This window comes from Rissa tridactyla, chromosome 5, assembly GCF_028500815.1.
Source record: "Rissa tridactyla isolate bRisTri1 chromosome 5, bRisTri1.patW.cur.20221130, whole genome shotgun sequence".
Classification (NCBI taxonomy): domain Eukaryota; kingdom Metazoa; phylum Chordata; class Aves; order Charadriiformes; family Laridae; genus Rissa; species Rissa tridactyla.
In genome coordinates, this window is record NC_071470.1 from 38651159 (window position 1) to 38723247 (window position 72089).

The 72089-nt window shown below is 43.6% G+C and overlaps 1 protein-coding gene across 1 annotated transcript; it reads right to left on the reverse strand.

Annotated features, from left to right (window-relative positions):
• Window positions 1–898: 898 nt before the first annotated feature.
• On the reverse strand, window positions 899–40283 carry DDRGK1 (DDRGK domain containing 1). The gene is made up of 9 exons (XM_054202706.1): window positions 40150–40283; window positions 33741–33899; window positions 23854–23960; window positions 22276–22377; window positions 12157–12279; window positions 9925–9963; window positions 5291–5347; window positions 3845–3893; window positions 899–2509 (listed from the first exon to the last, which is right to left on the reverse strand). Exons 1-9 carry the CDS (start codon window positions 40235–40237, stop codon window positions 2337–2339), a joined length of 897 nt encoding a protein of 298 aa, XP_054058681.1. The 5' UTR covers window positions 40238–40283; the 3' UTR covers window positions 899–2336.
• Between the last annotated feature and the right edge of the window lie 31806 nt (window positions 40284–72089).

Sequence of the window (72089 nt, forward strand, 5' to 3'; positions counted from 1 at the left end):
GTGCTCCCATTTCCATACGGTAACTCCACAACCTTAGGAACAGCATGGCCAGGGTCAGGTCCAAAATGCAATATTGGGAATCCCTAGTAGGGAATCGTGGATAAAGGCAAGCATAGACCCCCAGACCCCAGCATTAGGTATGAGCCCAGTACTAGGAGGCACCCACAGGTTAAATCTAGTCTCCCACAATGACTGATAACCTGCAGAAATGTCTACCGAGCTTGTTTGGTGACCCATATCTCACATGAAAGGGCCCAGTCTGGCTACCTTGCCTGCCTCACATGCTTCACTCGATACGGAAGCACTCCTCCAGAGCTCCAAACAGCACCTTAGGCAAGTGGCACTTCTGAGGTACCTGTTATTCTTAGAGCCCTCTAACGGACCATGAATTTGGCTCATAATAAATACTTTGCTGTCACGTTCTTCTGCTTAGCACCTCCTCTAAACGGCAGCTTTCAACCAGTCTTTCTGCGACCTGTCAGTGAATCACAAACAACCCTTTTGGCTTCGGAACAGCCCTGCGAAACTCCAAGAACGACATGGTTTGAATTACTGTGGTATTACCAGTCAGGACTCTTGTCCGAGCTGACGGAGAGGCGTGTAAAAGGGGACTGCACACACGGTTCTCGGCAGGCAGCTGGCCCACGCTGAAGGGACAGGGCAGTTTTGCCAGTGCAGTTGTACTAGCAGAGCAGAAGCAAGCTTGCGCTGCACAGCTAATGTGGTGTTATTTGTTACATTCACAGGAATTGAGTGTACTTTGCAGTGTTTTCAGTGGATTTAATGGAATACCTCTGGTCTTTGTCTGACATTCCGGAGTCTATAGCATTCCTGGTTGGCTCCTTTATCTCATAAAATCCTTCTAACACATTGAAAAAAAATCTCTAATACAAATGTCTGCAATTCTTTCAATATTGTTTATTTTATTACAAGAATAGTTTAGGACAGAACAAAAAAAATCATGGCAAGATCAAATTTTGAATAATTAAGAGACTTTACGAGCCACAGATCTCAAGTAATGTCTCTGCTGGTTATTGCTGTGCACCACAGTGACGACGTACCCATCTTTCACGGCAACGTGTGGTGCTGTGCTGTAACTCAGCACTCCTGCAGAGTGTGCCATTCAGCAGCAGTGCACAGAGTAAGAAGGAAATACGTTTCCTTCCGTTGTTTTATTGCTGTCTCATCTCACTGATAATGCAGCTTTTAGTCTACTCAAGTTATCCCTAAGTTTGGCAGAGACAAAACCAGCCCCTTTTGCCCTCCCCAATTACTGTGCACCCACATGGATTGTGCTAATTCTTCTTTCCGAAATCAACAAGTCATCAATTAGGCTATTAAAAAAATAAATATTCTTATGCAGGAAATATACTGACCCCTACAATTAATATATTAATAAGCATTTACTTGTAACATTAATTGCATGACTCATACTGCCTGAATTTTTTATTTAAAAAACCCCCAACCATCCAAAACACAAAGGCCATGGGGCAGGGGTGTCTGAGGCCTCCAGACACACTGAGCTGGCTCTTACTTCAAAGGATGAATCATCAGAATCTGGTTGGTATCAGCAGAATTGGCCTGCGCAATAAATGAGGCGAGGTAGCCTTTCCCTAGAGGTGTTTCTGTCTCTCAGCTACAGAAAAATAACGCAGCCTGGCTGCGAGCAAACTTTTTACGTTATATAAACCAAGCAAAACATACTTATATAGCAAAGGTTTTCTGAAATAACCTCTGGAAGTTCTCACAACATAGCAAGCACTCTTTCTAGAGTTTCAGTACGTATTTCAGTGAGAACAGAGACACACTGGCAGTATTTTCTTTTTACTGTATCCTTCCAGTGTTTGTACAGAAGACAAAATCTGTAAGCCTCACCCCTACACACCTATTATTCAGGACTGTACATGGCATTGCCACAAACTTATACAGTTCCATAAGTTCAGAGCAAGTCTGGAGAAACCCAAATACAATCAAAATCAAATGTATTTGATACAGACATCAGAATCTGGAAACAATAAAAAGTCTGGGTATAGTCACATGAGACTGACTGCCAAGATAAAGTAACCATGTAAAAATTCCTGGGGTATGGGTGCATCAGAGTGCCTTAACCCAAAGTTCTTGGCTAGCCTCTGTTGTACAATAGAATGTACTATTTTATACCAGCTCTAACAGGATCGAAAGCAAAACTTTTAATCAAGTCTTGCAGCTCTTGCTTAAAAAGAGCATCCTATCGTCAAGCACCGTGAACAGACTAGAGGGGTTCTTCTTTGTTTTTAATTATGTGGCTTATTCATTAAAAGGTTAAATTCCTGCTGTATTTTTCTAACGCCACAATTTCATGCCATGGTCAGAGCACCAGCTTGGCTCTCAGGCTGGAGGTTGATCAGGGAATTGCTTGCTTGGGCCAGCTCTGCGATGGATACTCGTCCTCTCTGTTTGATATACTGAGCCACGGCAGCCATCTCCTCTGGAGTGATGTAGATGAACTTTCCTCTGTCATCAATCACACCTACAGGGGGAAAGAAAGGACCTTGAAGTCAGCACTTTGGCTCCTCTCACTTCCCGACAGACATCAGTCACTTCTTTTGGAAGGGATGTTCAAACTGCTGAGGCTGCATTTCGTATCTAGGGCAGGCAGAACAACGTGCTAGCAGTCAGGCTTTTATCTCCTCTCTGCTGTTGGGACTTTGAACAGGGCTATGATGATAGCTAAGTGCCTTGGTAAGACTAATTTTGTTCAGCAAAGTAACAGGTTCCTGTCACTTTATGCAGCTAGCTGGTGGTACTTCAGCAGCTACATCAGGTATACAGTTTCGGTGCTGATGTTCTGGGCCCACGCAGCCGGTGGAGAAAGGCAGAGCAGCAAGAGGGCCCAGGAGGTGATTCAGAGACCCTGTGGGGCCCAGCTCAGCCATTCCAACTTACCCTCTAAAAGGGAATGAAGCTCAGTTTCCATATTCCAGTTGCTCCATCAAGAGCGAGAATAGACCTCTCTGTTCTTAACACACTACAGGATCAAATGCATGGCAGAGAGCCTCACTGGCATGCTTTTTAGGCGACGGAAACATCCACGACAGTACATATCCTTATGCTTTGATTCAGACCGCTTTTAGGTCACTCGAATGGGTATCCACACATACCCACCAAGATAGTCATTTCCCAGACATGACCACAGTATCAGGTCAGTAAATGTTTGCATTGGCACCTTCACCTACTTAGTCCATGGAAAGAAAAAGACTGCCCAGCAATAAAACAGGCTTGTTCAGACAGGGAGCTCCCCATGTGCTCAGTCTCTGCTTACAGTCCAACTCTGATTGCGTGGGTACATGGCTAGGAACAAGCACTTCACTTACTACAGCATCGTGGAGTGCCCTGGGATGTTTGCTTCTCCCACAGTGTGCTGTACCCAGCTATTGGCTTTAGCCACAGCACCTTTAAAACAGACTTGCAAAGTACCCCAAAACATCCAAGCGATTCTTTCAAATTCAGATTTCAAAGACATCATTTGTGATGTCTTCTGGCTGCTCGGGAACTCCTAAAGGCCTTCAGCAGGGCTCAAACGACATGCAGGACCTTGTGCTGGTTCCTGAACTGCTGGGGCCATTCACCCCCACCTCTGTATAATGGATCATAGGAGCAATCACATCCTATAGTGCTTTAAACAGTAGTTTCATGCCAGCTGAAGCAGGGATAATAAAAATATCTATTTATCAAGTCCTACTAGGATCTTCTACAGTTTAAAACAAAAATTACACTGGAAGTCTCTCTCCACCATAATTAAGGCATTCTCTGCACCACCTATTCACCAGCTAAAATAAAGTCCCCTTTAAGTTTTGGCTGTCACCTGTTAGAGTGCCGTCTGCCATCAGGTCCTGGATTCTGTTAATTACATCCTGTTCAGAAGGGAAAAAGGAATAACAAACTGATCAAGAGGAAAGCAAAAAATATTTCACGTGTTCAGACAAACTACAGAGGGAGGCTTACATTTAATTCCTCAGTGCTAAAGACTTCAGCGAAGGATATACATCAGTATTTCCACACAGACAGACACAGTAAGCCTTTCGGTCTTAGAAGGATGAAGCCAGCTTCTGCATTTTGGGGTGTTCAAATAACTTCCCTATCCCCAAAAGAGACTTTAATCGGTACGTTAGCTGTTAGTTCTACGGAAGGGGGGTGGTTATACACATCTTCCCAGGAAAAGGCTGTACAGTGCCAATGCAACACGCAAGTTCCATGAAGTACACTGAGGTATGTCTACAAAAACCTGGCTACACATAATACATTCCAGAGCTTTTTATGTATTTTTTTTTTTTCACGCTACATTTAAGAGGAAATCTCTTCTACCAATCCAAAGAACAACTTGCTGAATTCGTTGCTGGGTTAACCCTTAATTACTCTAAGCATGCAGTTCCAGTACACCTTAAGCTAGTATCTAAGCCTTGGTTTCCAAAGTTCTGCCTCTCCCCCTTTCTTCTATTTACGTGACTGCAGAAGCAAATTATAGTTTAGATTTCAACCAGATAAATTCCCTTAACTGACTCACTGCATGCTTAAATGAAGTTCTGGTTTAAGAGGGAGGCAGGAGCACAGCAGCCTGGACTTACAGCAGTGTAAGTTACTGTGAAGGGGCACCCCAAGATCAGATTAGGTACAAAACAACAGAAAACAATGGTCACTTAGAAATACATGTCAAGTGTGCTCAAATTAAAATAAACCAAGCCACAACTATTCTTCAGAGTCAAAACATAAGATGTTTAAAGAACAGAAAAAGGACGGATATCACACCATGAGCTCACTTTCACACGCTTATATAGGGCTGAGAGGGATAATGTTCCTAAGTATTGCACCCCTTAAATGTTCTAAAAACACACAAGCAATTGGAGGAAAACACCTCATCTATTGATTGTTTGCAAACATAACAATATTGCCCAATTATGTGGGCAGTGTCTGATTTTGCTACTAGCTCTGTTTTTGATTCCCAAGTATGCTGAACTGCTGTATTACTAGGATTTGCAAATACTACAGGACCCATTAACCAACAGGCAGCCATGCAAGAGGAAAACAGCACTTTTCACTGAAACAATCTTGTAAACCACAATCCTTCACTGGCTGGCTGGTACTTTGATGAATGGCCACATTTTTAGGGCTGACTTTGCTGATCTTCACCAAAATCCAAGCATTTTCAGTAATGTTGAGATACTTGCATAGATGTTACCCTTATTTACCCACTTTCTCTCCTGTCCTTTTAAACTCATTGCTTGTACTTGCACCTCAAAAAGTTAGTACTTACCTGTGTTCTTAAACCGAAGTGTGAAGCCAAGTCCTCCAGCTGGATTACCTTTGTTTTCTACAGAAACAAAAGAGAGTTAAATGCAGCTGATGAATTAGAAGTTTAGCATATTTCTTGTCCTTTCAAATAAAAAAATGCATTTAATAGACAAAGTAGAACCTGTCATTCTGAATAACTTCTAGTAAGCACTTTTCTCTGACAAAAAACTCTACCTTAAGTTACTTAAACCACTTGCTCTGTGGAAAGACTAATGCTCTGACCCACTTAGGTGAAGACTCAAATACATTTGCCAGTGTTCATCCTGAACCTTTTCTTACGTTAGGAGGACAGGATGAGCATGAGCACAATAAACAGCCATGGCTTGGTTTTCCCTGCCACCTGAGTTTCTCAACTGCTACCTTTAATATCCAGTATGCTTTAGCAAGATCTCTTTTTGTTTGAGAGATGTTTCAAAGTACATTTTAAAATGATCACTAGTATATATCAGCGCACACGTAAAAATCCAGACAAGGCTGGCAGCATTAAGCGCTTTAGTCTGTTTTACTAATGTCATGTGTATTAATGCCATAATAATCTTCCTAAGCAAGTGAACACCTGATTAAAATTGTCAGTGTTGGAAGCGTACTGCTAGCACACTCCTGTGCAGGCAGCACCATCACCTCTGAAAATAAAGGCAGAAGCAGAAACTGCAAATTTTCACTTTGCTTTTGATAGAGAATCTTACTGCAGCCACTCTCAGTCAGGACGCAGTCCCACTGCTCACATCTGGCTTTATGCTTCTCTGTAGCTCCAGAGAATTACAGAGAAACACCTGGTGCACTTGTCTGGAGCTACTTGATTCCTGGTTTCTTATCTGAAAAAGTTTTAGCAACTCATCTGTTTAGATGTGGTAAGACGATGCACTGTTTTTAGGAGCTTGGAAAATATAACATTTTTGAAAACATTCTGGACTACATTTCTAAGAGCCATATGTGTACGGCCACAAGAGCTACATTGACATTATCAGATGCAGTACTTCAAATGATAAATGCATTTGATCCTGATCTTGAGAGTATACTGGAAGGACACTGAAGAAATAAAGAGGCTGAAAAAGATGAATCTTTTTCATTAATAAAATCAGACAAAAAAAAGCCAGACACAGACTTAGGAGTTGTGAAGTTTGATGCAGCCAAGCTAGAGAACTGAATACCATGGACTGAACGCATGGAATTGGAACCAGTCCATGGAATTCAGTTCTCAGAGCTGGGAACTGCCAAGATTCATCACATCTTCTTTTAAAAGCATGGGGGTGGGGGGTGCAAAGCCACACGAACAAGAAAAACAGGGTTTAAACCTTCATTTAAAGATATTCACACTCAATGACCATGTTTACTGGGAGCTTTTCAAGATAGGTCCTGCTGTGAATAAGATCCCAGAAGGTGGGGTGGAATTCGGATGCACTCCCCCCACGCTCTGAAATATAACGACATTGTGAGGTCCCAAGCCAGCAAAACACTTCACCACATGCTTCACCTTTTAGAGACAGGCTTAACTTTCATTGAGCAACATATACACATTTACGCTTTACTGAATTCATTTAATTTTAGGTACGGTTCTGCTGCTGTCCTCAGCAAGGGATTAAAGAGAGCAAGAATTCCCAGGATTAAGGCGAGTAGGATTTTTTTTTTTTATCTTGTAAGCATCATTCTTCTTAAAGAAAAAACAAGAAGGGGTAAAGCCTCTGAGTCCTTTGCTATCCCTTTCAAATGTAGTTTGCTGTTTCAATTCACTGGCTGTAATTCAGATGCATTCAACGATACACTGTCAAGCCAGGTGAGAACAGTGTGATGGACAAAGTGGAGTCTCCTATTTTCCTTGGGCCAACAGAGCTAGTGCTCCACAGCAAGGGAACTGCTCAGCCACTCTTTAACCTCTGCCCACTTCATTATTAATTTTTTTCTGAAGTGCTCAGAGAGCCCACAGAGCCGGTTTGTAAGGCGTGTTGTGCAGCTACAGCACTGCTAAGTAAAACCATAAGGCTGCCATTAAGAACTGGTTATTCTGCTCCTCTGAGAGCAGAGCAGTCGAGTCTGTAACTTCAGGACTGGCCACTGTAAGAAACAAACACACAGGATGGCAACTGCAGCAGAGACAATGCCACAGCCTGAGCTGTAAAGTGGTGACGTTGCAGCAGATGGGTTAAACTGGTTGCGGGGCTACTATGAAGCCCCCAAAGGAAGGGGGTGCTCAGCTTTCAGAAAAGCAGAACTGGGGGGCATCAATCCTTTTGCTGCCTTTAAGGAAAGTCCCATTTAAAACAATCCCACATGGCAGACTGGAGAAAAGAGGCTGCATTTTATTTCAAACACCCTTAGGAAGGAAGCAAGCATGGGGTGAGCTACGTCCAGCCAGTTATACCAGTAAAATAAGTTATTAACAGAAGAGCTAAATTTTTTTTTTAAATGCCAATTGCTCTTTTAATTTACACATTCTTCAGACAACTACTAGCAGCTTAGCACTGCCTCTTGATATAAGTCAACAGTTTCTGTGAATAGAACAGAAGATGAGGGCAATACATAAGTTATATATTAAGCATACTTTCAAGATTAAAAAACCAAACCTCTAAAACTTGTAAAAGAAAGCAATGCTCCAGTTCTGCAACTCATCTCTACATAGGAAATCAGGTGTTAAAGCACTTCCGAATTAGGTTTTCAGCCTGTGCTTAATTTCTCTGACGTCAAGTAGAAGTGACTAATATAAAACTATACATATGTGCTTAAACACTGAACTGAGAGTTTGTGACTAATATGTTCCATCCATCACAACCACCAGGGCAATGTGCAGAATCAGACCCCACTGTGTTATCCCTTGGAAACCCTCCCAATTTTAGTGGAAGATCCCAAGGGACATTGAAATATCCTACTGCTCCACCTACTGTTATCCTAGGGCAGCTTGTTTATCAATAAAGAACAGCACATTTTCCTTAATCCACAGCTTGGCAGCATCTTGAAAGCATTATATGTGAATGGGTGAACTGGGATCACACCGTAGCATGTGGTCCATTTCCACAGTTAGTAACTGAAGCAGAGGGTGGTCTTAACAGACACGGCCATTTCAAAGTTCCCCTCCCTTTCAAAGGAATCTCTCCAGCTTCTGTGGAATACAGAATACTGAAATTGCTGCACGGCTGCAAAACGAAATGTGCCATCTGAAGGCTCTTTGTCACTCCATGGTTTTACTTAGGCTCTTTAAACATGTTACCTATAGCTTTTCCAATCTATTCTCAGCTGTCCCATCTGCTTTTGGTGCTGCTTCTGATCAAAGCGGACTGGCTTATGCTGTGGACTTGGTTACTGAACAGGGGCTATTTTCATTTGGGCTGCAGCAACGAAGGCAAGTCCTAACTCCAAGTGCTACTAGCTTAGACATTTCCAAATTACCCCAAGATCATGTTGATCAGAAAGCACTTGAGATGCAAACCTAGCAGCTTCTCTCTCATCTGTGGCCTGACAGCAATGGGATACACCACTAAAAGTGCCAGTGACTCAGGAGGGAGAGAGCAGCACAGCAAAAGCTGCTTGCACTGTAGCTTTGCAGGGACTCTAGAATGATCCAGCCATTGTTCAGACTTGCACAGCAATCGCTCAAATTAATTTCTTGAGCGGAGTTTCCTATGAGACAAATCTGCTTGTAATTCCGGGGTTTTGCTGGGGTAATGGACATGCAAAACTGGCCCAGGGTGTGAGATTCTGAATTAACAAAGTGATTAGGACTTCACAAAGTATACAAGTGATTTGCTTACTAATGAAGCCTTTCACATACATGCCATATGTTGTCAGATAAGAGTCCAGTTTCCAGTAAAGGAAGAAAGGGATTCATTAGGACAAAAGATTTGCATAACATTGTCAGAGTAAGAGTAGGAAAATGCATTTGGCCTTTGATATACCAATAGTGGAGAAAGAAGCATTTGTCTTTACAGATCAAAAGTGGAAATCCTCATGAACACACCACAGGTTTTAAATAACCAGCCATAAAATATGATGAAAGGGAGGCTAACAAGTGATCTTCTCATTAAATATTCCTTCCAAACATTAAGACAGCATTGCAAATTACATGGATAAAAACAAGAAATCACATGAAAAGTTGGATTGACCTTTACAATGCCAGCATTGCAGACACAAACACATCCTGCATGGCAGGCCACATGCTGGTACGGCAATTCTCATTCATGCTAAGACAAGATGTAGAGACTGTTTTCTAAATCAGTAGCTGCTGTTCACAAACAAAAAGCCTGGATGTCCCAAGTCCCAGTCAACAGCAAACATTGCTGCTCATAAACTCTGAGTGTGATCCACAAGGTGCAGAGTTTGTAACGCCTGTCCCTATGAGAGAAGGTTAAGAGCTACAATCCTGCCCCAAAAAGCCAAGTCACAGCTATAACTGCAAATGGTTTTAACAATGATGACGTGCTCATGCATGGTTAAGTAAATAATGCAGACTATATCTAAGGTATCACTTTTGTTACTTGTTGAATATTTAAGTAAATCAAAGAGGAAGTAAAAATTTCCCTTCTTTCTGCAACTTGTCTCTTTGAAAAAGGTATTTTAAACAATCTAACAAGTATGGAAGGAGGAGAAAGACCAATGGTAGCTTACCTTAACGTATTCGAGAAATTCCATTAGAAAGCTGCGAGACTGGATACAGCAAGGAAAACAATTGTTATTTTAAACACATGAATATTAAATGCATTGCAAACTTGCTGACTACAAATATTATAAAAGTGTTTAGCTTGCATAATTCTGAAGTTTTAAACACACGCACACACCCCCCAAAGGAGATTTTTGAACTGGAAAAAAAAAATAAAGATGTAATCTTAGCTAGGAATTTATGATAGGTATTTTCTAAGACAGGATATGGCTAAAGTACAATCTGTGTTTAAGTGTCTTCTGAAAGAAAATCTTTGAATCTTTTATTCTTCACATCATACATACCTTGAAATAACCACATCTGTGTGCATTTGTGCATCATGAATTAAGTTACATATACACACCAAGGACATTTTGTACAGAGTGGTTCAGGAGACAGCTCATGCAGATGGTCAAGTGTAGCACACAGCTGCACAACACATGTGGAAGCTCAAGCCGTTTTCAAAGCTATGCACCTGAAATCCGGCATTTCAATATATGCGGCTCAATTTTCAAAGGCAATGCAAACAATGCGCATTTAAGTTAACAGGAGGATCAAGTTACTCTGCAACCCTGGAAATCAATCAACCATAATTAACTGCTTAGGTCTGGTCTCAGGACCTTAATTTTCATCATGAGTTTCAACATGCTAGCCTCAACAACACAATGTAGACTCAGCTATTGTAAAAGGATACTAAAACACTTCAATACATTATCCACCACAAGGCAGAAGGGTGGCTTGCCATTTCTGTAAGGCTGGTGTCCCCAAATAACTAAGTACCTGTGATTGCTTCTGAAGATGACTTTCAAATCACCTACTATTATAGTACTATCTCCCCATCCCTACCAAAGATATCTCATACCGCGACCCAGGCATCATCAACTGCCTGCCAGCTCTTCTGAGTGAGGAACACCCTCTCTGTTCCCACATATAGAAAGATTAACTTCTCCTTGACAGGCAGCTGTAGGAACACAGACGACAAACACATTCTAGCTTTAAAAGGAGCCTAAAGTAGAACAATTTAATATTTTTGCTAAAATCTGATCTTCTAACAGGACGGGCGCACATTTTTGAAAGGACTTTCAACAGACTATGCATTTTGCTGTTCTCTGCATCTTAGGAAATTCCCCATCACCAGATACAGCTTCTCTTGGTGTTAATCCCAGAACGATGGAGGAATTTCTCTTAAAGAAAGGGGGTCCATAGTGAGAACTTGTAACTAATGTCAGGCAGTATTAACTCATTACAAGCTCCTCAGCCCAAAGCCACTCTCAGGCACACTAAGGGCAAATCCATTCAATTCATCAGGGTTACTTTAGCAGAGAGGCAAATGCATGCATGGCCCTGAAAAAAAAGTACTTATGAAATGCACTGGACAGCTCAAATTTGGCAGCTACAATCCAAGAGCAATTTCAGCATTTGATAGCAATTAGAGTTAGCCTAACAGGTTTTCACAGCAGACAGAATAAGAACACCGCGTCCCACAACAGCGGAACTTTTTCAAGTTTGCTGTGGTATCATGTCAAGTATCACATTTCAACCACCATCCCCAGCAGCGCGTCTGCAGGCAGCTGCAGGAGGAGCATGCTAGAATGTTATGCAGAGTTTGAAATACTATCAACATAGCAATCATTTGTGACATTGAATGCACAGTTTTCCAGCGTACAACCCACAAGCATCTAGGTTGTCTCCTGTGAATACTCCTAAAATAAGTCTTTTAAGACAAGAGCTTGGCTTTTCATTTGATTTCACAGCAGCTCCATTGGTCTAGGAAATAAAACCAAACCCAAGCAATTCCTCCCAAGATACGTGAGCATTACCAACCTCCATATTTAGCCTTGCTTTCATTTGCCCCACTGTATATAGGTTGGGCAGAGCTGACGACAGTAAAAGAGTATCTGACTTAAAGGATGAGTTTTATTTCAGTCCTTACATTAAGGGAGGACAGAACTCATTTCTAGTGATACGCATTTGCCTTACTACTCTAAACTAATTTGTACGAGTCTGGAATTAGGGACTGCAGCATTCCCCAGGAAATACTCCAGGTTAACATGTGCCATATACACAATTTAGCTTTTACAAGCAAAAACACTTGGCTGACTCCTAATTTCAAGTTCATTTTACACGAGACAGAATGTAGTAAGGGTGACCCAAGCCTAACAAAGATAAAGGAAACTGCATTAACAGCCTCACATACATACCTCTTCCTCTGTCATTGATTCTTCAACCCCTTCCTCTTCAACTACAAAGCTCTCCTTCAGCTTCAGGTACTCTTCATACTCCCTCTTCTCCTCTTCTTCCTTTGCCTTCCTTTTTTCCTCTTCCTGGACAGAAAAGATGACAAGTGGTCAGTTTGCTCCTCCCCAAATCAGATTTAGTTTTAAGTAGCATCTTCTTTATCTGCAGTCTGGTTTTACTAGGACAGAGAGCAGATAAAAAGTTTCTAAAATGAGTCTAAGTTCTCTGATGATGGTATCATTTATTTCACAAGCCACTCTTAACGTAGTAACCATCTCGCATGGTAGTATAAGCTTGCACACAATACACCTAGGCTGGTTCTTAACAGATCTGACAAAGGGGAGAAAACCACTCTTATATAGCAACCTGCTTTCTTAATTTGCATGAATATGTTTCTTCTGGAGATCCCGTGACAGGAAGTCCCTGCCCCTAACTGTACTTTGATGCAATATCCACATTTTCAGTAACTGGCCCCAATTCTGCTCTGACATGCACTAGTATAAATTAGGAGCTATCACAAAGAATACAGGAGTTACACTGGTGTCCATCTGTGTATAAGAAGCCGTCCCGTAAAAATTTCAAGTAAAATCTCTTTCTTATGACATATAAGCAAACTACGTCTACATGGAATGTAAAGAATAGTATAAAGCATTTTAGGCATAGGAAACAAGGTATGATTGTATTAAAAAAGGGTTTTATTTACACGTTTGATTGTTAACCAAAACATACAGGCTCTTTTTTTAGTTATTTGCAATAAAAATACTTTCAGTTCCCTACCCTGAAAGAAATGTTAAAGTCTTAAAAATAAACAAACAAATAAAATAATGTCGACCCAGAAAACTCTAAGCCCAACATCAGTGAAATGGTGATGCATTCTAGGTAATGTAGAATAGTCACACATTCACACAGCAAAACTGTGATTAAAAGTTTTGGAATGTGATAGATTACTTAAAAAATGTTTCAAATTAGAAAAGGTTTTTACCCGTAGCTCATCAATTTGCAGCTTTCCATGATTTTCTTTTAAAATCTGTTTTGTTCTTCTACAAAACACTTTACACATGTAGCTTCACACAGAAGAAAAATGTTTCCTTACACAATGGTTTCTTCCAGAGAAATTTTTGTTCGTACAGCACCTGGTACAACGAGATTCCAATTTGACTGGCCTCTGGTTGCTATCACATTGCAAAGGCTTGATTAAAACTTAGAAAGATGAGTCCTTCAAATTTCAGTGACAATCTCTGACATTCCTTTACTATTAACAAGGAATTGATCTCTCAAAGAACAATTATATTGATGTCTAAATGCTTGCCATCCTACATCTTTGACACTAATATGGTAATTACTTCCTTAAATGGCTGGAAAGCAAACACTTAATCCATTAAAACAGGAAGAGACAGGAACAGGTAATTAAGTATATTGAAAAATGTCCATATTAAAAAATGTCCATATTAAAAAATGTCCATATGTAACGCCAAAATCAGCAAGATACCAGAAACAGGGATGGGAGGGTTGTCCTTCAACAAAAACCGAAAAGAAAGTGTATTTGCTCCCAACTGCGTTTAATCAAACTCCCAGAAAGTCATGAGAAGGAATGCTATCAACATACAAGTATAAGAAAAACAGGACTGAAACGATCTTACTGTACGTGCAAAATCAAAACCATTTTTTTAACTGCTATCTCATGAAAAACTACTGATCTGAGGAAGCTCTTGAGACAAAACAAGACCATTTTCTGGGTCATTCATCACCGTAATGATTATTAGCAAAAGTCCAACAGTAGATTTTTTTTCCTTATAAGCGCTACAGGTGCCAAGAACAACATAACCATATTTCATTTGGAAGTGACAGCAAATTTTCTTTTCTTGTAAGTGCATTAAATTTAATCTTGATCCTGGAAATACAAGAATAAGGTTCTTCCCCCGGCCTATTACAGAGGTGTAATTCAAAAGGATTTGAAATGAAGGAGAAAAAAAAAAAAAAAAAATCACAAAACCTGAAAATTGCTTTGGGAAATTTCTAGACAGGTCTACAAAAAAAAAAAATAAAAAAAATTGGAAGACAGTGTCCCACTTACAACTGAGCAACAATAAATAAGAAGTATTTTCGTGTTTCTAGAAAGTCTAACAACAAATTGAACAAGTCTTCCTTACCTACTTGAAGAACAGTAACTTCAATTTTATTAAAGCATACGAGCACGTTACTAACAGTACTTCCATTTCCAACACATGCAGAAAAGCACCTCTGCTGTGTTTTTCTCAGCTGCTCTGAGTGCAAAGCACTCATCTACCAGTCCCTCTTTTGCGGTCTCTTTAAAAGCCAACATGAGTTTATTTTCCAGATCCTAAATTTTGATGCTGTGATCAACAGAGCATTTCCAGGTGGTCTGAGCCAGTGCTTTGGTAGATAAAGCGTGTCAGCCTCAGAGCCTCATGTTTCCTGGTAGTTGTAGCTTCCTGCATAACACTAAGTATTTCCAGAAGCTTTTTCATCTAATAAATAAAAATCCCAGCCACTTCCTGCACAGTCTCACATGCTTTACTGCCTAAATTCACCTATGATTAAATCTGTAGAAAAAGAAAGATTTAGCCAAACTGTAAACTGGTTCAAAGCCAAGAGGAGAGATGTTTTTGCACAACTGCACTGGGAGAAACAACCAGCAACAGCAGTGGAAGGTGAGCAGGGGGAACTCTGGCAAAATCAGGCTGTCTGTTAACACTTACTCTCTGCTATTTTTTTCACCATCATGCCAGCATTCTTCTTTCACGTGTCTAAGTCATGCAGCAGTACCATGGTAGGTGCAGGGTCAAATTTAGGCAGGTTGCATTCCCACAAAAACCAGTCTATCTGTACACATAACCCACACACGGAAACACTCTCAGCACCCCAGGGTCTACTAATGAAACAGAGACCAATACTTGCTTCATGCAAGTCATACAGGGGGCACTCAGCTCAAATATAAATTTAAAAAACCCCATATCTTTGTCAGTCAGGTTTCTTGGCCTCTCCCCATCCTGATCTCATTAACTGCTGTGGAGTTAAGTGGTAAAGCATGCGGCTCAGAAAAGAGATAATAGCTGGGCCACCTCCCTTCAACAATGGGTGGGGTGGTGGGGAAATCCCAGCATCATGGAAATTTGCTAACTGCAGATGCTCACCTTCAGCTGCTTGCCTTTTTTTTTTTTTTTTTTTTTTTTTTTTTTAGTTTTTGAAGCAGGTTTGCTTCTCTCCTCACCCACCTAAATGCTACCCAAACAGGGGGCTTGCTACAGTGTAAACATTTCTTTTTGATCAGTTCACGCATGCGAAGCACAAACTCTCTCACCCTGATCATGTCTTTATTGGGAAAAAAAATGAAAATAAAAAATTAATCACTCAAACCTTTCCTCTTTCTCTCCCTTTTCTGATAAAATGTTCACATTATTACTGATGGATTGACTCTTCCATGACATGCTTGCTATGAGTCTCATGTGCCACCTTGCATAGCAGAGACCCACAAGCTTCCAGAACCCCATGAAGTCTGTGGACCTCCAGCACTCTGGCAGACATTTTCCAACACCTTTACCCCTTCCTATACTGAACCTGGTCAGCACTGACTTCCCACTGCACCCAGTCCCAGTCCTTCCACTGATCTCCAGGCTCCCTCCGTCTCGCCTGCCTGCTGAGGACCTGGATTTGCTGTGAGGCTCCTTTCAGATCATTACCTTCTGTTTGCCTCTTACCTTGATCACAATGATTATTTCCATGACATCAAAAATATTAATTGTGCCAACTGCACAAGAGCCCAGCCTTTTACCAGGTGAAACCCATAGCAACTTAACTCTTTTACGCTTACAGCTGGAAGCAGGCCTTGACTCTTGGAGTCCTGGGATGCTGCTTGAGTAACTGCAGTGGCTGGCTGACAGATTACAGCCTTTGAAGGTTTATCCTGCATTACTATTTTCAGCAAAGGGTGAGGACCCTTACAACACTGTCCAGTGAGAAGATACTGAACTACTGTTTCTACTTTTCAATGCAGTAACCCATTTAAGGTGACACTGAGACTAAGCGATATTAACTCTATAGAGTAAGTAGCTTTTCTGAGAGCTTTGCCTAAGCAGCTCTCCCTGAGAGGAAACTGCTAGTTGTGTGCTGTGCCAACTCTCCTCCAAATCAGATAAAGATAAACGTGCTGACAAACAAATAATTCACAGGCAGCTTATTCAACTGCTAAGTGGAAGGGATCTCACTGCTAAGTGGAAGGGATCTCACTGCTAAGTGGAAGGTAGACCAAACACTGGACTCCCTTCAGCCTGATACCAGTTGATCCTTGTTTGTGGCTGTTTCCTTAACTCGCACAATGAAGAAAAGCATATTGGTTCCTATGCCAAATACTTTGAGGTTCATGGACTAAAGAAACCCTCCTTGCAGAACATTCAGTTTTCGTGCCATTCATGCAAGTTCTGCAGGAATTGGAAAGGGACTTTATAGTAAATAATTTCGCACAGAGCAGATGGACTTCTAGGATTCCTCCCCACTACTCCAATGTTTAGACACAAAATAAAAAAAATACCTTTAGAAAGACAGAATAAGTGTTCTTCCCAGTTCTCATCCCCTCAAAATCAGAGTAGAATGAGTTCTCTGCAAGGTTTTCAACTTGTACTTTCTTATGAGAAATTAATTTTCAGGAAAGTATACACACTTGAAAGCTGACGCTTAAACTGAAACTACTTAGTAGCCTACATCAGCCTCCAGAAATGCACTGTTTATGTATGAATAGTGGCTATAAATGCCAAACAGATAATGAAAAGCTCTGCTGAGAAGCAATCAAATCTCGACGTTCACATAATCCTACACATAATAAAATAATTCAACAATCAACATTTTAAAACACGGTGCCTATTCTCACATGATCAAATATCAAACCAAAGAGACAAAACCTTAGAGTCTTATTTCTCAAAAGCTTTAACAGGACTCTTGGGATCACTAGCCGATCCTCTACTTCTACAGCTCTTAAGATCCAGACCATTTTTATTTACGAGCTTAGATGCAAAACTGAAAGCCTAAATGAAATGGCCCAAGTTTAGAAACTTTGGGTACTGCTGTGCTTGAGCAATACAGATCTCGTTTTAACGTAACAGTGAACAAACATCAGTCCCCACTCCTGCTGTGGCCTTTTGTTTCACAACAGTTAAAAGCTTGCTCATTGGAAGACTGGTAGTTTCTCTACTGTATCAAGCTACGTTTCCAGAGCAGCCCACTCTACAATGGATTTGCTGGCAACACACCCGGTTCAACACTGCATTTCAGTCTAGAATAGTGATAGCTGTGAGCCCTGCATCTGCACGAGCAGCTTCCTTAGCATGGTGAAGCTATGCTGAAGGAGTAAAATCTACAAAAATCCCTGTGCACAGGGAAAAAAAAGAAAAAAGCTCTTGTGCAAGCAATCTGCAAGGCTTTGTATGAAGACACTGTTTTGCAACATCAGAGGAAGTTCGCTCTCATTGATAAGGTGGCAGTTGGTAAACCATCTCACCACTAAAAAACTCCAAGAGTGAAAGGGAAATCCCCAGGGTAAAGCAGAGCTGAAGCAAATGCCAATTATAAAGGAGCTTCATCACATGCATAGCCAATCAGGTCACCAGAACACTGGAAAGGAAACTTGAATTTAAAAATATATTATCTGGTTTGCAACACTGGAGCCAAAGGGCAACCACATTTTATTTATACGTGCATACAAATGCATTTAAATAGAACCAGGGGGTTATTTTTCTCAAGTATATGCAAGATTTTAGCCCCATAACTCCCTTGAAGTCAGAGTTCCCACTTGTAGTGCAGCACCGTGTAGAGTTGCCCAAAAGTAATTGGAGAGAGATATTAGTTTGTCTATAAAACAAAGTGGGTTTTTCATCTGACTCAAGAATTCATTATTTCCACTAGAGTCCAAATCTCAAACTACTTGAGCGGGGTGTGTGTGTGAAAGGGCTAACAGTCCCGGTAACTTTATCAAAGATCAACACTGGGGAATTTCTAGAAGACCTGCATGCTGAAACATGATTTTATATCCTCCTGATCTATTTGACTTCCCTCATCATCTGACTAACTTTTAGATGGTATTTAATGGCGCAGGAATCGCCCATTGCTGTTGACTAGGATTCAGCTATTAGTTTAAGGCTGTAGCTGCAACGCTGAAAGGAGACCCTCCTTTACGCAAAGCCAATCTCAACGTTCACAGAAGTCAGCACAATTTTGGTAGCATTTCTTGGGAGAGAGACTGAAAAAAAGGCGCAACTGAAATTTAGCCAACAAAGCTGATTGCGCTTGTTTGGAGACTTGCCACTGTCACTATACCTGCAAAAATACCCTGATGTACTGGAAAACAAAGGGGAAAAAAAGGCAGTTGACAACTGTAACATTCTTCAGACAAATTTTAGTGATAAACTTAAATTTCTTGTGCCTTATGGGATTATACAAACTACAGAAACATCAGTAATCAAACTGCCTCCAAAAATCATACAACCAGCTACCCTCTGGCTTTTATCTCATGACTATCAATCACTCCTTGAGCTACCTTTTATAATTTTGCCTTTCCATCTCCTAACTTATATGGCGGAATACTATTATCACATGTGTCGTCCACAAGGGCTTAGTTGTGATAAAACGTTACTTGTGGAAATGAAGAATCCTTTCCCTAGAGGAACATATAAATGACATTTTTTCCTATGTATTCTATAAAAACACAATAAATCCAATGATCCCTTTATCGCTTATTAGGGGCCTAGAAGAGAGAAGCAGTATCTTTTACATCACACAATCAATCCGTAACAAGATTTGAAAGATAAGATGTTATGATCATAAAGACAGCCTATGCTTACATGCACAGTAATCAAGTATCTATTCATTAAATTCATTTCCCTTCCTATCACCCAGTCAAGACTAAAACACTGAAGTCTTGTTATTATCATGCTCCCTATAATACTGCTTTCTTTGCTGACAGAAGCAGGAACTCAAGCAACACAGCCTAAACATGTACCAGTCTTGAATTGTTCTGTTTCCTGTTAAAGACTCTGATGAAGACAGAGAATTAAAATTACTAAAAACCACTTGAGGATGAACATTAAATATTGTCAGACACGTTTACTTCAATCCACACTCAAAACTTTCAGCTGTTACTGGATTATCAGCCTGTCTTAGACCCAAGCAAAAATATTATATTGAATACACTTTCCCCTTAGTAGCAGAGTAACATTCGTGATGTAGCCCAGTGCATTGGCTTGCTGCACCGATACAGATTACTGGGAAAAACAAACAAACGAACCAATCAAGAAAAGGTTGAAATTAAAGAATCTAAGTAGCTAACGATTTATTGCCTAAAGTGAATAGCAAGCTAGATTCAGGCACCTGAGAAATTTTCCAAATTCTACTAAGTACTCCTTCGGACTGTTGAGCACAAAGTTTAAAAAATAAAATAACCCCCCCCCAAACCTTAGTTTATATTCCTCTTTTTTACTGAGCCCTGTAAAATGGAGATGGAAGTGTATTAGTGCAGCCTTTACTAGGGATACTGAACATTAAAGCAAAAAAAAAAAAAGGGGGGGGTTTTCCTCATTCGAACAAAAAAAGTTACTCAGCCCTAAATTGAACAGACATGGATTAAAAAAAATAAAGTTAAATATTTTAATAAGCACTTTCTGTGTGAAGAGACCTCTAGTTAGAATTTCACCCTTATTTTCCACTCAACTTTTCAACCATGCCTGACTGGTCTGGATTAGCCAGCTGCTCTGAGAAACCTGTAGGCAATCAACAGGATAAGATCTTTGTCCTGGGCTACAACTTCTTTTGAGCCGGTTGACCAAGCTCAACTGCAATTTGCTTAGCAATTCACCTGCCGTGCTGGCACCACTCTTGAAGGAATTGAAATTCTGTTCATTAGCCTCCTCTAAAGGAAGTGACATTTAAACACTGCTAGCGTCAGCAAGCGTGCCCTCCTAATTATCCCCAGACTACTGGAGCCACTTGGTTCATTACAACCAACTCTTCAGGATTTCAAGGATATTGAATTCCCAGAATCTTAGAAAAAAAATATTAGGTAACTGGGTGGAGACAAAACACTTAAAAGAAAACACCACTGGAGGAAAACTGCCATCTGAGTTATCTGCTATGCCAAGCTCCATGGCATGCAAGCATGGGCAATGGACATGTGCTTTAGAGGCAGCCAGAGCTTGTCTTACCTCTTTCCAAGCCGCAAATATGAGTGGGAGAAATTGGCAATACTTAGGAGAAAAGCAGAGTGGTCAGAGGGACCACAAGGCAGAAGCTGGTGCTACTGAAGTGTGTGGGCAGGGGAAAAGCGGTAGACACAGATCCACAGGAAGCCAAGGCTGATAGCTCTGCTGTTGCAAAACAGCTTGGCTAAGCACAGGAGTGGCTTGGACTAGCTGAGATCAGTTATCCAGTCTCAGGGTTCATGTTTTGACCACCACCAGGTACTTCTAGATTTCTACACCTTTCTCAGAAGGTCAGCTATGGAATAATTGGTCTGGAAGTTTGTCCAAGTTGCTTTTACAAGTCTTGGACCATGCTACATATCCTGATGTTGTAGCACTGACATTCTTCTGATCCATTTAAGTTTCTGAAATTCAGGAGCCTTCTATTGGTGAAGAGGAAACAACAGAGAGTTCAGAAGATAAAGGTAAATGTACATTCTACAAAAGACCTCAGGGACACAACCTGCATGTGTAATGTATGGGGAAAAAAAAAAATAATGTTTTAATTGCTTTATCTTGCGTTCATGCCCCCAACAGAGGACAGTAAAAATTGTCTTTTCCTCTTTTTAAGTGTTATCAGCAACACAACCCGCTTACACAACCTGTGCTTAGGACAAATTAAAATAAATCTGCTCATTACAAACCAGAGACACAAATTTCCATGCACATTTAAGTATCCCAAAAAATTAACACAGAAAGCTGGGAGCTACGCTCCCCTGGGATGGCAATTATTAAGCACAGGATTGTGCAGAACACTTTGGTCCTTGCCTCCAGAAGCACACTGCAAAGCTACCACACAACTCGCTCAAGCACCAGAGAGCATGAAACGCATTCCTAGTTCTTAGCCAGTAGCACTGATGCCCAGAATACACAAAGCAGCCTTGAAATAAGTTTGCCTCCCTCACTGATGAAAGTATTCAACAAAAGCATTTCAATTGCATGGTACCTGTTTTTCTGTGTCACTCCTGCTAACTCACACATTTGTATGCGTAGTTTAGAAATTTTTAATTGTGAAGCACATGTAAATTTGTATAATTAGAATAAAATTGTATAATTTTACACAACAGTTGTAAAATCGGTTGATGATGTCTTTCACTTTCTGCCCTGCTGGTTACAGCTGTCAGGCAGGCAGCTTAAATAAGCATAATGGAACAGGGGCCCGGTGAAGTTATGAAATCTCCTTCCTTAAGAGACACTCAAAGCTGGGCTGGTCAAGGTCCTGAGCAACCTGCTCTAACTGGACATGGTTTGAGCAGGAGGACAGACCAGATGGTCTGCAGAGGTCCCTTCCAACCTACGTTATTCTATGATTCTGTGATAATCAAACTTTTCCTGTCAGACACCAAGCAAGCAACCCCCAGAATTTCTCTCGCTACTAGGTACAACTCCTTCCTTCATATACCTGCACTTAAATAGCTCCCAGACAAACTAACAGACGACTTTATCAGCTATTTTCGTCAACATAACAAATTGACCAAACAAGCTGTCATGATGGCATACAGCTGTAGCAGAGCCACTACCAGGAGACCGTGTTCCGTTTTGCCCTAGACTCAACCACCGTGGGTGGGTGCTTGCTGCCACACGTGTATATTGATGTTTGGAGCAGTTTTCACTTCTGCCAAGCACTTAGGGGAACAAAGCTGGGATCTAAAATTGAAATAACTAAGTATTACTGTAATTCAAACAAAATGGGAGAAAAAAAACCCCAAACAAATAAAAGATGTATGCAATAGTAATAAAAGCAAAAAGGGAGTGCTGCTGATCACAGAACTTACATAGAAACAATCTCAAAGACAAACCTGGTTCAAAATTTCCACCTATAAATACAATTAATCCCACCTGTCGTTCTTCCTCGAGACGTATTCTCTCCTCTTCTTTCCGCCTTTCCTCCTCTCTTTTTGACTCAACTTTTTTCCGTTCTTCTCGTTCTGCTTCTTCGGCCTAAAAAAAAAAAAAAAAAATCCCAATTATGCAAGACAAGCCTTACTCTTCCTGAATATACATTTTTTATTTCATATTGTGATACCACGGAGGGGGGTTCTTACTATGTTCCTACATGCATGTTCAGAAAGAAACAGTAAAGAGAATAATAATAAAAAAATATATTAAGAGAACAAGCAGAAGACATTCAAATGGAGGATTTCTGGCTTTGAATGTTTCAGAGAAAAAGACCTAACCGAGGAATTTATCTGTCTACATGGGAAAATAAAAATCAGCATGTTTTAAAATGAAACAAAAGATTCCTCACTCCACTAACCGATGCTTATCTAACTTCATTCAACTTTGCTCAAATTTTCCACAAAAAAGAAGCTAATTAAATAGAATGAATATGGAAAGTAATGACAAAATGGTTAAAGCATAAAGTGAGAAAAGGATTGTAATGGAAGCTTATATATAACATAATAATCAAGTTTCTTACCAATCACCCTATCTACAGGGCATACCAGTACAGTGTAAAGCAGAAATTGGATTTAAACCTCAGGTTACAACAAAATTCTCAAGATGGGATTTCACTGGCTTTGTTTGTACCCTTTACACATTAGAAATGTTAGTAGTTTCATAAACCCTGTCTTTTTGTAAAATGTGCAAAGCTCACCGTGCACTCTGGGCTCTGCTATGCAAAGGCTGTTTAAGTTTTACCTACTTCTTGCAACCCCACATTCCAAGTTACGGAACAATACAGAGTTTGCAAAAAATATATAGAACAATTAAAAGGAATTAATGTATAACCTGCTGCCATCCATGAGCAGAGTTCTGAAAGTAAGTTTCAAAAAGCCTGTTGCTTCCCTGGAGTTAACAGCAAAACACTAGTCAAAACCGAAAAGAAATGCAATAGTATTTAAGTACTCTTACACACAGATTTAAGAAACAACAACTGAAAAAGCTACATGTGTTCAATCTGTATACTTGGTCTCTCTTTAAGGGCCAAACTTCGATCAAAATCTGACTGCAATTCCTAAAAACAGTAAACATGGCTAAACATAGATAAACCCATACAAAGTTTTTGCACTATGAGAGCATATGAAACACTACTCAGAACTGCCCACAGTTCTGGTCAAAGACCCAGTGTTACAACAATGCTATGTGGGCTTGAGTGTATTTTTAAAGGGAGACAGTACTGACATTAAGCTGCAAGCCAGTGGAAACATCCAATAAAAAGTATTCAAGTGTTAAACTCCTCTCTCCTCCCCACAAGAATGCCAGAGAAACTAACGGAAAGAAAACGAGACACAATTTTCCATGGCCCTCTTGGGGTACAATGTAAAAAGCTGAACTGACGTTTTTAAAACAAAAACACAGCCTTTATTGGGATGATACTGCCTTTGCCTTTCTGGGGTGTCTGTCATCACCAGCTCTTTATTGAGTACTGCTATTTGGGGTCTGCTCTGGTCTCTGTACATGGCAGGAAATGCTTACCTCTCTCTGTGCTTTTCTGGCTTGTTTCTCTTCTAATTTCCTCTGCTTCTTTGCTCCAATTTTCCCAGACACTTGAAATTCTGGCACCTCCTCAGCATCATCTTCCTCTGCAACATTGTATAAATGACAATTTTTAAATCATCTGTAAAAAGTCCCTTTGAGAAACTTCAATACTTCCTAGGAAAGCAGCAGCGGATGAAAAGGAGACACATACATTTCAGACAAGACCTATTAGATGGAAAAAGGCAAAAAAAACGCAAACCACACGGGACTGCTAAAGCCAAAGAGTAGAAGTAACAAAGCAAACACACTCAAGTGAAGCCAGAGGTAAAAATTTACTTCATCTATTGAAGGAAGACTTTTCATAAACATTTCCTGCTTTCCACAATTAAAAGACATACTTTCTCTTATACATAAAATGTGACAATCGTTGTCATTACATAACTGCTTAACACTAACCTGCAGAGACTTTCTTCTCAGTTACCTTTAAGCTTAGCACAACAGACATCCATTCAAAAAGTAGGATTCAGAGGCATACCACTCATCCCCTGGTTCTACCCCGATATAACTAACCTTTAATGGAGGAAGAAAAAAAAAAAAAAATCCCTGCAATGCAAGTCTTGGGCCTGACTGGAATGGAACTACATGTGAATAGTTCCCTGTTGTACGACAATTGGTTGTTTGGAACGATGATTTCTGCAACTGTGAAATATGAAAGCGTCATGCTTAAACGATGTGCAAACATATTATATTCCTGCTCACCCCGGGGCTAAAACAGACTAAAGAGCTTTTAAAAAGTGCCATTTCCTCCGTCTTCCCCTGGACCAATGTTCTCATGAACATCTGGCCGCTTCATTTGCTAATCTAAATTAGTCCTTGATCCTACAACATAAGTACCGTGGATTGACCCCAACACTCAAAAAGAAATCATTAGCTCACTTCATGAAACACTACACAATATATAGAGATTCATGTGTCTGAATCAGATGTCAGAATCAAAAAGAAAGATCTTTATTGCATGGATCCCTTTTTTTGGGAAACTAATTTACACTTTGAGCATCCACAGAGCTGTTATGCTTGATGCTGACTTCAGATCCACACACTTGAAGTCCACTGGGTAATCTGAAGAATGGCACAGCCAGCTCCTGCAATTTTCCTGACTTGCAGTGTTTACCTAGGGAGGGAGAAGTGTGCAGGGGAAGTTCTTCCTCAGTTAAGTTTTAGCCCTCGTCGTTGGCGGGGGGGAAAAACCCCACACAATTCCCTATTCCCACAACCCCTGAGCCCTTGGTTTCTAAGGCAGGGCTAACAAGAAGAAAAAGTCCATCCCGTTTGATAACCACCTTCATGAGAGCCCGCAGCAGTTGTGCTTGGAGCTGACTGTACTGTGGCAATCACCAGAACTGGTTTGATAGGCTGCAGCAGGATATTTTCTGTAGGGAGCTCTCTCCAGAGAGCTTGGTCCCCTTTTTTGGGAACCCAAAAAAGCTGCTGTTAAAGGAGCATATGGATGAACAAGACTTGCCCTTCTTTTACGTGTAGAATTAGGTTTGAAACACTCTTGTTTTACTAATTCCAATACACAATATGGTACTATGGTTAAGCCACTGAGACACATCATCAGAAACGAATGTAATTGAGAGCTGCGTAGGTGGCTCTCAAATAACTTATCTGTTTTCGGGACATAGAAGTTAATATGAGGCAGGCTTGCTGAACTGGGCTTCAGAGAATTACTGGTATCTGATTACCAAGATCACCAAAAGGGGTTCCCCCTTCCTACAACACAAACAAAGAGAGCAACAGGGGACAGTCAGTCTTGACACAGTTGCTTCTACAATTTTGCTGAAGCTTAAAATAACTTTATTTATTTTTTAAATACCAGGCCAAGGGGAGTTCCAAACACAATGGGTGAGCAACCCAGCATTAGCAGTTATTACTCCAAACTTAACAGTTCAATACTGGTATTATTCTTTAGAAAATTATTTCTGGAAAACATCACAAGTATAAAACACCATCTATGACACTATTCAACCTGAGGCTCTGAGTGCTTCTCAGATTTCATCTATATTCAGAGTACCTGAGCCAGAAGTCAGGCAGAAGTCTAGAAAGGCTTTTAAAGCCTCTTTCTAGTTCTGGATCAAACATGCCTTTGTTCAGCAGCCTTTGCTTTCCTCCTGTTTGAAGTATCTGATGTGATGGTCCCCTAAGTACAATTTCCTCCAAGCTTTTTCTACTGCATGGAGTTACATCCAACAAGAGACAGAGACAGCGTTACAGAGACAGCGTTGCAGACACAGCCCATGATTCAGCAGAGCATTAAAGGTCAACAGTGCACTAAACCTGGGTGCAATTAGTATGTGCTAAATAAACCTGAACATGCTGACAAGAATATAAGCACATGGTAAAAGGATTTGCTGGATCAATTGGTTATTATAGCAGAATAGCTGCACCATTTTTTTTCCACATAAAGAAGCTATCGTTTCAGCAGCTTTTAACAATCACTTTTTACATGCTCATAGCTGTCAACACCAGTAGACCTAATGGGGTGGGGGTCAGTCCATGGGAACATGCACTCCATCTGCCCCTGTGCTTCAGATGTGATGCAAGACAATTTAATTGTGCTCACTTGTTGTGAAAGCAGTTTATTATCACCCAAAGCACTAGGGTTGGCCAGCATACTTGGTTGGGAAGCCTAACATCAGCCATCATTGCATTGTTGAAAGCTGAAAATGTATATATGATGTTCTGTGGTCCTCTCTCTGTTCAGTTTATCTGAAGTCTTAAAACGTGGCAGCTCTGTGACGTACGAAGGATTGTGTCAGGAAAGGGAGAGAAGTTTAGTGCTCCAAACGTGACAAGCCGTTTTTCAGTAGTGATTTTCCCTAACTGCTCACAGTACCACAGGACATGAAAGTCCTGTTCCCACCTCACAATATGGTGCTGATAAAGAACACCAAACCTCAAGGTACATAGGATCATCTTCACCTGAACTGCTTGGATGTGACATAATGAGACTGCTTTCAACTAGTCACAACCCTACCATCATGTTCTGGTCCATCTTTTACAGAGTCCAACATAAATATACCAACACTTCCAGAGCTTGCAAAGCATTCCTACCAGCTTCCAGCTCTAAAAGGCAGAAAGCAGGAACTGTCTGACTTACAGTGGTGCTTTCACACCACTTTACATATTCTGCTTTACACAAACATGGGCTTTACTCAGCTAGACAGCTGAGAGGTAGTTTCAGGGAACCTTAGTTTTTCCTTAACGTTTTGAACATACTGAAAGGCAGGACAACAGGAATCAGTTAATGGTCACACAGAGGTTTGAAACTCTTGAAATTTACACAGTACTTTTTAAAAACACTTCCCAATACCATTAGAAAGTGTGCTGGAACACTGATGTTCTCTATCAGGACAGGAATTTACCAGCTACTGTGTGCAGAATATGCAAAAAATCCAAATGAAATAACCTGCATCACATATTTTAGTTGCCCTTGTCGTCTGTGTCAAAGGGTCCCCCTTGCTTCTTCTTAAGTTTTGGAAGTGAAGCAAATGGATTCCCATCCATGAAAAAGGATGCAAGCTGCGCATGTGCTTACTCACAAAAAGCCTTTTGTGCATGGCCAGCTGCTTTATTTACTATTTATGCAGCACCTAACAAAAGGAGTAAGAGAAAAGGGAGTAAGACGTCAGGCAAAACAAACAGTTCTTCCTAAAGGCAGAAGACAGATGTGTGTTATTAACACTGAATAGATGTATGACACGAGCCACTGAAAAGGAATGGGTCCACCATATGGAAAGGTGTGGGCATTCATGAGTAACACATCCCTGCAGTGGTACAATCCTAACAATTTTTTTTTTATTTTCTTTTTTTAATTTGGTAGGTATCCAGTTTATGAACCAAACAAGACATTGGCTTATTAATCTGAAGCCACAAAATCACCCTACAGTTAGGACAGAAAAAGGTCACCAAACAAAGGACATTAGCCCTTTTGAGCAGAAGTCAAGTGACTTGAAGTTTTTTCTTGAATAAAGCCATATGGCATAACTGAGAAACCACACACCTACCTCTTCCACATACAGTCTGCGCTTGAAATGTCTCAAGGGCAGACACACATTGTGGATACTTTGATAACACTAAAGTCACTTTCTATATAAACAGTAGCAAGTCTAAATTAATTTTTGATTCACTAGTTAGGATATTAGTAGTCAAAGTTTAACTGTACTAGAAAGGTTTTCCTATTGATTAAGCATTAAAATTATTTCAATACTACTTCAATTAGTATAGCTGTATTACCAGCTGTTTAACAAGAACAGCATGGGACCATGTCAAAGTTTCTAAGTTTACACATTTTCCAGATCTTTTGGTATACCAAAGTATGGCAAGATGGAATGTTACATGTGAGGTAGAGTCTGCTTAGAAAAAGTGCTTCTTATTCTGAGAAATTTCAGCACACACACATTGTTCTCTAAGTTATGCACAGTAACCACCACTGAATGGGGATAAAAAAAATTACAATTATTTTTTTATACTATTTTTCCCCAAAACTTGCAGAAAACACTCATGCAAGATTTTTTTAGATGCAGGATTTGAATGCTGGACTTAGACACTACACAAAGCAACAATGGGTATTTTAACATGCCCAATTATTGTATTTCTTAAAACTTCTAAAAACCTTTTTTGTCTGTTTTGCGATTTCTTCCTCAATAGTGATTAACACTGATGAAGAAAAACATGATATCTCCAAGTCTTGCCAAGAAAAAGAGGAGATGAATTTATGATTTAATTTATGTTAGAATCATTAACTTTTTGTTATCGTGTTTTATTTTACAAGCTAGAGCACTCAGACTGTCAAAAGCTGTTGGCTTTATTGTTACTGATTTTGTGGAAGTAAATTTAACCCAATGTTCACTGTACCAGACATTCCTACACCTGTGCTCAGATGTACAATGCTAAACGCTCAGAAAAAAGGCATGCAGATGTTGGGATATTTAACCTTTTGGAGTTATATGCTGCTGCCAAAAGTAGATAGCCTATAGTTTGTACCAGTTCAGCATAAAGGTCATTGGCAAAACCAGATTATTTCTTTGATGCCGTCCTTACTTTCTGTTTGTTAAAAAAAAACAACCAACAAAGTCACATTTTTGGCAACAATTTTTGCAACAAGTTAGAGAGGTCAATGGTTTGTAGGATGTGGAAGTGAGCATCTTTCAAAATTAAACCCTTGAAAATATTCCCTGGAAACGTACTGGGCTGCTCAGGCTCTTCTGGCATGACCTTCTCCTTTTGCCTTGTTTCTTTCTCTATCTAAATCGGCCTCACCCACAACACCCACCAAAGCCTTCTACCCAGAGGGTTGCCCAGTGGTCCTTGTTTTGCTTGGTGGTTTGGAGATTGCTCTCCTTTCTTAGAGAAGTCTGTTTCTTTATAACTACCCTAAATCATGGTGTGGTGACACCCATCAGTTTCAGACAACAAAGAAGGCACTCCCTCAGATCAACAGCACCAAGTTTTGGTCCAAGACACCACTCCAAGTGACAGAAAACCTGCACTGCAAAACCTGTGTCCTATTCACTGACTGACAGAACAATCCTGGAAAAGGCACTTTGCCTGTGCACGCCTCTATCTCCCTGCAAACTCTTTGTATTGTGTGCTGAGGCAGGCAGGTTTTCTCACTACATGTTTGTACAAAGTCACTTTCAGAAATAACGTATAATAGTTCTTCAAGCAAACAGACATTAGCTTCAGATAGTCATCCTCATTTTTACCACAGTGGGATCAAGATGACCTAACCATGTTTGCCATTATAAGTTCATCCCCACAAATTCCTTGTCACTTGATAGGAAATTACAGTACTACAGCCTTTACGCAAACATCAGATTGGCTGGGCCACTCTCTGCTCCAAGAAGCAAAAAAACTTAGCGTCAAGAAAAGTACCTACTTCACTGCACAGTGTTTTGCAGTGTTCAAGGCACAATGAGAAGGTTTGGAAGAGCAAGCTCAACTCAAGAATTGGACAACTGCTTTTTCTGCACATAACCAGCACCTAAGTAAAAGCTCTCAACAAAACATCTTTACATGTACCCAAAGGTGATCAAAGTCCAAGTCGATGCACTCAGAGCATCAGTCAGGCAAAAACAAGAGCCAAAGAGACCCTCCTCAGTCAACAAATAAACGGGATCTGAAACTGGAAAATGGCTAGTGCTATTTATTCACACTACTCCATGCCCTAAACAACCCTCAACCCAACTCTGGTTTATCCCCTTTCCCCAGCTTTCTCCCACTGCTTTGCTTGGCCTCTCTGCCCTACATGATTAATGCCTGAAATCCACACACATTTATGCCTTGCAGTGAGTTTATTTTCATCTTGGCTGTAGCTAGCCCCACAAAGCCACTTCTGTCTGGGTTCAATTTAAATTAAGATACAACAGATCTAATTAAGTCTGCTAGCTGGGATATCAGAAGCAACCTAACCACATGAATACAGAACTCTCCTTCCAGACAGAAAGGCATAGGCACTCTGCTACAATGTGCAGAGCAGATGTCCTCTGAGGCGCACAGACTTTAACAACAGTTGCCTAGATTGCACTGCACTGCGTGAAAGACAGTAGTGTTATGACTAGAATTATGTTGGGCAATATAAGCCAACCAAACCCATTTTTCTAAAGCCAGCCTGGAATTCACGCTGGTGGAACACAGCTCAGGGGTCCCAGTCATTTTGAGAATTACTTTGTCACCAATCAAAAATATCTCCCCAGCAATCTTTGGTCATCAGAGGATATTAATAGATGTTGATACTCTCGTAACAGATGACCTCCTTTGAGTACTCAACTAACCACTGAAAAACGTTACTCAGGCAAACCGAGCCAGCGTAGGCACCTGGCTAGCGAGCCTGCCCCCACAGTACAGCACAGCCCACATGGAACCCATGAATAAGGAACCTACGTACGTGGCGTGGGTTGCAGTTCTGGTAGGAAAGTTGAGGCATTTAGTGCTTCACTCTTTATTTTCTGTCTGTGCCAATCTGCAAGTAATTTAGGTGTCTTACTACACCTCACTGAGCTAAAGAAAGAATTAGAACCTCATTTAGCTCCACTGGCAATGGGTGGAGATTTGAGTATTCAAAATAATAATCTATCTTTGTCTGCATTAAATGACTCCTTATCCAGACTTGCAAGTAAATAAGATTATGATTTCAACTACAGAAAGGACAACTGAAAGTTATTAAGGTTCTGATCCTAGTGCCACTTTGTTTTGGGGTTTTTTTCCCACCATTACTCTGCGAAAGATTTGAGTACTGGCACAATACGACAGCTTAGCACAGGCAGCAGAAACTGCGCACTACTATTTCACCCTTGAAGCTTTCTTTCTCATTCTGGAATTGAAATCTGATTGTTAGATGGAAAACAGAAAACCCTCATGCTAACCACAGCTCCAAAGCCTGCGAGTGTTACTTTGAGACCATTTCACAGAGTCAGCAAAACTGGCTCCCGACAGGCAGAATACTTTGGTGGTAACAACGGTTCCTACCTGACTCCACCTCTTTGTCTGTAAGGGTAACATAGATATGGCCAGGGCATCCTCATGCCCTTCCCAAATTCAGGGCTAGACATCTTGCAGCAATGGGTTGGTGTTATGCCTACACCGAACTGTGTCAGAAGTCAGAGTGACACAGAGCAGGATCAGGTAGCTTTGCCCAAAGCTAAACACAGGCCCAGAGTGGAAATTCCACACATAGATCAGAAACTTACTAGTAAAACATTTTAGCAAATTTAACAATATTTTAACAATGAAAAAAAAATAATCCACTTCAGTTGCAGATGTTCAGAAGCCTTCTAAAGCAACAAGAGCCTTTACAAGTTAAGACTGAAGAAACCAGACTGGCTTGTTTTCAGTGTTTCTGTCTACACTGCCAAATAACTTTGCTTTTCAGCACTGGGTGCCCCAACTGGTCCTGCATTGCCTGGGACTGTACATCACTGTATGCATTCTGGGCTCTCTTTCCATGGGAGTCAACTAATTTTTATAACACAAAAACTCTGCTGTGGGGATAACTTGCTATTTCAACAGGTTCAAATGGAGGCAGTAATTACACAAAACTGCTCTATATTGCAATGACACAGAGATAAAAGCATATGGCCCCACACAAAGGAGACAAATCCAAGAGGAGATTCCAGGCCTATGCCACACACCCTCAAACTGAGCTTCAAAACATGTAACACATCCTTCTCTAAGAAGAAAAAAACCCAAACCCCACAGTAATACCTGTAGCTCAGGGCCAGCCTAAGGGCTTTGCAGCACAGACACAGCCAGTCCATGACAGGGGTGGCTGGTGGGGCTAATCCCAATACGGCCACTAGTCACTCCACACCTCAACACTGGGGAACCAGGGACAGACGCTTCTCTCCACAGCTACACGGCTGAAGTCTATGCTCAGTCTCCAAAGGCTTTGATGTTACTGTTGTGCAGCAGTGCTTAGGCACTTGGATAGACCATCCCAGAATATGATTAAAAACACATAAAGCAGCACAGAACAGAAGCTAAGAGCCAGAAGTTTTTTTAATTTCAAAAAGAAATTTAAAAACCCCAAATAAAACAGGGACGTAAATTTCAAAGAAAACTTCACCCAAGAGCCACAGCACTTGCATCTGATGTACAGTAAGCTGCAAAAGAATTATTTATAAAGCTCAACGACACAGATTCTTCTATTGCTAAAGCGACAAAGTAAGATAAGCCATTTGCTTTGACAGCTTCACTGTTGGCCTTTGGCGTTGAAACTTTTGATGTCTAGAGTTTAAAGTGAAAGATTTTTAGATTCCATTTTCTTTCCAGGATGTTATCACATGAAAAGAAATAACCAAAGTTGAAAAGTTCAGACCTGTCAACTTTGCATTTGTGAAACTGTGAAACTTAATTAGCTTAAATGACACGTTTACCTGCAAAAGTGAGCACAAGACAAGAAAAGCTGAAGAAAGTGCAACTAGCCCCTCATCAAGGCATCACACAGATGTTTGCTCAGTTTCTCACCTACTGCAGACCAAAAAGACACCTCGCTCTCCACTGCAAACTTAAGTGAAGCAAAGCCCACTTTTATCAATACTTCAACAGAAACCCTGAACACTTAACCCACAATCTGAAAGTACAAGGAATCCAGTTAGGGGAATCATGGTGATATAATCTCTTTAGTAATAAAGATAATAGTGTGTGAAGTTTCACCAGCAAAGGGAGTGAGGATTGCAGGGTGTAAAAAGATGTTATTTATCACCATATTCTTGTCTATAACCACACCACAGAAGTATAGCTATTAACTGTAGATCTAGCATAGGAACAGAGGACTTGTGGTCAGCACCCTGCTGACGGTAAAACAAAATGCTACAGTCTGTGGTGATCTCCAGCTAAATGTCTTGATTCCCATCACCACCTGGATGGCTTCTCGGAAAGAAAACTCCAGATTTTGGAGAGATTACTTTGGGAATTAATGCTTCCCACTGATCTGCAAGAAACCAATGTTTTACTACAGTTCATTATTCTAGTGCAAGGTGCAGATTCTGTTTACGCGAATTTAACCCACGTGGCTAAGGGCGAAATACAAAAGGCGGTTTCTGGGAAGAATATGTTGTGATGTGCTATTGGCACAACATACTGCCTCAATTCACCACAGAAGGAGGTAGACGCTTCAGTTAAAGGTAAGTGACATCTAGAGACAATTGATGAAGTACGGAGAAAAGCTGGACACTCAAATAGATTACAGTCAAGCTGTAAATAATTCAGTCAGCGAAAATGAAAAACTTTCTTCAGGAGCCAACTGCATCCCTTCACCAACCTTAACATTTGCTCTTAAGGTTCATTTCAGTGTCTGCAAGATGAAGTGAAGCAAACATTACCTTCTACCCAGTCTTCCACCTGCTGCGCTCTCCTCTGGGCCATCATCCGATTTCCCATGTTTCTCCGGCGCCTTGGCATCCCATCTCCCCGCTCTTCAGCATGGGGCCGAGGCCTGGCGACTGCTGCTGCCGCCACATTTTGCTGGTGTTCCTCATCAGCTGCAAAAGGGAAATATAACTGATGAGAGATTTGCTTGCCATCTCTGCTTGCTGCAGTTGTCCTTTTGCTAGTCAACTTTTGCAATCAGAGGTGCAATACCAGTGCTGTTTTCCAAATGACAGAATGCCTCCCCACTCTCATGTGTTTTTATTCCCCTGCACAGTAGCAGATATGTGCAAGTTACCTTCCCATCATTAAGCAGGATCATATACTGGAACATCCTTATTCGCGCACAGTGTTCTGTACAATGGAAATTTTATTCTGACAGCAGTCTCTTTTGCAATAACATACAGATCATTGTAAAGAAAAAGCTATAGCTATGTGCTGCTAATATTATTTGATATGAGCCCCCACAAAAAAAAAAAACACAACAAAAAATCACCACACCATGATACAAAGACCACTCCCACAAAGTGCTCAAAAAATATTCTTACTTAATCTAATAATTTATAATGATAGTCTGTTTTTCCCTTCCACCAGAAAACAATTCCCTTTATCTGGCAGGACTAGTCTAATAATTTCTGAGTTTCCACAAGGCAAGGACTCAGAAGTACTCCTTTTCCATTCTAAAGTAGTCTTGGGGTTTTTTTAATTTTTATTTTGTACTTGTATAACTTAGAAGTAGATTCATCCAAATTCAAACTTCAGAGCACATATGTTTCAGAATGCAATATGTAAATTGTTATACCTGAATCAAAACCTGAATAGCAAACAAGGATTACAAATTACAAATTATAGCTGTAATACACACAGGGTAACCTCATTCTAACATGCTGATTTAAACTGCTTCCCAAGAAACACACATAGAGGAAGACGGAGCCCAAAGATCACTGCAGCTCTCACTGCCATCCTCTCTGAATATGCTACAGTTACTAATTAAGATCTGACAAGTGAGGAATATTGTAACAGAGGAACAGCCGGGACACAGCACGGGAGCAAGCAACTGACCGGTGGGCTCATTTCAGAAGTTCTCCATAGAAAACCCTCCCCAGGTTTTTCTTTTGAGACCTTCATGATCCTGTTGCTATCATCTATGGTAGTCATGCCAAAACAATCAGATAATGGTAAAATATCATCATCCTTAATACCTGCTTTGCATATTCTGTTGATAAGCATAAGCGATATTTTTGTATGTTGTTACTTGCTCGATCCTGCAAAGTATTAAATAGTATGTCTTAATTCAGGTAAATATTCAAATGGTCTCATGGAAAGCTGCAGAACTGTTTATTTACTTAAACTCAGGACACGCTTTTTTTTGTGCTTTGCTGGATTATATAGTATCCCAGCAGGAGCACAAAATGCTTTCCACAGTCTATCAAGTCTCCAGCATCCTCTGATCCAAACAATGCCTTCCTAAAAAACCTACTATTAGCATATCTATAATCAGAAAATAAGATTCGTTATGACTACATCTACATGACGATCAAAGGTGTGCTTGCAGCTCATCTCAATATACCTCAACTAGCTTTAAAGCAGGTAACTTTGGTACTGATAACAATATAGCTGCAGCTGCACTGTTTGCATAGGCTGCAAAACAGAGTAATCTGGGGAAGCATTTGGCCAGCAAAGCCATTAGCAGTTCAGGATTGCTGCAACAATGATGTTAGCAGTCCCCCAGCAAACTCCAGCGCTAACACGCACCGTGACATTTTGAATTGAGTCACTGCACTATCACACTGCTGTCACCCTCTTGTTCTCATCCACTCTGTGAGCCAAAACAGGTCTATGATAAATTACAGAGTGTAGGCTCCAAGGATCCAATCATTTTGCTTCAAGGCTTGCCCAGTATTACTTATAGCATAATAATGCTTATTTTGAACGCTACAGAACATGCTATAGGATATACTGCAAAGGCAGAGCAGCAGATCACTTATTGGGACACTACTAAATGCCGGAAATACTTAGTCTGCAAAAAGACTTTCTATACAAATGCAGTATTTCTCTAAATAAGTTCTTGAAATACACTGCAATTCAAACGTTAGCATCCCTTTCACCTGAAAGCTTCTGTGTGTCTACCTCAATAAATTCCAAAGGTGGTCCTGCACAGCATATCAGCTGTGAAGTTCTAGCGCTCATTCATTCTGGGGCTTGGTTTTGGTTCCCATTATCCTGCAAAACAAAGACTGTTTTGCATTTTGTGAAAGAGGATTCTATTTATAAGCCATGTATTAATTTCAAACCCAGGTGCTTAACTCTCCCAGAGACAAACGTGTGAACCAAGCTACCCTGATTTCTCAATTTAATTCTCTACAGGAGACGCAGTGATTCCTCAAAGTTGACCAGTGCTAAGAGGGCTCAGAAAGTAGTAAAAACCCCACCCAAACCCAACCGATATCATGGTCAAACACACAAGGCAGTTGTTGGACAATAGTTTGGACACATCTCCAAAACATTCAGACAAACAATTGAAGACACCTAGACACTATGGGTTGTCATTTAGTAGGAAAAGATATGCCCTAATATAGCTTTTTTCTTCTTCTCTCCCCTATAGCTTCTATTTGCAAGGCATTCAGCTGGACAGTAATTAGAAAAACATGAATGTTAGTCCTTGCATTTCTTCCCATCCTTCATGGGGGGGAGGAGAAAAGAATCATTTACTCTGCCTGTAACACACTTATACTTGGTTGGTTCTTCAGGGTCAACAATTTGTCTATGTGGTTCAAGACACATCATTTATTCCAGTATCTAGAAAGCCAGACATGCCCTCTCTTCTTCTGAATGGGAAGTATCATAGATTGAATAGAGCTGCACATGGAGGGTTCTGACTGGTGGTTTCAAAGAATACAGAGGATACACTTAAAAACCCTCTTGCTCTTACTCTTGAAACTGGATTAACTGTCAGGTTTGAGATCAAGAATAATCTTCTCTGGGGTCTGTGTTTTTTTACATCTCCTCTGCAGCCCAGGGCGTGGTTTGGCGACTGCACTTATCTGAATACATCTCTTTTTCCTGCCACTGCAGACGTCTCAGACATAAGTGGCACCCCAGGCTAGCCAGTCCATGCAGAGATTAGTCACAAAAGGACTAATGAGACTTGATATAGAAACACCTGAGTGAAACTTAATGACAAACGTTACATAGGTGAGACAAGTGATCCATTAGTTGCTGATGGTTTGCAGAATGGCAGGCCAGAATAAATTAATTAGATAAAGCCCTCAAATTAACAGGCAATACAAGCAAAAAAAATTAAACAGATGTCTGGAAAATGGACACAGGCTTAGTTTGTATTTTAAGCTCTATGTTCTCCAGTTTCTGACTCAGCCTTTCAAAAACCAGGAAATATCTGGAGACAGCAGGTTTACTGCCGTGCTGAGAGAGCAGCTCTGCCTCTGCATTTTCAGAAACATCAGCATGGTGCAGAGGCAGCAATGGAGATTATTTCATCTGACTTGTCAGTCAGCACACAGCAGCAACTGTGAAACTCCAGTTGTACTGTCAGAGCTCCTTCCGCAAGAGAAACGGAGTAGAACTCCGCTCTGAAAGAGGAGCTCTTTCCTAAACTGGATGTGAAGCACCATTGTTGCGTGAAGCACAAAGAATACTATGAAATCTTTCAGAGACCAGACTTCTTAGGACCTAATTTTACATCCCCCAGGTAGAAATCTGCTCCTTTACAAAGCTTTGCAAACTTCCACTTGCTCAGAGCAAAGACATTTTTTCTTGCAAAGCAATTCTTTGTCCATCACAGCACATTATCATCAGTTATATCAGATAAGCAAGTCCATCAGGGTAACACCTGGGCTGGCAAGTTTTGAGGCGGTCCAGCAAGACACAGCTACTAGTTCATGAGCTCCCTCGTTCTGCACCGATGCGAAGATAGCTCCACCTACTGCACCCTCACATGTTAGTGGTACTTCCCACCACACTGGCAGCATCCAGCATCTTCTACCTTCATGCTAACCTAACCCATGAAATTCAACGAGAAAGCGATTCAAAACGCAACAGGTGGAAGTATGCTTGGCTTCCCTGAGGAGGTGCTTTTGCCCAGCACAGCTTATCACATCAGGGCTTGTTCACAAATAGACATGCCAAACATGTATGTTTGTTTTTTGTTTTTTTTTCCTGTTCTCAGCAGAACAAGTCCAGGCATGATCTTGCTGGAAACACCTTGCTGCTCCAAGTTACCTTTCAAAGGAAATACAAAGTTACAGGATTTACCTCTTGTGATCCTTAGCTCCCTTCATTACCTAAGGGAGTCAAGTCTTCAACATTTTTCCCAAAAGAGGGCATGAAAAGAAACTGCTGCCCCAATCCCCAGACTTTAACAAGAAGAGGTGAGAGCTACCACCAGTTCTCTAGGTGAGATGTCCCTGGTTTCAAGTCCTTTCTGTGGGACAACAGAGATTTACTAGCAGAATTGCAGCAGCTTCCATTTTCCACATAAGAAAAAGGAACAGGAAAGAAAATTCCTGTTTAAGACCAAATTTTGCAAATCTTAAATACACCACAGCCCCAATGGTTCTGAAAAATAATTTCTGTTGTGAAAGGAGAACAAAGTCATCCTCACAATATGGAATTCTGTAAAGGACCTAATATACTGATTTCTGTCATTATAAAGGCAGAAATTATCTTAAAACCACAATAAAAAAAGGCAAAACTAATATGTAAGTGTCAAAAAGATGGCATTGAAAAAGAGGCTTCAAAGTGATTAAATGATCCTGAATGTAAACTAACCTTAACCAAGGTGTTCAAAAACAGCTTTAAAGCTTTTTGAGAATTCAGACCGTTTAGAACAACTGTGGGCTTCAAACTAGTTAGAACTTTTTACACTTGAAAAGAAAAAGAAACCCTCACAAGCCCCAAAGTCCCTGATTTACCTAAGTCATGACACAAGTCAAGTTCAGGAAACGATGTATTTCCAGCAGTCTCATTTCTCTGGGACATACACTCATTTTTTACGAAAAGCTTTAACTAACTAGGAATCTGACAAAATTTCATCAGTTTCCAAGCTGTTGAGAAAGATTTAGACCAGGTCTATACATGAGAACGTGTGAGAGAAGCATGTTGGAAAACTTAATTATTATCAGAAAAAATTGCTTTTAACACAAAGTCCTTACCCAGCATACACTCTTGCACTATCATGACTGTGTTTATACTAGAGGGGTTTTCTTCTGTCTTCAAAAAAATTATCAAAGCTACCTCCCTCCTCAAAAATACAACAGACAAAATACAACATACAAAAATATCCTCAAAAATACAACAGACAAAATACCTTCCTCCTCAAATAAAACAACAAAAAAACCCCAACAAACCCCCCCCCCCCCAACCCCAAAACCTGGAACTGGTGGTGTTACATTGACAAAGCTTAAGTGTTTGTCCTGGCTAAACATCTGAATTTGAGACCAACAGATAAACAACCTCTACTTTGAAAAACTCAACAAGTTTGTTAAGTTCACAGCCACATCTGATTTCTTCCTGTAACGTTCACCTCGCACCCACAAAAGGTCTCTTCCACCACGGTTTCACGCTGCCACAACTGCTGGTCAGCAATACAACAGAGAGAGGCAGAAGGGCTGGAAGTGCTGTATCATCTACCCGCTCCCAGAACGGGACTGCGCAGCACGGCACCTACACCTGGCAAGGCCGGCAAGCCCTCGCAGCGCCGGGCCAGGTGGAAAAGGCGCAGAAGCGGGCAATTTCTGTGAGAGGCCGGTAAAGCAGGCTGTCAGAGGCAGGAAAGGGGCCGGCCTGCCTGCCTTTCAGGTCTGACGGGAACATTAAGGGGTCGCTACCCGCGACCTGCCAGAAGACCGCCTGTCAGCCAGGCTGGGCCGTCACCTCGCGCATTTCGCTCCCCGTTTCGCAGAAGGAGCGTCGGGGACACCTTCCCTCCGCCCACCCGGTACGACAGCTGGAACCCAGACAGACTTTCCCCAACCACAGCAAACCCGGCGCCCCCCACCTTGGCACCGCCTCAAGCCGGCAACCGGGCCCGGGTTCCGGCCAACAGCAGGCCTCGCCGCCGCCTGGGGCTGCCACCCCGGGGCCTGAGTGGCGACCCTGGCGGGCGGAGGGAAGGGCAGGACACCAGGGATCCCGAGGGAACCCAGGGGCCCCCTGCCCCCATTGCGGTTCACCCCCAGGGGAAGGCCTAAGGCAAGGCGCCCCCACCCCGGTTTCCATGGAGACGCGCCCCCCCGCCCCGGGCCCCCGCCCCTCCCCCGCGCGGCCGTTGAGGGCGGGGGCGGGCCGGGCTGGGCAGCAGCCACCGCGGAGGAGGGGGGGAGGCCTAGGCGAGCCGTGACCCACCTGCCCTCGCCTGGCCACGGAGGCGGGTGGCGAAGAAGAGGAGGACGGCAAGAAGCACGGCGACAGCGGCGAGCAGCGCCGCGTCCATCCTCCCTCCTGGCCCCGCCCACACCGGCCTTGGGGGGAGGGGGGCAGCACTTGGTATGTCCCGCCCTTCCCCGCCGCAAGGCCCCCGAGCGACGGGCTGCCCGCTGGTTGCCTGCAGCGGGGCGGCACTGAGGCGGGCGCGGCGGCGCCGGGCCGGCGCGGCGGCGGGTAGCCCTCGCGAGGTGGGGGCCTGGCGGCGAGGCGCGGTCGTGAGGGAGCGCTGCCCCCGAGGCGGGCACAGAGGGAGGTCGGGGGGTTTGGCCTGGTTGTCGGTGCGCTCGGGAGGGAAGTTGAGAGGAGGAGTTAAGAACTGTGAGGCAAAACTGCCCCTGAGCGCGGCGCCGTCGGGCCTGGCCGTTGGGGGCGGTTGCTGAGACGTTTCCTGCTGCAGCATCGTGGGGTGGGCGTCTGTTGAGCGCAGCAGGTTGGCCCACCAGTAGGGGTATCCCCGCCCGTGACCCTGCACCGGAGTGCGTGCCCCGGGTCCGGCCCAGGCGGGCCGCGCTGAGCGTGTTGGCTGTCAGGGCGTCCCTGGCAATGAAGCTTAAGTTACATGTATGAGTAATCTGTAATTCTGCCTTTAAGTCAGTGATTCGTAGGCATGGAATAGAGCTGGAGCTGCCTGGCTCAGCTGCGCGCCAGGCAGCTGAAGAAATGATGTCCTGACCTGGCCTGAAGCAAAGCAAGTTTGTCTCTGAAAAAATTGGAGAGACAGACCCTGAACTGGCCCTAAACTAGTTGTCTTGAATAGTCAGCTGGCTTAATTTGGCAAAAATGTAGAAAACTAAGCTGCCCAGAGGAGGCTGATCTATTTAAAAATCAGGTTTGCATTGATCTATGCAGAACCAGTGCAGGTGGGTGGGCTTTAGTTGTAGATTGATAATTGCTTTAAACTGATCCAATGCTGATGTCCAGTCAAATGGAGCCTCCTGTTGCTTCCGTTTTACTGGTAGCAACGCTCTGTGACCATGCAATAGACCAAAGCAGGGAATCAGTTATTTTTTTTCTTTTTTTCTGGATTTAGTTTTTAGCCAGATCACAGCACGTATCAGCACAAAAAGATGCTGCAGGAATTTGCAGCTGGGGATGGAGAAAAAAATTTCCACCCCTTTGTATGATTGCCCACTGTTAGATCTGAAACCATTTGTCAGGCTCTGCCCCAGTCCTTCCATGAGTGAGGAGAGAAGTATTTTAGTTTTTACTTGCTTTGACTTGCATTGTGGTTATAAAGTTCTGACTAATCTAGCCCATTCTTACTTCAGAGTTCCCTTTAGTGTGGCCTTTTAAAGCACTGTTTGTTGTTGGGAGGGATTCTTTGGGGGAATGCTTTAACAAATTGGAAATGGAAATTAGAGGCTATTGGATATATAGACATAATCAAATTAGCTAATTACTCATTCCTGGGGATGGCAGAGCTGCCTGTGCACATACTGTCATGAGCTGGAGAGAAATTCAGATCTGTCTGCCACAGAAAAAAACAGCTTCTGCTAAGTCTTAACAATGTAGAACTGGCTACACAGTGGGAAGTTCTCAAAAAGGAACCGAACTGTGGTTATGAAAATGTGTTATTTTAATATTAATCTTTCAAATCTCATTTTGGAAATCAGTGACAACGCCCCTTTGTTCATGCTGTGCGCAAACTGTATTGCCTGTGTTCTGTTTCTGTCTTACCAGGTTAGTCTAATACTGTGTGGTCAGAAAGGACGTGTCCTCTAGTAACTTTTGATAAATTATGAACTGAAGCTTTCCTGGTGGTTATCTTTAGGGTACGCTTCAGACAATGATTGTTGTATATCATATGTAAAGTTAACGATTGCTTACAAAAATAAAAACTGGATGACAAATACCTGGGTTTTTCTTCCATGTCTTTCTTTGCCTGCAAAGTCCTCTAACACAGCTGAGAAAATAGTAAACAGGCACAGGCCAAGTGAGAAGTACCAGCCTGTTCCCTGCCCTGCTCTTGAGTTCATCACTGAAGGAGCAGGAAGCGGTGGGGTGTTCTCCCAAACCTGTCTGTGTTCCGCGTTCCTCTCAGTGTAACTCAGTCCAGGGCTCTCTGGCTGCACAAGTAGCTGTGTCCTGGAGCCACACAGGGGCATACACCAAGCAAAGCTCAAAAGATGCATTCGGAAAGAAGCGTTATTACAGTAACCTGACTTTATTTTGTTTTGTTTGCCTAATTTTACTGTCATTTGTGCCTTGCTGGGTAGCAGCGGCTACAGCAGATGAGGAGGGAGTTGATGGCTCCCAGGTCCCATTTTGTGATCATCCCACTAACGACCTTGGTCTGCAGTCAGCACTTACTTGTGCAAGTGATATGTATTTTACTTGCTTGCATGGTCCCTACAGCCTTTATTATGGAGATAATAAAGTGATGTCATCCGGTCCTTTCTGGGCTGCAGTGGTAACGTGAGGTTTTTCCTGTAGATGTCACCATTATGCCATGTAGAAACAGCTCAAACTGCAGACGAATGACTGCATCAGATGATCAATTTGGTTACGACACCAGGGTCTTCTTCAGAAACACTTTATGTCCCTTGGGCTGTATTTCTCAGATGCCTGCTTATATTTTTCCTAGTTTAGATCTGGAAAACTCCCTCCGGTTTCTTTAATAACCATGTAGATTTCAAAGGATTTTGAGGCTGACTTACCTCCAAGGCACTAGGAAAACGTATGTGAAGGCTGTGATGAGCAGTGAGCGTTAGTTGAGTTAAAGGACTGCCTCTTGGAGCATAACTCATCCCACTCTGTCTTGCAAATACTGCACTATGGTGGGATCATAGCAATCCGGAACTTGCAAACCTACACGATTTCCTCAGGCAGCGCCTGATCCTGATGCAGGCAGTTTTGGGGGAAAATATGTGGCTTTTCAAATTGTTCTGTATTTTGACAAAAGGTCAGATAGCACATTCCCGCCTCAAATGCCTCATTGTATATAAGAATTATATACAATGTGTATATTACAAAGAAGCGGGTGACTGCCGCTTCTTTGTAATAACAACGAGAATGAATCCAGCTGGCAGCGCAGTCCCAGAGTGTTTGATTCAGAAGGTGTACGGTGGCGTCGTGTATTGATGTCCAGGAGTGGGACTCTAAGTAGAGGCAATTCAGCTTCATCTGTGCTGAGAAACTAAGTGCATCCAGGAACTAAATGTATCCTGGGCCCTGTGGCCAACTGGCACAAAATGCCCTCTTCCGCGCTTGTAAACTGTCTTGCCTTCCAGGAGAGGGTGGCTGGATGGAAACTGCCTGCTGGGAGTTGTTCTTGGACTGTTCTGTGCATTGAACCACGCCTGGGAATTATCTAGGAAAATTCAAATTGGCACCCAAATTTATGCTGGGGAACTTTCTAACAATTTTCTCACATGGATGATTACTTTCCAGTGTCTGGGCATGCCTGAATTTATAATGTGGATGTAACCTTTGTGTAACAGAATATATACAGGGAGAAATAACGCAAGCGCTGCCTGCCTGCTCCCTCCCACTTGGATATGGACTTCTGGTATTCTTCCAAATGCTCATCTATAAATGTGTTAATGAACATGCGTTTCTGGATCCACTCCTTGTGCGCGAGTGGGCACAAAAGGTCTTCAGCACCTTCCAGGATGCACTCTGTGGATTGCAGGATCAGACTCTGGGAGGTATCTGAATCAGTGTGCCAGAGTTAAAGAGCTGCAGATGTATTTTATAGTTGCAGAGCAATGAACTGGTAACCGTATGTGTGCAGTGAACTCCACCTGGCACCATGTGGTAGCTCAGCACCTCCCGAAAGCCTCTACAGAAACTTGTGAGACCTGTCTCGGTCTCCTGAGACACTGATGCTTTGTTCTCACCCCTTTACTTGGATTTCTTGTTTTAGGAGAAATAACATGGCATATTGTTGCTTGAGATAACTTTGAAATTTACCTTTTAAATTTACCTCGGGCCTACAGGAAAGATGGGGACAAACTTTTGAGCAGGGCCTGTTGTGATAGGACAAAGGGTAATGGTTTTAAACTAAAAGAGGGAAGATTCAGACTAGATTTAAGGAAGAAATTTTTTACAGTGAGGCTGGTGAAACACTGGACCAGGTTGTTCAGGGAGGTGGTAGATGCCCCATCCCTGGAAACATTCAAAGTCAGGTTGGATGGGGCTGTGAGCAACGTGATCTAGTTGAAGATGTCCCTGCTCACTGCAGGGGTGGTAGACTAGATGACCTTTAAAGATCCCTTCCAACCCAAACTATTCTAATCAAAACAGTCTTAGTTCTTGTTAACAAACTGCAAAATTAAGACATGCACTGAAACCAGATGAAAGTGTGACAGAGGAAAATTAGTTTCTGCTTGCATTGGTCTCTTGTTCCACAGTTACTGAAGTTTTTAAGCAAAGGGGTCAATCTGTCAGGGCTCTGCCTGCAGAGCAGAACTGCAGCCCTGGATTTCTGTCTCCTGTATGCTCCCAGGTAGCTGCTGGATGCAAGCAAAGCTTTGTGGTCCTACCTTGGTTAGGCTGTGAGAACGCTAACAGAGCTTCGTTGGAGGTTATATGAGAAAGACCCCCCTAGGTGGGATCTCATGGTTATCTCCCCTTATTTTCCTTTTCTTTACGGAGTTCAGGTGATCGCAGCCATCAGCTGTTCTGTCGTTTGCAAATGGAGCACCATAAACTTGGTCCTCACTGTGTGACAGTTTCCATTTGTTTTTGTCTTCCTGCTTCAGAGCCCACGACACATCAGAAGGTGCTTGAAGGTTTGAAGCCATTGCGAGGTTTGTCGCACTGTGTTGTGCTTCATGGCAGTTTGTTTCTGCTCTGAAGGTTTGAGTGTCTGGGCTAGTTCAGCCACACCTTCTTCTGGGGCAGGTATTACTGGCTGGCAGATGCAGGGAGTGAGACTTCGTGATCAGATAAAGGCTCTTTCTCCTTAAAAGCTGGGGAAGAATTGAAACAAATAATGACAGTTAAAATATAAATCTAAAAGAAATCCAAGGATTTTCCTGAGCAGGTCTTCAGAAATATTTGGAGATGGAGACTGCTGTGCTAATGGCGGATTAAAGAAAAAAATAGTGGTGAAGTGAAATCCCTAAGACTGAAATTCAGATGCTCTCCTCCCGCGTAGCCACAGAGGTGGGGATTTACCTTTTCGGTATGACTCAGCCCCGCGCGGCGGAGCGCGGCAGACAGAGCGCTGGCTTAAGCTGCAAGAGCAGCGTGGGTGAGAAGTGACTCTCAAAAATTTCCTGGTGTTCATTGAAGCAAAACCCAAAACCTTTCAAAGGCTCTTTGGTGAACAGAGAAACCATGCAGGGTGTGTGGATTTGGATGTCCCTGATTTCAAGCAGGGGCTGTCCCCGGTTAATGCCCTGACCACCTGGTTTAGATTGGGTGCCTGTGACTGCATCTCTGGGTGTCGATGTTTTGCCAGCAATTCATCTGCATTGTTTTCTTCATCTCTTTTGGCTGTAAATTATACCAGATGGCTCCTAACCAGCATTTCATGGGAACGGACACATTCCCAGAAAAGACCTGTTCTAGACCTGTGTTTTCTGCTGGAAATCATCCTTGACTAACTCTGCGTAGCTCATCTGAGCTTAGTCCCAGTACCGGGCAGGTTACTTTTCTGTGCGTGGCTTTTTGTAGCTGAAAATCAGAGATAAAAATATCAGTCCTGGGGAGTAAAACACATATATAAATAGCAGAGGTGTTAATGTTCAGTTGTTGCTATTGTTCTGGATATCTTTCTCATACAGCGCTGCTCAAGGCTGCAGAGCTCACTCCTCCCTGCTCTGGCCAGCCAAGCTGTTCGTCCAGAGCCTTAATGAGCTTCTTGTATCTTTTCAAAATGTAAATTGTAACCAATTTAGAAATCATTAGTTAAGAAGTCTGTCACAGCAGCTCCAGTTTAATTTCACCTGTCCCTTCCCTTGTTTCCATTAAAAATCATTTAATTAAACAGGCTATCTCCTTCTCAGGGCATTCGTCTCCATTTGAAATAAATGTCCTGCAAAGTCCGTGACTCAGCTGACAACACCAAGTAGTGACCAAGACCCAGATGATCAGGCTTTCCAGCACAAATTAATGAAGAGCTGTTCCTCTCTCTCTGCCTATCCACCAGCATTAAGGAAAAAGAAAACCAGAGATGTTGAAATGCCATGTGCTTTCTTTGCTGCATGCGGGCAGCTAGAGAAAAAAGGGTGCAGGTGCTGTAACCCAACGATACCTCTCTTAGGTTGTCCCCAGGGACTGAAGGGTATTTGCAACTCTAGTGCAATTGCTGCTTGAGGTAAGGCTTTAGCTGCAAAAATCCACATTTCCAGCCAAGTTATTTAAATCAAGTGCGCTTAGCTGGATTGCAAATTCCACTTAATGTGAACATTGCTCACCATTTAACATCTTGGTTTTGGCATGAGCAGGTTGAGTCATAGCCTGCATTTCTCTTTCTGGATGCAACACAGAAGAAAGCATTTTTACTTTTTCTTGGCTAGAGGCTAAATTGTGGTTCTCCCTGACGTTGTCTGTGGTGCAAAGCCTCCTTTCCTCTGACGACTTTTTCCTACCATTCTCAGCATCCCTTCACCTGTGCATTCCCTCTGGGCTCATGAGCATGTGGTAGAATGGGCCAGGGAACCGATCCTAGCTTCTAATAAGCTTTTTATCACCAAAGGACATGTCTGTGGAACAACAGCATTAGAAAATACTGATGTAACCCAAGAGTGGACTGTTTATCTGCTTGAGTCCATCTCCCTTTCAGACTTCTTCAGTGAGGCTGAACAAGCCCAGGTCCTCTTGCTCCCTACCCCAGTGATGCCACACTTGTCCACACTTCTTCATGTGTCTGTCTTTCTGTCTTGAATATGAATGACTTGGCCAGATGAGGTCTTGACTTGTGCACAGCACCATGTGAATGTCCTAATGAACGTGGTCAGGAGGCTGGAGCACATAATGTAAGAGGAGAGGCTGAGGGAGCTGGCTCTGTGTATCCTGGAGAAGGGAAGGCTGAGTAAGATCTAATTGCTCTTTTCAGCTACATAATTAAGATTAGAGAGAAGGGAGAGCCTGACTCCTCTCAGAGGTGTGCGATGAAAGGACGAGAGGCAACGGGTGTAAGCTGCAGCAAGGGAAATTCCAATGAGACGCAAAGAACAATGTTTTCGCTGTGAGGAAGGTGAAAGCCCAGCAAGGTGGGAGTGTTGCTTTTCTTTGAGGTATTCAATAGTCAGCTGGACAAGGTACCTTCCAGCCTAAATTTTAATGCAATTCTGCAAATGTCCATGAAATAAAACAGAGGGAATAACATGTACAAGAAGAGGTCAGTTTGAATGCAGCATGCGTGGTCTCCATATCTGGCTTTGCAATAACACTACTCCATTTCAGCAGTTCCTTGCCGACGGCTGGGCAGGAGCTAAGCAGTCTGCATCACCAACGTGGAATATGTGCTTTTCTACTCGAACTGCATGGAGTTCACAGATAACTCTGAGAGCAGTAAGGCTACTTTCGTCTTCTGGAGCTGATCCAAATAGATTACGTTGCTGGAGGAAGTTAGGGGAGAGCAGGAGAAGATAGTATCTTTATTTAAAAATAAATTTAAAAAAAACCCTTAAAATCAAAGTGCTTAGTATGGGTGCAGCAGGATTGTGAGTCTTTGCTGGTACTGCGTTCATGTCCTGTGTTATGTGTCTTGACTGAATTGCCTTCTCTCTCCAACAAGTGGTGCTCCTAGCTAGCGTTAACTGGGCAGGGTGGGAAAAAGAACAGAGCAGTTGTCTCTGTTGTACCTAATCTGTGGATAAATGGGGGAACATAGGATTGTGAGGATTGGCAGGCTGGATTAGACTCAAGGGACATGTAAGCTAGTACCTTGCTTTCTTCAATGGCCAACACGGCAGGTTTCCAGGGGTCAATTTAAAAGCTGTACAGAAGGCTTCAGAGGAAGAATCAATTCTTTTCTCCCCCTTTCCCCAAAATATTACCCTGTCTGCCTTCCTTGCAGGATCAACTTTCAGAAATCAGGAAACGTTCGCAGAGTCTCTAGAAGGCTGTGATTTGCTGGTGGTGGTGTAGACCCACAGTGGGTCGTAGGAGCCAGTGGTTGGGGTTGACACAGTGCCCTGGACTGCAGGGGACAGCCAGGAGCAGGCAGGTTGCATCCCCTAGGTAGGTTGGAAGAGGTTAGGACCAATACATGGCCTTTGCCAGGGGCTACCAGGAGTCTTTTGCTGCCTCTGTGTATTTTATATGTGTGGTGTGCATTGAATCATGAAAGCCTGGAGCCTCTAAAGGACAGGGAAACCCAGGCAATATTTGTCCCTCAAAAGCAGTTAGAAAAGCACTTTTGCAGGGATCACTTTCTGCATAGATCTATCTCCAACAGATGTCAGGATGCTCAGTATTTTCTCCGGGTTGCAGAGTCTAAAGGAAAAAAAAAATAAACTGGATCCCCTGGAGAGAGATGCAAAACCAGTAACCCCATAAGTGAGATTCACTGGATTTAATCTGCCAGTTGCAACCAAGTTGTAAGGGAAAAAGCAGTGTAGAGTCTAGGTAGCTCCTGTGCTAGGTTTCTGCATAGCCCATCCCTTGTTGAGCATCTGTTAAAATGCCCCAGGCACTTAGCACCCACTCTGGATTGCAGGTAGGTTGTTACCCAGGAGCTATATACCCCAAAATGGCAAAAGATGCCTATATATAAATATTTGGCAGGCTTGTGTGGACAAGACAGACAAGAAAACACCCCAAAGCCCCAGTAGCTGTGTTGCAGGTATTGCCATTTTAGAGGGGGAGCACAAAAGCAGAAGGAGATTTTTAGGCAGCACTAGAAGAGGAGGGAAACACCTTTCAGTATGTCAGCTGGCATTTAATTATGCATAATCACATTAGTCAAATCAAAATAATAATGGAAACTCATTTTTTTTTAAAGACAGAATGGCACACAGGAAGTTTTCCTTCTTTTATTCCCAGACCCCTGCTCCTGGGGCTAGGAGGGAAAGATACATAAGTGTTTGGAGTTACATTTTCCTTTATTTTCTCAGCTGTATTATACACGGAATGATCTGAACACAAGACAATATACCCTGGCATAGAGACTTCACCATTTCTGTTTTGCTGAGAAATAAATGTTTGATGCTGGAAGCCATAAACTTCTAAAGCATAGCACCATTTGCCTGGTGATATTTTCATCTTCATAAAATCATAAATTCTGAAAACATAATTTTGCAGTAGTTTTCCCTAGAATCTAACAGTTCTGCTGGCTGCCCGTGTTAGTGCAATGTCTGGGCTTTCAGAGGGCTTTTTGTTACTTGTTTTCTCTCTCGATGGGCTATTGTAGAAATGGAAACGTTTGCCTACCACTCTTACATTTCTCAAAAGTAACGAGTCCTAAGGGACTATATATACTTGACCTCTGGTTTATCATGGGTTGTTACTGACTGGCAATGATGAGAGTATTTCCATTTGCTTTCATCAGGATGAAGGTAAATATTTACCTGCTGCTGTGCCTTTCTCTGGGATGTTTTCTGTGGCACATCTCCAAGGCAAATCCATTGTTTTATGTCTACTGGATCTTTTTTCTGATTAGTTCCCTCATCTGGTTGATGATGCCCCACAACGTTATCACACGGCACAAGAAGAAGATCAATGGGAACCCCCTGAATTCTAAGCATGATCCAAGAGATGTTTCCAGAAAGCTGGCAGGGGTTTGTTTATTTTAAACCCCTGAAGAAATCCCTCATAGCAGACATACTTTTCTGTCTAGAAAGTTGGAGAACCCATGAAGGATTTTGAGAGGTTACATCTCCACGCTCTGGACAATGGTAGGCTTCTCACATCTCGTTGACTGACTTTATTGTAGCCAAACACAATGGCATAGGAACTGGGTGAGTAATAGTTGCAGGACAGCACTCCATAGAGACCTCTGAGGATGCTGTTCTCAAAGTTGTGCTTAAGGAGTCCTGAAACAAGAGCAATCCAGGTGATGTCTTTGGAGAGCCAGCAGACAACATAAATGGAAAGCAGCAAGAGCAAGATCTCAGTCACCTGAGCTGTGTGCTTGTTCAAAGTGCTCCCTGTGGTGGAGGCAGCCCTTATCTTTCTCCTTTGCCTCCAGAGAAGGTCAATGTTGAATCCATTCAGGAATATCACAAAGATGATGATCCAGGCTGGACAGAGATGTAGGTGGTGAACTTCATGATGAAACTCCCTGGAGAGCTTAAGCAAGTGCTGGTAGCCAAACACACAACAGTTTCATTACTTACCCTCTCTGCTGTTGGGTTGTACTGAAGGTAGGGCAATTGGAAGGTGATGCTGAAGATCCAGCAGCGAGCAAGGATGGTGTTCATGTACTGCCCCTGGTGCCTGTAGATGAACTTGGACCAGTGATGGTTAGGTCTGTGGATCTTTATCAAATGGAGGAAACTTAGATTCTCCACTGACCAGATGCTGATCAGCCTCAGCATGTGATATGTGTAGAGGAGGATGCGTCACCCACTCTCACCAAAAACACTGGTGCCAGCAAAGGGAAGGACTGCTGGGACCTCTTTGTAGCAACAGAGTAAGAGGTTCACCAGGGCCATGTTGACAATGATCCTCTCTAAGGCCTGAAGGACTTTGTGCCAGGTGGCATTACTGATAAAGGCAAAGAGCACAATGAAGTTGCCTATTGTGCCGGTAAATGCCAAGAGACAAATGAAGATGGAAATAGGGTTACATACCATAACTGATGCTGGAAGAGGGGCTCTCATAGCTTTTCCCAGCTGTTTTCGTAACTTCTTCCTCCTTGCCTTGGCTGGTTGAACCTACCACATCTGCCTCTGGCTCTACACCACATCTGTGTGGTGGCAGGCTGCTATTGCCACTCTCCATGGGGCCATTCCCTGCTCCCCACCAAGGTTTGCGGGCTACAGGTCCACCAGCTTTGTTTGCTTTGCTGCATGTGCAGCTGCTCTTATCTCACTCGGAAGGGCCAGGGAGGGTAGAGATTAGGCAGGGAGCTGTGAGCTGTGCTGCGGCTGAAAACGTTGCATATGTAAGTAGACAGGCTTGCAAGTGAAACGCTCTGCGGGAAATGGTGGGGTTGGAGGGAGTGCTTGAGAACTGAAGTTAGCTTGAAGCTTGCATTGAGCACTGGGAGGACCATCCTGCTGTGGTTGGTCACTTGGTGCTGGAGATGATTAAGGAAAAATCTGGGTTGATGAGACAGGATGGTGTGAGTCTATGTGTGTGTAAGGTGAAAGAGGGGAGTCATTCTGAGGAAACTCTAGGGAAAAAAGGTATTAAAAAGAGCCCGTGACTGAAATAAAGAGGTCTGGGTCTTAACTATGGTCCAGCTCTCTCGTTTGTCTACTCTCACCCATCCCACCCAGCAGGCACTGAATGTCATCAGACCCCTCAAGCTTGATTTCCTGGTCCCTCAGGACTGTCAGATCTGCCTCTGGGCATGCACAGAAATGCCCCACTCAGAGTGGCTGGACCCCTTTGTCGTTTGGGATCCAGCAGCAAAGCAGTTTGAGTATAGACATGCTGCTCTGATCCGTGTTGTCAGAGCCCATCAGAGATCACCGATGTGGCTGGTATCAGCATCATCGCACCCTTGGCAAGAGATAATTGTAGCTTGTTAAAAAAAGAAAAAAATTGGTGCTGACACCCCACTTGCATTTAAAGGAAGAGCACCTGCCCGGGTTCATATCACTGCTAGGAAGAAGCTGTCTAACAGCCAGGTTCCTGGCTCCCCACCATGCAAGTCCTGTTGGAGCTGAGTGGGATGCAGGCAGGAATAGCCTGGTCAGGGTGGGAGAAGGCCTCTGGGCTCCCACAGAAGCTCAGATCACAGCTTCTGAGATTCCTTGCTTCGAGATTCCTTGCTTCCATAACTAAAATAAGAGGGGCTCAAGCTGCCCAGTTCATATCCAGCTCTCCCCTCCCTGTTCCCTGGGAAAGCACGCATCATTGCTAATGGGAGGTGTTGGGGATGTTCTGTGGCAATGATGGTTTCTGGGTGTCCTTTGATGTGGTGAGGGCTGCATGGACATGCTGGTGGTTAAAATAAACTCTCTGAGAAGAAGGAACAGAGTCCAGGGCTGATTTTGCTTTCAGAATGCTGCAGTACCCATTTATTTTAAAGCAATAGTTAAACTTCAGAGGCTGTTTTGGTTTGGTTTTTTTGTTTGTTTGTTGGTTGGTTTGGGTTTTTTTTGTTTGTTTGTTTTTGTCATGATTTTGGGCGGATTGGCCAAGCAGAACGACAGATGACCCTTCCCTCCACCTCTCTCCTCAGAGAAGAGAGGAAGAGATAAGGAGATTTACAAGTTTAGAAAAAGAACTAAACTACTTTAATGAAAATAATAATAAATAAGAAAATAGAAAATAATAATAGAATAATAAAAATTAAAGGAAAAAAAAGGTATACAATATATACAAAACCATATCCAGCTCCCAGGATGACGATCGCGTCAGCAGCAGACACAGGAAAAGTCCCAGACCAGAGTCAGCGATGGACAGGAGCTGAATTTCCGAACTAGAGTCAGGAGTGCTCAAATCAGGATCAAAGGCAGACGAGCAGACAGGGTCCTCCTCAGGCATCGGCCATTGAAGAAGAAACGAGCCAGAGCCCCCTTTGCCCCTTTGATCCCTCAGCTTTTATACTGAGCGTGAGGCATATGGGATGGAATACCCTGTTGGTCAGTTTTGGGTCACCTGTCCCATCTGCTCCTCCCTGCAGGTGGGACCCCTCTACGCTTCTCCCCTTCCCACCCTCTAATGGGGCAGAACAGCAAAGTTAGCTGACCTTGGTTGTTATAGCAATAAGTCTAAGCAAGAGCCTCTGTGCATACTGTTCCTTGGCATAATCAGGCCTTATCACTCTGAGAGTGAACAGTTTCTGAAAAATATGCTGTTAATTTCAGACTTTAGTCAGTTAGAAGAGGCCCAGCTAAACAGTAAAATTACAAATCAGAAAATTGGTTCTGTTTTACCTCAAACCAGGACAGTTTTGTTTTCCCAAGCAGTAGATTAGTCCTGGGAATTTGTTTCCATTTTACCAGACTTTTCAAAATCAAGCTACTATTTATTTTGCCAATTGGAAGTGGTACCATTTTTTTTTTTTCAGTGGAAACACAAGAGAAAAACACGTTTGATTTTATCTCCTCCCGGCTTTGTTCCCAAATGGTGTTGACTCACAGTGTCTGGATCAGACAAGGAGAGAGGGAGCCCCTCCATATCTTGTGCTTGAGGCACAGTTGTGGACCCCGCTGGGGCTAACCTGCTTTTGCTGAGTGTGGTCTGCTTTTGACGAGTGTGGTCTGCTTTTGACCATGCCGGTGTCAGCATGGGGACAAGCAAATAAACCTGCTACTGAAAAGATGGCTCCTATTGCAACCCCTCTTGAGGTCAGACCCATGCAAGAGCTCATGTTTGGTGTATGTTGTCTTTCTTGCTAACAGCTCCTTGCTCTAACAGTTGCCAAAACCAGATGCCTCGAGAAAAAGAAACAGCAGATCTTTCCTCTGCATTTAGGAATCAGCAGCTTAGGACTCCTGGCTGGGGTTGTCTTTGCTTTAAGTGCCTTCAGGAGACCTTTGCTCCCTGGGTTTGCATCTTTGCTTGCTGCTGGAGGATTGCATGGGGGTTAATGAATATATCAGGGCGATGGTGGTAGGGACAGACAGTGTCTTTTGTGCCGTTAACGCAGGGCTGGAAGAACGAATTGGTGGCCAGTGATGACTGCCCAGGTTACATTGTCTTCTCTTTGATTTAATCGCTGTATGATTAGTCCAGAGCTTGAAAATTATGCTATTAAACATTGTGTTGTTCCTTTTATTGGTGGCTACTGGTAGAAGTTACTGGAAGATTTCCAATGTTCCTACTTCTTATGCGAAGCGTGCAAAAGTGCAAGGGGTGGCTAGGATCCCACCTGTCTGCCCCAGATCAGCAGCAGCATTACCTGCTGTGCACCTGATATTTGGCTGTCTGCTTGAAAGCCACCAGCGATGGGACACGTGCCCTGTCTCACCCCAAACACTTTCAGTTCATCACGGTGCCAGTTCGTTCACAACAAGGATTTCCTTTATGTCTGACCTAAGCCTTCCTGGGGACAATGTAAGCTCAGTATCATCACTATTCTGTAATGAATATTCATTATAATTCTGTAATGAATAACGAAGGTCAATGTTCTTTAATAAGATAGAAGAAAGGCACGCAGGAGGTCCATTCAATAACAGAGGTGACTGGTATATAAAGTGGGGAGATGTTATAATTAATATTGCAAGAGTGGCAATGTGCTAAGGAAACTCCTGGCAACCAGATGAAGGGATGTCGTGAAGTTTTAGCTTCAAGAAGTTAAAAAAAGCATCGACTGAAGTTAATGGAAATTCTGCCTGCATAAGAAACACAGGTGGAAAGGAAAATCGGCTTATTTTAATCAAAGCGAGAAGAAAAAATACCTCATTTAAATCAGTCCAAGTGATTGCAGGCTTAATTCTTTCCCCTTATTAGACTCTTCAATCCTAACCCAATAGTCCTAAGAGATCTCTTTACATTGGAGAAGCAGGAATTTGATTTGTATGCGTGCTGACCCCTCGAAGTGATACAGAGAAGCCATCCTCTCTCCCTGGGGTGGCTTTCAAGCTGGATCTTCTGATAAAGACGATTACATTGAATCCATCCCTTTCTGGAAATTGTCTTGGGTGGGAAGAAAATGTCCCCTCTGTGAGTGCTCTCAGATACATGGATCTGAGGTGCTAAATAATTGCCGTGGAGGGAAGGAGGAGGAGGGAGCTTTGCTCCTGTTCTGATCCGGATGCAAAGGATGGAGGAAGCAGAAATGCAGATATGTTGATCTGTGGGCTGAGAACAGCCTTTAAATCCCCTCTGCTGGTTACCAAACTACTGACCCCTCCTGCAGCCTGTAATGATAGCTTCCCTGTTGCACTGCGGTGATGATTTAGGAAAAAAAAACCCATAAGGCTGAGTTATCCCCCGCTCTCTGCAAAGCCCAGTGTCAGAAAATGGCACACAGAGGAGACAGCGTCATCAGAGGCAACCAAACTGCTCCTACTGGGAAAGGTGGTTTTACTGGAGCCAAGGATGTGTTGATGCAGGGGAAAATTCAAGCAGCTTTCACCTTCCCTCATCTCCTTTCAACAATGGAGCATGGTTTTGCTGCTGTTGCATTTCGGTTCTCATCAGATTGGTTTAAAACTTGTTCTTGGCTGTGCAGCACCTTGGGGGAGAATGTATCAGTATTGACAGAGTGAAAGTCTGGAGGTGTCTTCAAATTCATTGGAATTGATGCATTAGAGTTTGGAAAACCATGTAGTTCTTGAAAAGCAGTATGCATTAGCTTGGGAAGGAAGTTTAAACCCAAACTGATGCTGAGCAGAGTGGCCAGGCACAAATCATCTGGAGTGACCATGTGGATGTTGATCTACTTTGGAGCTTGGGGCTTGCTCTGCTCTTGCTCCAAGTGGCTTGGCGGCTGGACAGGTCTCACTGAAAAGTCCATGCAAAGGCTTCTTGTCTCTCTGTAAAATTTGTTCATTACAGATGGTGAACATGCATATACCTCCTTTTCATGGTTGTTGCCTTTCTGGACACCCATGTCTCCATTATGTTTGAGAGCAGATGGGGAGCTCTTCAAGGAGGACTCTGCCTCGCCTTGTCCTGGGAGATGCCCTGAATCAAATGAAACACTCAGCAATTACAGTTGTGTGCAGTCAGTAGGTTTATGGGGGTTAGAAAGGGGGGGGGGGGGGAAAGGCCAATTGGGAAAGGTTTACTTTATTTAAAAAAAAAATTATTAAATTCTCAAAATGTCCCACTTAGAAAAGAAAAATATACACCTTTAGTTTTTTTCCATCCCTCCTACTATTTTAATCTGCTCTAGAAACAAGAGAAGCAAGGGAAAGGATACTGGGTAGATGTTGGTTTAGAAAGCCCTGCTAAAAAGCCCTGATTTACCTTGGTTTTAACGGGGTTTCGCCAAAATTCCTACCGAGAGATAAATGGAAGTGCATTCCTTTTCTTCCCGTTTTGCTTTTTTTCATCACAGAAATGACACAGACAGAGAGGGTTTAACCAGCCAATTCAAATGAATAAGTGAAGGAGAGACCCCATTTCATCCTGGCAGTCCTTCTGGAAACGAGGCCAACTCATTAGCCATATCTCTCAGCAGAACAGCCTGTTCTCCCTGCCCTGCGTGTGGTGTGGTCGTTGTCTGCTCTCCTACCATCAGCGGAGGTTAGCGCTTGGAGGGAGACACCCTGGGAAAGCTGCAGCCCCAGCACAGCTAAATCTTACAGCTTCATCTTGCACCCTGCCATATTTACATATGTTTTGCTTAAAAAAAAAAGACTGGCTTTTGCAAACGTTTTTATTTTCGTCCCTCCCATCCATCTTCTTCCTCATCCCCAGGAAACATCCAACCCTGGGCCAAAAAGAAATGGAAATATCCTGGTGTGTTTTTACAGTTATATTAATTTTTTTTTTTTTTTTAGGATCTGCATTTCAACAGGAGAGCAAAAATAACCCCGAGAAGTGGAGCTGAGAGCAGACTCATATTCCCAGCTGGGTGAATATCAAAAGGCCATTTCCCCTCCATTCATCCTGGTCCCTTTGCAGCCTTAGGTTGGGTTCTGCACTCACCTTGCAGTGTCACCGCACCTGCGTCTCCTGGTGCCACCAGCAGTACCCAACCAAGAAGGACTGGGGAAGTTGGTTTTGGAGACTTCCCCAGAGACGGATTTTGCTGCCATCCTGTGTTCATTGCCTTTTGAAGTCACTGAACTGGTTTGAAGGCAGCGGTTTGATGATCTCCGTCTCGCAGCATGCCTTGCATTGTCTCCACCCTGGCGCTAGGAGCTACACAAACTCCCATGAACCACACACAGTGCAGCAAAAGGCAAGAGAAATGGAAAGGGAAGGTGATTGCTTCTCCTTGCTCCTTCTGAAACACAAGGACAGGACGTATAGGGGCAGATGCTGAAAAGGTGCTTAATCACCATTAGGCATGAGAATGGCCTATTTTCATCTGCAGGTACCCCCAATTTTTTAAAGAACACAAGCAGGAAGGCTGGGTGGCCTAAGAGAAGGGCCTCATCTCACTCGGATGGGTGCAGCTTGCCTGAAGTCAGTCTCAACTCTCTGCGCCTCAGTTTTCCCATGTGCAAAATGGGGATGCTAAAGGATGGAAGGATGCTGTAAGAGCTCATGTGCTCCTGACTGGTTAGCACCCATGCAGTCCCTGGTTAAGGCTTGGTCTGCGTTGGCCAGCTGGACATTTTCCTGCCAAAATCCTACAGGGAGCCTGGCTGTGGCCAGCCAAAACCTTAGGCTCTGTGGTCATGGCCTCCACTTCCCTCCAGCTCCCTTGAGGCTGCTGGTTGTCCTACATTTGTCAATGTCACCCCTGTTTTCTTCCTTCTTACCCCCAGCCTCAGCCTGGTGTCAAAGCCAGTCCCATGCCAGGCAGCGTCCCTGCAGCAGCTTGTCCTTCTTCTCTACCCTGGGTAAGCCCAAGGTTCCCCTGGCTCCTCAGGCTCACTCACAGGTCCCTGACTGTCCCTGCTACCTGGATGTGTTTTCCTCACCCCATGTTTTCCTTGGGGTTGGAGCATCCTTCTGCATGCGATCAGACACTCACCACGTGGTGCTTGGACTGTATCTTGCATGTCCCAGTGTTTGCCATGGTATCATCTTCAACAGACAAGCCTCAGGGCAGAGCATGGGTGGGTGCTGGAGCATGTTAAAAGACATCACAGCTATTTCTGCATCTTCAGTGATGGATAGAGGCATTCTCTTTCAGGGTCCTGTCATTCATGGAGTTGGGAGATCTGTGTTTACCACTGTTTCTCCCACTGCTTATCTGTGTGGCACTGGGCAAGTCACTTAACCTCTCAGGAATTTTCCTTTGCCTGTAGAGAGAGGACAAACATCCATCTTCCCACCCTGGTGTGACCCATTGCTTTAATGCAGCAGGTCTTTGGTGTGAACTGAGCTGTATCTTCATCTACACAACACAGTCTGGATCAGAGAGAAGGAAAAAAATTCAATAGGGCCTGGAGAAGAGCAGCCACTGCCACCTCCTGGCTCATGGAATGAGTTAAGCAGCTCCTTGATTTTAGTTCAGGTCCCTAAAATGAAGCCTTGGTTAGACCTCAGCATGGGCTAGAAGATCTTACTCCAAACAGCCTTGTGTGAACCACATCAAGTGAGGTGTTTCTGTGTTTTCTGGGTCTCTCTGTGCACTGTGGTTGTATCTATCAGCAAACTAACCAGGACCTATTCTTTGGCCTCAAAGCCAACTGGCCTCCTTCACACGTTTCAACCCTCTCAACCCCTAAACCAAGGTCAAATATTGCTTGTGAGCAATTAACTGTTCAAAAAAACAGTTCACTGGCTCCAGCATTGGCACTTTAATTGTCTGGGCAATCACTTTCCTGTTGGTGCTTGAGTGACTAGTATGGATATAGTGTGTCAGATCAGAGACTCCACAAAAAGCAACACCTTCTGGATGCAGCCCTGTATTTCAGCACTGAGGCTAATTCTGTATCCCCATCTGCTTTATTTTAAGCAGCTCTGGGGATGGAAGGAGCCACCTTAAGAGAATACAGCCAGCACTATCCTGCTCCATCCGCCCACGGGCTGACAGATTAAATCTTGTTTGCTTGTGCCAGAATTCTTGCTCACTTGTTTGTCATTATCTGGAATTTTGTTAGGCCATGTTAAAAAATAAATCAGCAAAACAAAACTTTTTTTTTTTTTTTTTTAATAGAAGGAAAGTCAGGGAAGGAGAAAGTGCAGACACGCTCTTGGAGAGCAGCAGAGCAGCAGTGTTCTGGTCCTGCTGAGGACACATGGAAGCTCTGGAAGAACCACAGGAAGAACATCCAGCCATGACACACACCTCATCTTGGTTACTCACCTGTCCCCACAGCCTGTCTCCAGGGATTGCAAATCCACTTCCATTTCTAATTGCAATTTTCAATTTCTTTCCAAAAATTGCTGTTAGCTTCCAAGTTCTCTAATTTTGCATGTCTTCTCCTACGCACGCTGGACACCAAAACTAGGATATCACAGTGAATGATATTCTTCTCCATTCAAATTCAAATGAAAGAAGTCCGGATAAGACCTGAGCAGACACATTCTGCCACCACACATCATAGCTTTCCATGATGGTACTCACTTCTCCCTTACTTTCCTTTTTTTTCCCCTCTTCCTTTTTGTTTTCTACTTGCTTCATATCCTGATGCAGAGGATAAATCAGGTGGACCGGACTTCATTACTTGGAAGGCCACCAGTTTCCAGACACATGCCAAATTCCAGCTTTTCATAACCTCATCGCGTGCAGTAGAGCTAGATTTGTCAGCTGTCAAGAAAGCTTCAGCCCAGAAAAGCCAGAAGGTGATGCCCGAGATTCCTTTAGCTCATGCAAACAAGCCTGGTGCTCCATCATCTGGGACCTGTGAGGTCATCTAAGTGGTGTGAGTGCACATGTGAAATAAAGCTGTGTCTCAAAGCACAGCCAACATCTCCTTGCTGGCTGCAAGCACGCTCAAAAGGAGAGATGACAAACTGGTAGAGAAAAGGTAAGGGTCTAAGGTGGATCTAAGTTGCATCTACAAACACTAAAGCAGAAGACAGTGCTTGGACTCTTCTTAGAGATGCACAGGAAAAGACAGGAGGTGACAAACAATTCCAGTGAGAGGCAAGGAAAAATTTTTCACTGTGAGAGGGGTCAAATATAGGAAAAGGGGATCAAAGAGGCTGTGCATTCTCCATCCTTAGACCTATTAAAAACTCTGCTGGACATGGCCAAGGACAATCTACTAAGTTAGAAGATGGCCCACCTTTTATCACGAAGTTGAACTGGAGACTTCCAAAGCCCCCTTCCCACCTTAATTAATCTGCAGTTCTGATGCATGCAGCATATGGAGGCATGTTTCCCTGGGGTCCATCCAGATCCTTTTCACCAGAGGACCTGATCTCCTCATGCTCTTCAGTGCCTTTCTCCTCCCAAAACCCTCTGAGGAAGGGAGGTTGCCTTAGCTTGCAGGTGTAGCTGAGCAGTGCCGGGGTACTCCATGCACATCCACAGCCTGATCTCCCTGCAGCCCACTGAGCACTTTGATAAAAGCTTCTTTCTCTCCATTAAATCATTAGAAGAATTAATTCACAAAGTCAATTATAATGGCTCATAGCAGCGCTGCTATGCGGATAAGCAGAACAGCGGCTTTTCAAGTGGATCAGTCCTCTTCCCAGATAATTCATGTCAAACTGCTCACAAGGACAGACATGGCTCAACAGTGAGTTTGCCCACCCAAATCTAAGCCTGGGTGACCTTCTCAGGGGCTTGGGATGAGTCACTGGCAGGGCTGGAAACAGGATCCAGGCATCCTGATTTCCAAAGGGCTAAACAGCTACCCAGATGTACAGCAGGGTAGGCAATTTATCTAGATCAAGAGCAAGACCAGTTTTAAGCTGTATAGCCTGTGGCACGAGCCTTGCCAGCACGATCTCTAAATCATCCTTTTTCACTAAAGAGAAGGAAAAGTCCACAAATAAAATCAGCTTTTCCCTTTTTCACCCCTCCCAAAAAAGTCTCACCAAAATAATAAAGAACAACCCCCACAAAATTTGAGAGATGGAGCTACACTTATCTGTGTAGCTGGTAATATATTAGAGCAAATAGCCTGGAGGATGTGGGAGAGTTACACTTTTATCACCAGGGATAAAAAAATAAAAAGGGACAAAAGCAGCCTCCGGATAGACAGGCACAGAGCATCTTGTTTTGTCTTAACGGCCCATTTAAATGTTATTACATCAAGTCAAATAAATTGCCCAACAATAAGGCCATTCCTTCTATTGACCTCTAGGGACCGAAGACAATAAAAGCTCTAGTGCTTAAATCCGACTGTAATGAGAAGATTAATGTCTTTGAGAAGACTTGCTGACTACAGTTTGGACCACTCTCTGTCACAAGCTCTGGTTTGAGGGCTTGGCTTTGCAGGGGCTGTTCCTCTCCATCTGGCTTTCCTGTGGTGGGGCTTGCAGGCAGCAGACATGCTCCAGCCAACCTCCTGCTCTTGGCTGGAGCAATCCCAACGGGTTACACTTGAAATGACCTCCCTGGCCGTGCTGCTGGGTGAAGGTATGTATTTTTTTTTCTTGTGCAAGAATGCTGGAAGAAACTCCTGGAAAGTGTCTTCGAAAGATTTTTTTTTACAATTTTTTTTGTCATTTTTGACAATGAAGATGAGGAGATGACAGCGAAGTTAATTTGCTTACTGGGTGGTTGGTGGTTTCAAGATGAGACCGGTCCTGCAAAACACCTGCATGGGGGTAAAGCCAGGTCTCTGCATGACATTGCCCTGGGTCTGGCATATAATGTCCAAACTCATCACACAGGGGGCTGGAAAATGACAGGGTCTTTGAGCCAGGGACTGGGAAATATAGTTTTTGCCATACTGGGGTGCCCAGGGCTGGACATGACACACAGGGATGTGGTGGGTACAAGCGCATTTGTATTGGTGGATTTTCATAGGAACATCTTGGAGGAAATACCTATTTCTAAGCCTCAATCTCTCTATCTGTTCCTAGATCAGCTCCCCAAAGGTTTTGTTGCTTCAGTGAAAACCTAAATCATACTTTTTAGGATGCTATCAACACCTTGTGGTTCAAACTTGCATGTTGTGATGGATGGGGGTGAATAAAACCTTTTAAGGAAGAGAATTTCTCTCCAGACAAACCATTGGTTTAGAAGTCAAAGGCAGAAGTATGATCACTGATTTGTTGACTAAAGGCGGGGGGGGGGGGGGGAATTGTGCAAAATGTATAAAATACTAAGGAAAAAAGCAGAGAATTGGAAGGCGACAGCTCAGCAACATCAAGGATGAATTTCCAGGAGCTCAGGCCACCACCCAGCTGATGCCAGCAGAGCCTGATGTGTCTCATTGGGGATGGCGAGTTTGAAATGCCTTAGCCTGGCGTGGGTTAGAGCCAATAAATAACTGCCTTGAATGCCTGAGCTGTGCACATCCTCCTTGCAAAATCTCTTTGTGCATGGTAAAAACTTAATATATATTTTAACCTTCCTATCATGCCATTAGTCCTTGAGACAAGGCGCAGACCCAATGTCTCTGACCAGCTGAGCCCAGTTAGGGCTCTGAGGCTTTCAGAACTCTCCTGATGCTGTGTCCTCATCCCAAACCAGCCCGTAAGATTGTGTAAAAGCATGTTAGCAAACTTGAAAAAGTTACCCCAAGTGGATTCTAGAGCAAGGAAGAAGAAACCAGCAACATGAACACCATATTCTTCCTGGCAAAGGACTCCGAATACACTGAACCACTATAAGAACACCAACACCAGAGTGAAACTACACAAGACCCAGAGGGGCAGGGAAGGGTGAGTAAAATCCCAGGAAAAGGGGTAGCAACTAAGTGCATGTATTTTTTCTGTATTAAATATGGACTAGTGGTGATGACACTGTTGTGATTTGAGTTATGCCAACAATAAGTTCTTGGCTTTATATATATACATATAAGGAGTGCATCCTCTTTGTGCATAAAACAGTTTTTTTAGTACAACACCATTAAATCTGTGTCTGCAGTGATTCTACCTGATTTATGACTTTCTCCATTATCAGAAATGTATTTTTTGTCTCAGGCTGTCATGCAGTACGGATGCGTGGCCGTGGCTCCCACACCAGGGGTGGGCTCACCCCAGCTGCAGGCAAACCCCGATGTCCCAAACCTCCCACCAAGGCTGTGCAACCACCGCAACTGGAGATGTTCATCTGACTGCAACAAGGCTCTAAGCAACCAACTCTGACTTTCAAGTTGACCCTGCTTTGAACAAAGGGTTGGACTAGAGACGTCAGAGGTCCCTCTCAACCTCAGTTCATCAATGGTTTGTGAAGGTAACCTTGTGGCGCTTAGAAATGGCAAGGAGACCACTGAGTCAAGAATACGAAGGGAAACAAACATGCAGACTTGCATTTAAATCCCTTTAAATTTCACCAAGATTAGCCAGAAGTTCTGATTTGATTTGATATGATTTGATTTGATTTTTTTTTTCTCACTTCACAGCCTTGACTTGCAGAACTGAACTAAAACCCGTGGAACTGTTAATTGAAAACTAAGTGTCAACAGCAGCTCAGCACAGAAAGAGTTTCAATTAAAAGCAATCTCTTCTTGCCATCCAAAGTAATATTTTCCCTCCTGGCTAAATTTTAAGAGAAGCACAAAGTGGTTGCTTGTCATTGCTTTAATGGGATCTGAGCTACTGTGTGGGAAAAATTCCTTTCACTCAGAGGCCAAGGAGCTTTTACTTTATCAGAGCTGAAAGCGGAGGATTGGTTTTTGGTATGATCTGGCTGATTTGCTCTTATCTTCTGGGCTGTGTGGGTGAGGAGTGAGGTGTGCTGAAGGCCACACCAAGAAGACTATCCACAAATGGGAGATGGATGGGGCAGGAATCAGTGTTCCTCACTCTCTGCCCCTCTTGGACCTCCATCCATCCCGGTGCTCAGCCTGGCTGTGGTGCTTACCCAGGCTGGTTGAGCTGAGTGGGGATAATGCATGGCCAGAAAGTCTCCAGGTGCCCTTGACTGGCAAGCTTTATTTGGGTTTGTGGCTAATTGATGCTGACTGTTGTCTGACCTGCATGGATGGACCCCCCAAGAGCATGAATGGAGGGTTCTCAAAAAAGGAGAGCAGAGGAGGAAGAGGTGCTAAGAGGGTGGCGAGATGTAAGAGGGGAGCTGGGTCTGAGGACATGGTGAAAGCTTCCATCAAGCCTGGTGACATCTCTTGGGGAAGGAGGGCTTCTCGCAGGAAGAAGGTCTTGGAGCAGTTTCCCTGTTGCAGTCCAGGGTGGAGACCACATGGCAGTCAGTTGCATGTGACGGAGGTGCAGGGGAGAGAACTGGGATGGTGCTTGGGTGGAAGTGGGTAGTGATGCTGAGAGGGAGCCGTGTGGGCCGAAAGGGTGTGTGCCTATAAAGTCGGTGGCCAAAATATTTGCAAGCCCACTTTGGTAGCAAAGGAGGACAGCTGCATGGCTGGCTTGAATGCTAAGGAGAGCTTCTGTGGCTGGCACTGCTGGGAGTAACTGGGGAGCAGGGCTTTGTCCTGGGAACCAGGGAGAAGAGCAGAGCGTGTAATTAAACCATCCTCACAGCCTCCAAAGATCTGGCCTTGCATCCTGCTCCCTCCAGAGCCAGCCTGGACGACCTCACATCAATCACTTCTCCTCTTGGGCCCCAGACGCAGAGAGAGGATGTAGCTGGGTGTCACCTTCCCAGCTCAGCGTAATAACCTCTAATCAAGCATGTGGGTTATTAAGAACATTCCCAGATTTATTTTCCTGAAAAGGTGTCTAAAACTCCCTAAAAGGAAGTGATAAAAAGTGACGGCTGAAGAAGAAACTGCTCTTCATCATTGTGAAACAGAGAAAATGATCTGCCCACTGTTTTAGGGCTTTCACGTAAAAAGAGTTCAGAAAAGGTTACAGAGGCTGTGTCTTTGCGAGTCATTCAAAAACAGCAGATCATTTTAGGAACACACGTACGAAATCCTGCTTTGTGCACCAGCTCTGCTTCCCACTTTGCTTTCTGATCAGCACCAAAATGTGTCTTAATGTGAAATTAAGGATGCAAGGTCCATATCAGTGCTGCTCCCAGGCAATCAGCAGGGAGCAAAAGGGATTTGCAGATGCTCTCGGTTGTGTCGATACCCACTTCATGGTTTTACTAACTCTGCTTTAGCCGTTCACAGGGATGTGGTGCTGCCAATGCCTCCTGTGGGTCCCAGAGCTGAGCATGGTGCTCCCAGGCACATGGCCAAGGAGAAGCACGGGAGAGACCAGAACAAGACCCAAGAGCCTTCAGCCCCACAGGCCGCCCTCTCTCCATCTCTGCGTGGGTTTTGTTCTGCATGCACAGCGTGCCTTGGGCTGGCTGCTTCGCTCTGTCTTTTCTGGGCAGCTGTGGTCAGCGCGCTCAGATCTGGTGTGGTTCCGGGCATCCAAACTTGTATTTGCCGTGGTGGCAGCACAGTGAATAGCCAGCATACATGCAGTTATGATGGTGATAAAAGTCCTGGATGCACCAAATGGAGCTGTATTAACCAAAAGAGCCATTTCTCATAGTTGGAGGCTTGCTGGTGTATACAGAGTAGACAGTGCTGGATAAAGCGAGGATTGCTTTGTTATAAATGTGTCATCTGGAATTTTTCCTTTTTGTGAGAAAGGAAATTGTCTAGGTCGCCTTGTGAAGATGTGGGAGTCAGAGCTGAAACTTGCACCCAGTGTACAGTCCTATTGCCTTTTGCTTTAGACAATGGAGGAATCTCCAAAACTGTGAAAATGTGAGGGCGAGCCTTAGTTTGGAAAAGAAGGTAATTTTATTATTTTTTTTTTAAACTCAGTTAACCACTTCATAAGCAAGTGGGAACAGCATTTCCCCTCTCCCTCCCTCTGCTTGGCCATCTGTAAAATGAGGAGATGGCAGCTACACGTTTCTCATGCAGGTTTTGAGATCCTGCAGAGGATAAGCTACCCAAAAAAACCCCCTTTATTCCATGCTGATCTCTATTCCAGTTTCGTGTTTGGATTTTTTCCTCCTTCTTTACTTAAAAGGTGTTCAGGAGATGAGCCACACATAACTAACTGAGATTTATCTCTGCGAATGATGCATGCATTCAACAGCACCCATAAATCACTCTTGATACAGGTAAAGTGTTAAGAGCGGGAGCGTTTTCATTTTCTTTCACTACAAAGCCTCCTGGAAGACTCCTGGCAGGTTGCCTTTGTGTTAAAAGACACAATGAAGTTGATAAAGAACTGCCACACAGGGCCGATGTCAAGAGAAAATCTTTGTGAGACAGATGGGCTTGAAGCATTGAATGTAGATAAATGATACCAGCAAAGTTCAGAAGTAATCTGAACAGTCACTGCTTGTCCTTGTGACTCGTAAAGAGGATGATGATTGCTCTGGATGGTACCCTCGAGTCGCATGTTTCACAGCAGAGCTAACACTGGTGTTTGGCACATTGGTCTGGGCAGAAAATGATGGGGAATTGGGCAACCCTCCCTGGTGTGAGACGCAACCCCTGGCCCTTGGTGTTGATCTAACCCGAGCCCCCCTATGGGCATGATTTACAGGTTTCTACCTGTAAATCATGGGAGAAGTTTCTGCCTCTTGTTTTGGGCAAGATTCAGCTGTGCTTTATGTCCATCTGTCCAGTATTATCCTTCCAGCATCATCTGTCCAATATGTTCAGACATCAATCTCGAAGCAGCGCAGCACAACAGGGAAACAGACACTTTGCAGCAAACTTGGGCAGCAGGCGTGGGCTTTTCAAGCCTTTGAATTTGCAAAGAGCAAAGGTCTCTCTCTGCCAAACCAGGCAGGCAAATTCCCCCATTCCCAATAACTTCTCATCTGACTCGCAGCACCCTCTGTGTTTTGCTTTGCAAACACGTACTTGTTAGCCAATGCCCAAAGGAGTTGGGAGACTTTCTCCTATAAAGCCCTTGTTGAAAGGGTCTGCATATAAAAGCAAAGCTAAATAGTAGAGACACTTGTTCAGGAATAAAAACTCAACTAAACAACCCAAACCCTCTCATTTTTATCTTCTTCAGGATACTCATTTCCTTACAACCTTCAGAGGATAGCAAGGTAGGATCCAGCCATAAGCTGATGATTCAGTGTGGTCTGGTGCTGAGGTTCCAGGGCCATGGAGGTGTAACAAAATTTGGGACTCCTTTGACTGAGCTGCTGATGGTCTGGGAGCATTGAGCTGGGTGGAGACCTCAGCTGCAGAGGGGTCACGCCAAGCAGGGTTTCACCAGTGTCATCTAATCCTCAGAAATTTGAACAGTTTGAGGGCACTGGGGTGTGTGTGACAAAGCATAGCTGAGGGGGGGAGGAGCTGCTGGGATCTGGCAGGGTTTTTAGATTGATTCAATACTATGCAAACATGGTTGCGTGTGCTTCTTTTGTAGAAGGCTTAGTCAAAAATAAAAATGGTACCTGGGCATCTGTTCCCCAGGAATGACCCTGCTTCCATTGCTAAGAGACGCGTGGTCGTGTCCAGCCTGCTGCTGCCAGTACCAGCGATGGAAGGTTGGACAGACAGGGCTCAGGGGATACGGTCAGGTCTCCTCCTCTGCCAGAGGTGAGGTATGGGCAAGCCGTGCATGGAAACCAGCTCTTTAAACCATTTAAAAGTTTGGTGTCTAAGTCCAACTCATCTTCTAGAGGCAACATCCGTCTCTGTCACATATGGAGACAGGCATGCTGATTAAGAGACAAAAATCACCTTTTAGAAGTACCAACTCTTCTTTGACTATAGCTGACAGTGCTCAATGTGGTCTAGATTTCAAATGCCTAAAGAGAGAGGAGATGAATACTTTCTGCGTAACACCTCAGCTCTTACAGCTCTTGGCCTGGTGGGCGAGGACACGATGGATTAGACCTTGACTTGTTGGAGAAAGCCCTAGCCATTAAGCTGTGAACCCCTAAGAGTAAAGCTGCTCGCCACCATTCCTCCGGGCCATTCAGTAGCCCAGAGGACAAGATAAGAAACAGGCTGAGTGAACTCTGCCTCATTCACTCCAGTGAACAACAGTGGTGTGCCCTGGCAAAGACAGAGCTCCTTGCTCTGTCCCAGACCTTTGCAGATTTTACTTTGTCCTGAAGCCACCCATCGTGGACTACTATCGGACATGGGTTTAGGCAGACCTTTGCTGTAGTGCACTCTTACGTTCCCATGCTCAGGGCAATAGGAATGGGTTGCGTATTTGACACAGTACTGCTCCTGTTAACCAGGTTCTCCCTGAAATACTTCGCAGGGAGAAATCGGAGGGGAAAGAAACCTTGATCCTGAGCAACCTTGTCTTAACTTGTCTGTGGAAGATCAGCTCTCACCAGAGGTGTGCAGATCTCACAACAGCCCTGCACATCTCCTGGCTGTGACCGTGCACACAAGAGAGACCAAAAATGGTCAGCCTCCCTCCATGAAATTCCCTAGCTGATATCCTGGGGAACTTTTAGCCCTGCTTTATTTTGAGCATTCATAAGCCTTTCAGTCACAGTGATATGCCATCAAATTTTGATGTCTAACGAAGGAACAATCTTCTCTTCACTTCCCTTTTATAGCAGCTGAGGCTTTCAGTAACATTACCCTGCCATGTTGTGACATCTGGCTTGTCAGTGAGAACATTGTCTACCACAATATGTTTTTTCCATGAGCAAAACTTTGACATAAATTCACTGTCAGGCTGGTTAGATGCTGCTGTGTGCAACACCTACCACTTCCAAATAGTAAACACACTCCCAGACGCAGAGTTTGGAGCCTCTGCTTTATTCCCAGACAAACTGAAATGTGAAATATTGCACCAAATGACCACCCTTGGACTGTGACATAAAATCCCAGGAATCTTATTTGCCTCTCTTGGGTGTTGTATCTGGGGACAGGGTGATTTATTTTGGTATCACCACTACCATCAACAGTGTGGGGTCCTGCTGACATTGAGACACGCACTCCACAGTGTCCACAGTGCAGGGGTGTGATTTAGTGGCCTGACCATTGTTCCAGGAGCCATTTCAGATGCCGTCAGGTATCTGGGAGGCTGGTAGGTGGGACATAGGTGGGAAATGGGGGTTTTCCACTAGGATTGCACACCCGGGGCCAGTTGCCATCTCTGAGTCTTACTGTGGCCATTTTTTTCCATCAGTGGTTTTCAACCTGTGCTTTGTGGGTGCAGGTGTGTCCATGGGATATTTCCCATTCTGTGATGGACCACCAGAAGAGGACCTGTTTGCTGACCACTTGCCTTTCCACCAGCCAGCTTTGTTTTAAAAACTTGTTCAAAAGTGGTGTATACCATCTAGACATCTTGTACCATGGCGTTTCTGGGACTCGCCGCCATCCACTTCCCTCTCTGGCAGCAGCATTGCTGACAGGAAGGATTTAAGATCTCCAGTGACTGCCATGGACACCCAGAGAGTTTCTGGCCCCCTTCCACCCCTCTCCACACCCTGGGCCAAGAGCAGCTGAGTCGGTACGTTTGGTCCATTGCCACTTTATCCTGGAAGGCCTCAGCAATGCTGGGACTTGCCAAGAACACGGATCTCAGGAGCATCTCTGCCAAGCCCAGATGGTGCTTCTGCTTCCCTTTTCCTTTAAGTTCCTACCCATGCCCTGGACAGCACAGAGGGTGGGTGTCTCCAAACCCCTTTTTGAAGACTACTGTAAATTCAGGCTAATCCCCTTGGTACTCCCAAAGTAAATATCAAACTTTCCCTCTGAAAATAAACACTTGGTGCACTCCAGAGCCCAGACTCTTTCACTGCTTTGGCTGGAGAGCACTGATCCAGCTTAGTCACAAGGGGACGGTTTGCCTAACCTGATTTTAAATACCTAAATGAAATATCTAAATATCAACATTTTATCTGGTCATCCAGGTCTGCCCTGTTAGTGTCATGAGATAGCCAGTTCTGGGAGGTGACTCTCCTCATTTTGACATTAACTTTAGAAGGAGACGATTTGCACCCCAGAAACATTAGGTCTTCTTTATTGACTGTAATGATTCTAACCTGTAGATCACTGTCATGACCAAGGACATCCCACAGTGTTGTACAAAGTCCAGCTTTCATCACTTGCCCTTCTGCCTGCAGACCAGCACAGTGTTAAAGCTGCGCACAGTACTGTCCCACAGCAACCTTTCCCATCAAACTGGACTGTCTCTTGTAATCCCAACAGCTTGAGAAGGAAGCTAGCAGATGTATCTCCCCCAGGTCTGATTGCTGGTCCCTTTTCCAATCCTCTCCCACTTGGGAGTGTAGATGCTTAGGGGAAAATTTCAGGGCCATCACTCAAACCTCATTTGCGGTTTCCCAAATTTGGCTGAGCACCAGCCTGCCATCCCATGTCCCAGACGTTGAGCAACAGTATACATGGGATAGAAGTGAGAACATGTCATTGGAGGAACACAGTTTTTCAGATTGTGCATGAGAGATTCATCTCCTCCCTTGCTGCTGGTGGAAAGCAACACCCAACAACAAGAGATGACAGGGAGCAGGAGATGATATGCATAGTGCAGTTTGCAGTTACCTTGAGCCTTCCTTTGCTTCCCCTGTTCAGAAAGTCTCCTTGGTATTTCTGTACACCGTGCCAGATGAGCAGTATGGTTCAAACTCAAGGAAGGTCACCAGCTCCTGCTCCTGTGACATTTCTTGTCACAGGCAGCCACGTGTACACAAGGTTATAGTGGGCTGATGCCAACCATAAATTGCCTTGCACTATCTCCCCACTCTCAGAGGGTGCTGTAACCAGTTGAAATTTGAATGGTGAGATCACAAAACTGTTCAAGCCCAAATCTGCTTAGGGCACTTTAGTTAAACTGGCTGCTGGACCCATCTTTAATGCTTAGAAATGGAACAGGGATGGATTTGTGTTTCATTTAAAAAACACAACCCCAAACTGGCCATCACTGAGCTCTGCAGAGAGATGCTGGGTCACAGCTGGTAAGGAGAAAATAGGGAAAAATTAAAAAAAGGGGTTATCAACTATTAAATGGCAACCTCTTGCAGCACAGCTATCTTTCTGTATGCTTCTTATTCAAATAATGAATCAATTTAACTCCTCCAGGCTTAAGTGTATGCTGCAGACAATATATACTGTTTATGCCATGGTTTAGAAACTCATACTGGATGATCTGCAAGGACCAGATGTGTATGGTTGGGTGAAGACAACGCACAAATATACCTCTTCTGAGCTCCTCCTTCCTTCCCCGAGTTCTTAGTTTTCCTATAAAAATCTCTAGATGGCATGGATGCAAGGAAAGACGAGAAATATGCACTAGGACTTAGTAGTCAGCGTAGCCAAGAAGCCTCCAGGAGGGAATGGTGTCAGTCAGCACTCTCCTGAGTGTGTCCGGAGCCAGGCAGAGTTGCTCAGAGGAGGGTGCATGGCCGCACTCATCCCAGTGAGCATTATCTCCGCAACGGAGGGATGCGAGGCTGGAAAGGGGTATTATGTGCCAGGAGAGGGAAATGCTTTGCAAATGTGGTGTGGGATTTTTACCGCTGCTGGTGGGGCCAGCACTCAGCCTTCAGCAGCATCACCGTGGTCTGCACCCTCCCTTGCAAGACCCCAAAGTCTCAGCTCAAAGCAGTGAAATCCCTTTTCTTTTCCTTCCCCTTCTCTTCAATCTGTTGATCTGTTCGGAGCTGGGGACAGCTTTCCCTCTGCCACTGGTGGGGCTGGGGGCTGACAAGAGGAAACCGTCCCCTACTGGACAGATTGTGGAGGAAAAGGTCAGGGAGTAGCAAGAGAAAAAAATGCTATTAAAGGCTCTGCAAAAGCAGTGTGTGGTGGTCCAGAGGCAGCCCACGGGAGCTGGGTTTATCCACCCTGGGTGCCACACTTGGGGCTGAGGACTCCCTCCAGCACCTGCCTGCAGGGACTAGAGCAATATCCCTTTTGGGGCAGGGGGGAACAAATCCCTTGTGCTGTTACGGAGAGATCACCATCCCAGAGCTCCTGGGACTGTGCACACTCTGACCAGCACCATTACAAGACACCCTTCTGGACGCAGAGACCCCCAGGGTGTCTGCACACCCAGAGATGTCCCTCCTGTGTCCCCAGAGGAGGACATGACCCTCAGGCAGAGGATTTTCATTTGTGGGAACATGAGGGGACGACTGCGTGTTTCGCCCATGTATCGCATTGCCCTCCAGCGTTAGCAGACAGGAATATTTTGTTCTGTCTGAAGCTTCTCCCACTCACCAGCCCTGAGTGTTTTCTCTTCCTAACGAGATGTGAAGGCAGGCAGGCCCTTTGCTGGTGCACGGAGCTATTTTTGGCTGCAGAAGGACTGACTGT

Coding starts and splice junctions, on each gene's coding strand:
- DDRGK1 (XM_054202706.1), bottom strand. CDS start 40,237: ATGGACGCGGCGCTGCTCGCCGCTGTCGCCGTGCTTCTTGCCGTCCTC. Junction 23,961..33,740: donor GGTGGAAGACTGGGTAGAAG/GTAATGTTTGCT, acceptor ACAATGTTGCAG/AGGAAGATGATGCTGAGGAG. Junction 9,964..12,156: donor AATCAATGACAGAGGAAGAG/GTATGTATGTGA, acceptor TGCTGTATCCAG/TCTCGCAGCTTTCTAATGGA.